Consider the following 72,089-nt stretch of genomic DNA (forward strand, 5'->3'; position numbering starts at 1 on the left):
GGATTTCTTGGTCCGACGCGTGGTTGCTCGTGATGAAAAGAGAGTCTCTGATCAGAATAATGTGCACAGCCTTTTAATTAGAAGGATCCGGTCGCTTCTAAACTTTAAATGAACTGTTCCGGGCTGCAGTTTGTAACGTTACTATAATAGACAAACAAAACCGTCTGTAACTCAAGCTGAGTTTAAAATCGCGCGATTCCAGATTTTTACCGTGGCCAAAGGTAAGCAAAAGTGCGAAACTCTGATTCTTGAGGAAAAGAAAAGACGTCTTTATCTGGTTTTCTGGTGCAGGGTATCTCTTTGTGTCCAGACGGCTTGAAGTCCAGACGAGAGAGAGACGGAAGCGTTGTTCCATTACTTATGCCTTCAGGGAGGAAGTGACGTCATGGAGGACGTGACGTAGGTCAACACGGAAGCTGGTGATGGGAGTTGTAGTCCTTAAAGGGACTGTGTTACCTACACTACACAATCATCTGAAAACCAGTGTTCAGGATTTTCTTTATGGAATGGAGAGACATTTATCCCAGATTCCAGATGGTGTTAAAGCTGTAGTTATGGGACAGTTCAACATAGACATTTTCACTCAAAACAGTAATACAAAGAAACTCTTGGATCTTTGCAAATATTACGGATTTCGCCAGTTGTCCAAAAGTAGTTGTTTAGTGTGTAGGTTTTGGGTGTTTTATACAGACCTGGCAACCTGTAACTGAATTAGTGCAGTGGTCTGTCATGACGCAGCGCAGGTTTTTTTTTTTTTAATAAACCTAGAGGTGGATGATATCACAAAAAAAACTTACACACACACACACGGCTCGAAATTCATATTTTTTTTCACCAGCCAGCCAGACTAATTACCTTCCAAAGTAACTAGCCAAACAGAAAATCAACTCGCCAAAATTTGTTCATGTATGAATTTTACTTCTGTCAAAAATAACACAAAAGAGAGTAGTTACCATTGTTCATGACTAATGTGCATTTATTTCAAGACCCGAGTATTTTGATATTGTTTTTTTTGCACACTTTACAAACTGGCATTTGCTGTTCCACGTCCTCCTTGCGATATCCAAAAAAACTTTTTAATTTTTAAACTTTTAATTTGTCGCTGAAATTGACAGAGCTTACATGGTAGCCTATGCAACACCAGCAATTGCACAAACTGAGTCAGCGCTGTAAACCGGAACTAGAAAATCTTCCCGCCGGCAGTGTTGCCAGATACTGCTGACATTTTCCAGCCCAAAATATGTTCAAAACCCGCCAAAATGCACTTAAAACTGCCCAGTCTGGTAACACTGCCCGCAAGTTCCTTTCAGCACCTAGATGTCGCCGGGATTGGTTGGCGAGTGCGTGACATTATTGGTTTTTATTACCCTTAGGCAGCCTCTCACGTTACTGCCTGAGGGACAGGGAGAAAGCCACCGGAAACGGTTTTAAACAAACACGAAACAAACGCAAGTCGGCAGATGACCATAAAATACTCGATAGTTACGATATAATAATTTTATGTATCTCACACAGAATTTTCGGAGATATATTGAGTATATTCGATATATCGCACAGCCTTAGTCTGAATCTTCACTTCATATATATTTTTTATTTTCAACTAGCCAGCCGGGCTGGCTAATGACAGGAATTACCCGCCAAATGACAAATTAAGTCGCCTTGGGTGACCGGACCACCGCGAATTTCGAGCCCTCGCGCATGTCACTCCTTGTTGAGTTTTTTTATGCCCAAGTTGTTTGAAACCAATCTGGGTTTTGTGTCCAATAAGTGGCTTCACCTTTAAGAAAATTAAACACTTTCATGAAGGAACTGACTCCAATACGAGCAGAAAAAAATAAAACAAGATTCTTAAGCAAACTCTTCCAGCCTCACTTCTGACTTTGTTTTTGTAAAATACATTTTAAATACAAACGTGAATTTCTCTGGACTTTTCAGGCTGAGCTCCTCTCTTTGTATTATTTAACCACTCATTTCCTCATTGTTCTTGAAGCATTTGCTTCTATTTTTAACATTTTTCTTGATAGCGGGGAGATGGTAATGGCTTTTTATCTATTTCTCTGTTTGAACAGGCAAAAACAGTGCAAAAATTAACCATATTGAAGACAGATTAAGCTGCTTACATGAAAGACTGTCTTTCTGACCCCAGCTGTAATTGTCATGTGATGCGTGACATCATGCACAAGGGGTCTATAAACAGTACGCGTACCATACTACAAAAGCGGGGGTATATTGCAAAGCAGTAAATGAAACCGAGACTAAGAAAACAAGCCAAGACATAATGGCGGATACGTAGTGAGGGATGCTTTTAGGAACTGAAATAAAAGATAAAAAAGCCACATTTTTGTGGTGCTAGTTCGTAATATATGCTCATTCCAACTTCCCCAGTCGGGCATGTCGGGGATATATCCCACTTGCCCGAATGCATGTTTCACTTGCCTCGGGCAATCGGGCAGTGCTTAATGTCGAGCCCTGGTATTTGCAAAATAAAATACCATTGTCTTCATATAGTTCATCCGGAAATTGATTCACTCTTGATAATGCATTTACTGTCAGTGCAGGCGCTGAGCGTTTCACGTGTTTAAATGCTGGTCCGGTTGCCATTTTTTGTTCACTTCGGTACGGCAACATAAATACCGGTTTCTGTATGAGCACAGTGAATCTATTGGCTAGGACACCCAGCTCAGATACCAAACATCCAATAGGTACACGCAATTTATGTATGCTATGGGCGAGCCTCGGAAATCCCCCAAGAAAGTTAAAAGTGAAGTCCGACACTGTAATGGCTAATTTGATACAAAATATTTTGTTTTAATTTGTGCAAAAAAACTTTTTGGACATTCCGTTTCAAATACTGGATTCCGTGTTTTCCGTCCGTTTACCGCGATCACGGAAAACTGTCGGCTCTAGTCTAGACTATAGTGTCCCTACTGTTCGTGCAGGTTAGCAACTTCATGGTGTGCAACTGTGCATGTTATGATGTACCAGTGCATATCAGTGTACATACATGTACATATCTAGTACAAGGGCAATTCCATGTAAATGTCAACCTCACCATGCAAAAATAAAGCAACATGTAATACATCAAAACCACTCCCAGAGATATCACTTAGGCCTGTATTTTACAGATGTGAATAAGTTGAACCAATTTGTAACCAACCTAATATGTCACTGTCAGTCTTTCTTTCTTATAATGTAAAACTGTAAAGTTCGCTATGTGTGGGTGGAGCACAGAGGACGGCAGGACAGAGACTGAGTTCGCACAACCCTTTTATTTTCACTTTTCAGTGCAAAATAACTTTCACTCTCAAGCACACACATTCCAGGCATCTGGTTGTGGAGAGAGCTCCCTCTGCTCTCGCTCTCTCTCCTTAAATAGGGCGCGGTCACTGGGGAGACACACAAACAGGTTAATTGCTCTCAGGTGTAGTGATTCTGCCACTCACCTTCCCTGACTCCGCCTTCCTGTCACAGACCGGCACTTGACCACGCCCCCGCTGCCACATACCCCCACCGCCCGACTCAGGCCGGGCAGCCGTCCGGCCCGCAGTCGACTCCCCCCCGACGGGAGAGGAAGTCCACCACGACCATCTGCGCCCCCGGCCTGTGGACCACCTTGAAATTAAAGGGTTGGAGCGCCAGATACCAACGGGTGATCTGCGCATTGGCATCCTTCATGCGGTGGAGCCACTGGAGGGGCGCGTGGTCCGAACAGAGGGTGAAAGGGCGCCCCAGCAGGTAATAACGGAGGGCGAGGACCGCCCACTTGATCGCTAGACATTCTTTTTCAATTGTGCTGTAACGCCCCTCACGCACTGACAGCTTCCTGCTAATGTACAGGACAGGGCGGTCCTCCCCCTCCACCTCCTGGGACAAAACCGCCCCCAGCCCTCTGTCCGACGCGTCGGTCTGCAACACAAAAGGGAGAGAAAAGTCAGGGGAGTGTAATAGTGGCCCCCCACACAGTGCAGCCTTTACCTCAGAGAAAGCCCGCTGGCATTGCTCCATCCACTGGACCGGATCTGGTGCCCCCTTTTTAGTGAGATCAGTCAGCGGGCTGGTGACGTCTGAATAATTAGGTATAAACCTACGATAATAGCCAGCCAGCCCCAGGAACTGTCTCACCCCCTTTTTGGTCTTGGGCCTCGGGCAGGCCGCAATTGCTGCAGTCTTGTTAATTTGGGGACGCACCTGCCCGTTGCCCAAGTGGAAGCCCAGATACCGTACTTCCACCCGCCCAATCGCACACTTCTTTGGGTTGGCTGTGAGACCCGCTCGCCTCAGCGACCTAAGGATGGCCCTTAGGTGTTCCAGATGCCTCGGCCAGTCATTACTATATATGATGATGTCATCAAGATAGGCGGCCGCATAGGTGGCATGGGGGCGGAGGACCCGGTCCATCAGCCGCTGAAACGTAGCGGGCACCCCAAACAGCCCAAACGGAAGTGTGACGAATTGGTGTAACCCAAACGGTGTGGAAAAGGCCGTTTTTTCTCAGGATAGTGGAGTCAAGGGGATCTGCCAATATTCCTTCGTCAAATCCAGTGTCGAATAAAAGTGAGCCGTGCCTAGTCGATCGAGCAACTCATCAATACGAGGCATTGGGTACGCGTCGAATTTAGACACCGCGTTGACTTTTCTATAGTCCACACAGAACCGGACCGACCCGTCGGCCTTGGGTACCAAGACCACCGGGCTGCTCCAGTCACTGTGGGACTCCTCGACGATGCCCATTTCGAGCATGGTCTGAAGTTCTTCCCGAACCACTTTTTTTGTGTTTGGGTAGCCTGTAAAGGCGGCTACGCACTACCACCCCCGGGGGCGTCTCTATGTGGTGCTCTATGAGGTTAGTGTGACCGGGCAGTGGCGAGAACACATCCGAAAACTCGGTCTGCAACTGGGCGACCTCCGTGAGTTGGGTCGGGGAGAGGTGGTCTCCACAGGGGACCGGAGAGGTACGTGATGCCAATGTCCCTTTTTGAACCTCCGGCCCCAGCTCCGCCTTCTCCGGAACCACCGACACCAACGCCACAGGGACCTCCTCATTCCAGAGTTTAAGCAGATTGAGGTGGTAAATCTGTAGCGCCCCACCCTTGTCCGTTCGCCTCACCTCATAGTCTACGTCCCCGACTCGCCGTGTGACCTCAAAGGGTCCTTGCCACTTGGCGATCAATTTGGAGCTCGACGTGGGCAACAGTACGAGTACCTTATCTCCCGGAGTGAACTCTCTAAGGCACGTACCCTTGTTGTACAGGCGGGCTTGCCGTTCCAGGGCCTGCCGCAAATTCTCCTGAGTTAGGTGGGTGAGCGTGTGGAGTTTTGCGCGCAGGTCCATAACGTATTGAATTTCGTTTTTGCTTGGTGAAGGTCCCTCCTCCCAATTTTCTCACAGCACATCTAAAATGCCGCGCAGCTTACGCCCATATAATAATTTAAACGGAGAGAACCCCGTGGAGGCTTGGGGGACCTCTCGCACTGCAAAGAGCAAGGGTTCGAGCCATTTATCCCAGTTACGCGCGTCCTCACTTACAAATTTTTTAATTATGTTTTTAAGGGTGCGATTAAACCGTTCCACTAAACCGTCCGTTTGTGGGTGATACACGCTGGTGCGGATCGGCTTAATACCTAATAACCCATACAGTTCGTTCAGTGTTCGTGACATAAACGAGGTGCCTTGATCAGTCAGAATCTCTTTCGGGATTCCAACTCGGGAGATGACGCGGAAGAGTGCCTCCGCAATACTGCGTGCTGAGATATTGCGAAGAGGCACTGCTTCCGGGTATTGCGTTGCATAGTCCACTAGAGCTAATATAAAGCGGTACCCTCGTGTTAACCGATCTAATGGCCCGACGAGATCCATCCCAATTCTTTTGAACGGGGTCTCGATTAACGGTAGAGGGCGCAAAGGCACTTTTGGAATGGCCGCTGGATTTACTAACTGGCATTCGCGGCACGCCGTACACCACCTACGGACATCGCCGCGAATCCCCGGCCAATAGAATCGGGCCATTATTCGGGCTAGTGTTTTATCCTGCCCTAAGTGTCCAGCCATGGGATTAAAGTGAGCCGCCTGGAATACCAATTCCCAGCAGCTCTTTGGAATTAAAAGCTGCATGACTCGCTCTTTCGTCTGAGTGTCCTGCGTCACTCGGTATAATCTATCCTTCATAATAGAGAAATAGGGGAAGGACGGGGTGGCGTTCGGCGGGAGCGTTTGACCATCGATTACTCTCACTTGGTCAAACGCATGTCGCAGAGTCTCGTCTCGCGATTGTTCTAATGGGAAATCCACGAGGGATTCCCCAATGGAGAGAGGAGGAGCCGGCGGCTCCTCACTCTGATGCGGAGATGACGTAGACGGCTCTGTGACAGCTGCTCCCGCCAAAGCGACACCGGGACCTCCCCCTGTCAAATGGCAGGACCCACTCTTTACTAAGCGTGTCATTAACCCCCGAAATCCCGGCCAATCAGTCCCCAAAATCAAAGACTGGGTAAGGCGAGGATTAACCGCCGCCTTCACTATAAATTTTTCCCCTCTGAAGAAAATGTGGACCGACACCAAAGGGTAGCTGTGAATATCCCCGTGCACACACAACACCTTCACCCCCTGTGCTTCCCCCAATGCCTCGTTTTGAACCAGGCTTTGGCGAATTGAGGTCTGATTACAACCCGAATCCACCAACGCCTGATATGTAGCCCCTTGGATACTCACCAGTATGCGATACGCTCCGGCCCGATCGAGGGCGGCCTCTGGCGCGTCGGGGATCTGAACCACCGCGCCCACTTCCATTGCTGTGCACTGTTGTTGAAGGTGGCCCGGCTCCCCGCAACGCCAGCAAACCGGCCCAGGCTTTCCCTCTGCACCGGTGTTCTGGGGCTCACTCACCTGAGGTGGGGGAGAGACAGACACAGAAGGGAGAAACGGGAGGGCACCGCGGATGCGGCGGGCCGGCTGGGGTGGAGCCGGCCCCCGTCTCCGCGGTGGGGGAATGGGGCGAGGACGGGACACAGAAGGAGGGGGAGAGAGAGAGAGAGAAGAGGAGAGAAGGGTCGACGTCGTCTGCTGTCCTGCCGCCGGAACAGCCGCCAAATGATCCTCCGCCAGCTCGATTGCCTGATCCAGCGATGCCGGGCGGTGGCACTGGACCCACTCCACGGTTCCTGCTGGTAAGCGGGCGATGAATTGTTCCAGCACCACCTGGTCGATGATCCCCTCTGCGTCGTGATCGTTGGCCCTCAACCACCGCCAGCAGACGTCCCGGAGCTGCTGGCCGAACGCGAACGGCCGGCCGACTTCCTCCAATCGCAGAGCGCGGAAGTGCTGGCGCTGTTGCTCCGGCGTGCGCCCCACACGCTGGAGGACGGCCTGGCGGAGGTCCGCGTAGGCCAGCCGGCGGTTGGTGGGGAGCTGTAGCGCGGCCAGCTGTGCCTCTCCCGTTAGCAGGGGGAGGAGGCGCGCCGCGCACTGCTCCATCGGCCACCCCGAGGCTTCCGCGACCTGTTCAAATAGCGTGATGAACGCCTCGGGGTCGTCCTGCGGGCCCATCTTGGTGACAGTGAGGGGAGACGGGCCCGCGGCCGGAGCGCTGGTGGACCCCGCTGACGCGAGGAGGTGCCAGAACGCCTCGCGGTCTGTCTGCTGGGCCAGCACCAGGGCTTCAAAGCACCGCTCTTGTTCCTTCCGGAGTGTGACGAGTGCCTGGTGCTGGCTTTGCTGGGCCGTGGCGAGGGCGTGGACCAGGTCGGCGAACGGGGAGGATTCCATGGGGCTGCTTGGTTGGTGCTCCACTCTGGGTCCCGGGTTCCGGCACCACTGTAAAGTTCGCTACGTGTGGGTGGAGCACAGAGGACGGCAGGACAGAGACTGAGTTCGCACAACTCTTTTATTTTCACTTTTCAGTGCAAAATAACTTTCACTCTCAAGCACACACATTCCAGGCATCTGGTTGTGGAGAGAGCTCCCTCTGCTCTCGCTCTCTCTCCTTAAATAGGGCGCGGTCACTGGGGAGACACACAAACAGGTTAATTGCTCTCAGGTGTAGTGATTCTGCCACTCACCTTCCCTGACTCCGCCCTCCTGTCACAGACCGGCGCTTGACCACGCCCCCGCTGCCACAAAAACCCAAGCTAAAATCAACTTTGATCATGTACAATTCTATATTATTGCCACAAGCCACAGAAATGTATGCTAAAATCCACAAAACAGCAAAACAATAGCCATCCTAAATATTATTTAAGAACTTTGATAGTTTTAGCTGATATTTAGAGTTTTTTTCAAAGGGTTATGGTGGTTAAATTGCTGATTTTCTAAACATATGCCATGTCTATTTCAGACGCGTCACATCCATAACGGAATTTCATCACATCCATAACGCTGACTTTTCCTTCCGAAACTCTGCATGAAATACAAAATATTTTAAACAAAGATTTTTTAATATTCACCTTGGACCCCTCTATCAAATGGATATCTCCATTTCGACATTAGGTTTACAATATCACAGAGTTTGATAAAAATGTACAGTCACCCAAGAAAAGTGATACTTTTTCTGTCACATCCATAACGCATCATTTATTGCCATTTTCTGGCATGCCCTAGATGTACTATGGGAATTGTTCTTGTTCCATCACTTCTCCAGTATGGTACAGCCTTAAAATATGCAACACCTTTTTCAGGGATGAGAATGAAAAATATTTTAAAAGTCTGAAAAAACCGGGATGGGGCTAATGATTTTGGCTATATTTTTTTTTTACCCCAAAACCATTAATTTTAATCAGCAAAAATTTGCAATTTACATGTACATGTAGATCTATATTTCACCAAGCTACATGTATTTGTAATATTTCAGGTGCCAGTGTGGTCATGATCAGCCAGTCTGGATAGTTGGCACACTTCCTGGTTTCAAAAGGGTTTTTTTTCCCTCTTCTGGCCTGTCATCTGTTCCATCAAGAACACCTGTCCTTCATAGCAGTTCCTGTCGAAATGCTGCTCACAAATTCCCACTTAACTCTTCGCCGATGGCAACACGAAATCTGCCAGCTTCATTTGCGCAAACTTCACCCACTGTCACTTTAGATTAGTGCCATTTCTCAGAAATTCATGAACTGAATGTCCTGTTGTATATGGATTTGAACTAGGGCTGTGCGATATGGGAAAAAAATGAATATCCCGATACATTTTCTCCATTTCACGATATACGATCTATATCTCGATATATTTAAATCTCCTCTAAAGGACCCCATGAAATCTAACTTTTACTCTTTACTGTTTTCACTACAATCCCTGCAGATTAAATAACATTCTTGGTTAACTTTACAGGTGGTTTTCAACAACACATTTTAAATTTTCATGTTAGTGATTAATCACAATTGAATTGAAAGACTATTTTTATTCAACAAAGATGTGGCACAAACTGCAAAAACAATCTTGAAAATTGCAACAAAGGGGCAGTACAATACAGAGCTGCTCAGAGCTCAAACCAATACAGTGCAAGCTCAACACTGAGAAAGACATTTAGCCTAAATAAGAAACGTGCTCATTCATTAAATTATTTTAAAAAATAGATCTCCAAGCTGCCCTGTGATGACCTGGCGACTTGTCCAGGGTGTACCCCGCCTTTCGCCCGTAGTCAGCTGGGATAGGCTCCAGCTTGCCTGCGACTCTGTAGAAGGATAAAGCGGCTAGAGATAATGAGATGAGATGAGACCTCCAAGCTATTAACCTGACTACTGAGAACCACTGGAACATTCACAATAGAGAGAGAGATTGAAGGAAAGAGAGAGAGAGAGAGAGAGATCTGCAAAACATCATTTTTCTCTTTGCACACTTTTGAACTGAATGTTTTCTGGCTCTGCCTCTCAGATGTGTATAATTCCGGCTGCTGCCTTTCGTGATGACAGGTTTTTTTTTGCACACTTTACAAACTGGCATTTGCTGTTCCACGTCCTCCTCGCGATATCCAAAAAAATGCCAGATGACTGACCCCTTACTAGTTCTTTTAGGAACCAATTCGTCCGCTCCCATTTTTAATTTGTCGCTGAAATTGACAGAGCTTACACGGTAGCCTATGCAACACCAGCAATTGCACGAACTGAGTCAGCGCTGTAAACCGGAACCAGGAAATCTTCCCGCCGGCAGTGTTGCCAGATACTGCTGACGTTTTCCAGCCCAAAATATGTTCAAAACCCGCCAAAACACACTTAAAACCGCCCAATCTGGCAACACAACCGAAACTAGAAAATCTTCCCGGAAGTTCCTTTCAGCACCGAGATGTCGCCCGGGATTGGTTGGCGAGTGCGTGACGTTATTGTTTTCTTTATCCTTAGGCAGCCTCTCACGTTACTGCCTGAGGGACAGGGAGAAAACCACCGGGAAATGTTTTAAACAAACACGAAACGAACGCAAGTCGGAAGATGACCATAAAATACTCGATAGTTACGATATAATAATTTTATGTATTGCACACAGAATTTTCGGCGATATATCGAGTATATTTGATATATCGCACAGCCCTAATTTGAACATCCAAAGACAACGTAGCACTTTCCCATCGTTATTTTTGTAAGATTCCATCAACAATATCCAATTTCAGTGAGTAAAGAAGCACAGAGTCAGATGAGCCAAAATGACCCAGATAACCATGACCCAGGTTTCACGCGTGACATCATGCGAGATTTGCCCTGGGGCAAGGCTGCCTTCTTCCGGGATCCGGAAGCCGTAATTTATTGATGGTTTTGTGCTTGATAATAAAATAAATATTATTTTTCCCCCTGCTTTATTAATTCATTTTGGTCGTTAGTAATGATATATGAGCAATTCCAGCGTTATGGACGTGACACTTGAACTCAAAATGGCAACAAATGACCCAGTGCATGTTTTATTGTCTCCCAGTATTTAAACAGGTGTTGCATATTTTAAGGCTGTACCATACTGGAGAAGTGATAGAACAAGAACAATTCCCATAGTACATCTAGGGCATGCCAGAAAATGCCAATAAAAGATGCGTTATGGATGTGACAGAAAAAGTATCACTTTTCTTGGGTGACTGTACATTTTTATCAAACTCTGTGAAATTGTAAACCTAATGTCGAAATGGAGATATCCATTTGATAGAGGGGTCCAAGGTGAATATTAAAAAATCTTTGTTTAAAATATTTTGTATTTCATGCAGAGTTTCGGAAGGAAAAGTCAGCGTTATGGATGTGACGAAATTCCGTTATGGATGTGACGCGTCTGAAATAGACATGGCATATGTTTAGAAAATCAGCAATTTAACCACCATAACCCTTTGAAAAACTCTCTAAATATCAGCTAAAACTATCAAAGTTCTTAAATAATATTTAGAATGGCTATTGTTTTGCTGTTTTGTGGATTTTAGCATACATTTCTGTGGCTTGTGGCAATAATATAGAATTGTACATGATCAAAGTTGATTTTAGCTTGGGGTTTACATTATAAGAAAGAAAGACTGACAGTGACATATTAGGTTGGTTACAAATTGGTTCAACTTATTCACATCTGTAAAATACAGGCCTAGGTGAGATCTCTGGGAGTGGTTTTGATGTATTACATGTTGCTTTAATTTTGCATGGTGAGGTTGACATTTACATGGAATTGCCCACATATTCATTTTATAGCATTACATTCACTTTAATGCATTTAGTTGCTTTTTGCTGGAATCAGTGCTATATGGTTAATAGTCTGGAGATACCCGACGGTATACCCATACATGGACCTTCCTCAGACTGTTGCCACAAAGTTGGAAGCCCAGAATTGTATAGGGGTCTTTGTATGCTGTAGCATTACAATTTCCCTTCATTACTTCATAACTTCTACATTAACAAGTCAGTACAAACACACTATAGATTTCCAAACATTAATTTTCCAGCACAAAATTAAGTTACTGAGAAATGTCTGTATGACACTAAAGACAAACTGTATTGCACAAACTGTAACTGAGACTACAGGGGTGGCTACAATTATTGGCAGTCCATAATTATCGACACCTTTTCAGATTTACCAATTTAAAAAACAAAACAAAAAAACAGTTTTACAAAGGTGATTCAGTTACAACAGTTATTACTGGTTAATTAAATCAACCGGAAGACGAACCCCCGATATTGTTGTCTGATGACAGCTCGTTACTTGAGATGGAATTTTTTAGCGCGATCAGCAATTTGAGGAAAACCCGGACGTTATTGTTGCAGGTAAGCATGGTGGAAAAATCATGGACATGTTTTAACTTATCAAATTCACCGATATTTCATGATATCCTTGTCAAAACCTACTTTGTTTCTTACTCTTTCATTTGACAGTCGCCATTTTGTATCTAAAGTCACGTGAGGTGTCGATAATAGTGATCACTTTCATGGGTGTCCACCATTATCAACACCCTGTGGAATTAAGTGACATTTACAACCATTATGTATCGATCTTTGTGTAACACTGTTGAAGTAGATGAAGTACTTTCAAAAAATAAAAGTGCTGTGATTTATAATGATTTTTTTCTGATTCATAACAGAATGGAATGTTTATAGAGTATTTGGAATCCTATTGCAATAAATAGAATTAGACCAGAATTAAATTCCTAGCATGGAAAAATTACATGCTTGAAATATTCAGATTTTTCTCTTCCATTCAGAAAATAATTTTTGCAGTTTGTTGTAAATATCTACCACATATTGCAATATCAGCAGACAGTTTATATTTTTAGATGCAAAAATATAAAGTTTTGGTTCGAGGAATGACATGTGACCTTTGACCTGGATTTTCATGTGGTTACAATGTTAATTGCCTGTTGACATTTATTGTTAAACTACAAAACTAGAAATTAATACAAAACAAAAATGTCGGATGCAACAAAACTGGGTTGCATCCGACATCACATTAGATATGCAAGACATGAAGTGGTGGTCAGCTGAGCTCACTGTTCACAAAGCATTACTATGGCTGGGGTGCCTCGCTAGTCGTTAAAATGTCCTACGTGTATGTTGTTTTGCGCTGCCTGAATAAAACAAACTGTGAAACTGATCAAAGTTTCTTCCGGGTTCCCCATGAAGTGATAAAGGGTGAAAAGGCAAAGGATTTTACCAAAAGATGATGAGAAAGGTGGCTCTAGAACAGGGGTGTCCAAACTGATCCATAAAGGGCCGTGTGGCTGCAGGTTTTCATTCCAGCCATGCAGCAGCACACCTGACTTGGCTCATTCAATCAACTGAACTGTCTTCACACAGTCAAATACTTGCAGCCACACCCACCCTTGATTAAAGGGTGGGTGTGTCAGTTGATTGAATAAGCCAAATCAGGTGTGCTGCTGCATGGCTGGAATGAAAACCTGCAGCCACACGGCCCTTTATGGATCAGTTTGGACACCCCTGCTCTAGAGCCTTTTTGCTGCAATGGAAGAGGCAGGCTTGTAGTACTCAAGTCCAGGACTCAGACTCGAGTCCGACTCATGCCCTAATTTTAAGGACTTGACTTGAGCGCTGATGACTGGGACTTGGACTCGTGCATTAACTGCATTAGGACTTGTAAACTGGAGACGAGGACTCAGATTTTTTTGCAACATGCCATAATAATTTGGCATAAGATATATCTACGTTATTTTTTATACTAATTTTGTGCGTCACAACAGTCTCTCATCTGCGTGCCTTGGTGCGTGCATCAGATAGACTCTCGGGCTTACTCTGGACAGCGCACGGACGCTGTAAACGACTCGCACCTGAACAGGATTAAGGCGCGATCAGCGTGACGATATAAAAACTGTGAAAACACACTTACTTTGCGAAGTATTGAGTTGCATTGCTGACACATTACTGAGCCTTATTTCCTTGTTTGGTTTCCTGATCTCCTGTTTCTTTTCTTTGATTCTGCCGAGTCTGCGATAGCCTGTTTGTGCCTCATTTGATCTATTGCCTGTTTCACCATTTTACGATTTTGCCTGCTGCTCTGAATTGTTTACCTGTCTTCACTTGGATTAATAAACACACCTTCTGCACTTACATCTCTCTCCCAACCATCTCTGACAGAATATTTCACACTCCCTGATAAAGAAAATGCACATTCACCTGTTCATTCGTCATGTTCAGGAACAAACTAATGTTAATGGCACTAAAACAGCCACCGTCAAATGGTGCGACTGGAGTCTTGCTCTAGGACTCGACTCTAATTTTTTTTAATGACTTGGACTTGACTCGGACTTGAGGTTCAGTGACTCGACTACAACACTGAGAAGAGAGTGGCGTCAAAGAACGTTCAAGTTTGCAGTGATCACTTCATGAAAGGTCTCTGAATTTCTTTGATTTATTTTGGTTGGATTTGCAAATGTTATTTTGTGATGTTTTGAAGTTCAGGAGAAATTTCAGTCCTCAAATGTTTCATTTACCATTTGAACGTGGTTGCCATATTGGAAACTAAAGCGTATATAATACGTGTAATATCCAAGTCTTTAAAGATGTTTCTGTGGATCCTTGTGAATTATTTAGCTGGAAGAGAAGAACAGGGAGGATTGAGAATTGAGCGGCTGTGGTTTCTTTACACCCGATACTAAAACTTGTAGCATCCAAGCAACCAAAGACGCGTCACAAAGAGCCCAGAAATGCCTCCTTACCCGGCCATAAACAATACAGGATTTATCTTGTAGTATCCTGATCCCCAGATCTTTAACCCAGCCACATATAAAAAGTTTCATCTGTTTGTCCGTGTAGAACGATGTCTGCAACACCAAGTAGTTTGAGATGTCAGGGAACTCAACGGATGGATAATTTTCCAACTCGTAGGAAAAATTCTTCTTTGTTAGCGTATAAGGATCTAATCCCATTGAGTGGTTTTCTAGATCCACTTCTTGGTTTTAATAACTTGCTTGTTTGCTGTACACAAACATGGCAATAAGTTCTTGTGTTAATGGACCAGACTCCACTTTTGGATCATTAATCCCTTTTGACTGAGAATGCCCTGCATGAATGGTTTTATACTGGCTTCTGGCACATCCATACAGTTTTAAATAAAATACCTACAACTGGGCAGCACGGTCACCTCACAGCAAGAAGGTTCTGGGTTCGAGCCCAGCGGCCGGCAGGGGCCTTTCTGTGTGGAGTTTGCATGTTCTCCCCATGTCTGCGTGGGTTTCCTCCGGGTGCTCCGGTTTCCCCTACAGTCCAAAGACATGCAGGTTAGGTTAATATGGGACGACCTTGGGCTGAGGTGCCTTTGAGTGAGGCACCTAACTCCCAACTGCTCCCCGGGAGCTGTTAGCATGGCTGCCCACTGCTCTGGGTATATGTGTGTGCTTACTGCTTCAGATGGGTTAAATGCAGAGAGGAATTTCACAAGCATGTGATGAATAAAGTTGTTGTTCTTCTGAAAAACAGTTTGTTTTTACTGCACTTATTTAATTCCTGGACTCCCATCTGTGACAGGGAGTGATGTTACATCCTATTAATACACTTTAGAGTAGATTATTAGAGTCTAATAAAATAGATGAGCCAAAATTATCAGGGATCTATTTTAGTGGGCCCTGACTCATTACATGTATGAATAGGTGGGCCTTAAAGTAGAAAAGGTTGAGAACCCCTGCTTCAGAAAACACCAGGTGAGTGAAAAATTCTGCTATTCTTAGTCACTTCTCGTTCATCTGGGTTTTTTTCCCTATTTTTCTTAATAAACGAATGTATAAATGGCCTAGCTACAAATAAAAGCACACCTAAGACAGAATAAACAAGGTATTTGATTACAACCGGAAACGGAAATTTTAGGTGCATCAATCCACCGGCCGGATGCAGAGGATTCATTAAGCCTCGGTCACAACCGGCCGTACGTGCTCCTACGGCTGGTCTACGTGCAAAAAACGCAAGAAACGCACAGAGGGCGCACGTGTGATGTGCTGATTTTCGAGGCGTAGACTGGCCGCAGAGGTTCTTTGTCATGTCAAACAAACTCTACGGGCGCTTACGTTTTTTTCAGGTTGCAAGACAAACTTACGGCCTTGTGTGTCTTCCGTACGATTTGCTGGTGTCAGGTTTGGGCAAATTGTCAATTTTTTTCGTACGTTGCACTTGCGGACTCCGTATGTGTGTCGTGCGCCCCACATACGTAATTAGTGCAGCCAACGCATGTTCAGATATTTCGTACGTCATCCATGCGTGTCGAGTAAGTCGGCCGTGCATTGGCCGTACGGCGAGAGGGTGTCAATTGCACGAAAACTCGGGTATATAAAGCTGCAGGGGTGCCTGCGGCCATTTGTACACGTAGGCTTTAATTGAGAGAAAATCCAATTTCATTTCATTGCTTCAATATGCTGAAGGCAAAAGGGAAGAGGAGGATAGAAAAGGTGTCGGAGACGGAAGAGAGAGAGGGGGTGACAGAGAGGGAGAAGAAAGAGAGACGGCGGCAGCGAGAGAGGAGAGAGAGAGGACAAGGAGCAGTGAGGAGGAGGATGAAGACCGCGACAGTGGCCAGCAGGCCAGGAGTTTGTCGTACTCTTTCGGCGTAGCAGATGAGGAGAGGTTGGTAGATTTTTTCCGTGCCAACCCTTGTTTCTACAACAAGACTTGAGATGCTGGCCTCTTCTGCCCCTCGGACCTGCTTGATCCATCCTGGTGCCCTGTGTCTGGTCGGAGTTTTATCGCACCGCTCCTGTGAAGGACGGCCCCATGAGGACAGTTGAGGGTTATACCTGGAGGATGCTCTGGACTCTTACAGTAATGCTTTTGTGGCTGAGGACTACAGTTCTCTTGCTAACTTTAGGACTGCAGTTATCATGAACAGTTTTGCACTCAAGTTTCCATCAATGAAGAGTTATAACAATCAACGAAACTGTCCTCATGTTAAAACTGTTAATATTATAGTCAGGCTGTCTGTTGTTGCCCAAATGAGGATGGGTTCCCTTTTGAGTCTGGTTCCTCTCGAGGTTTCTTCCTCATGTCGTCTGAGGGAGTTTTTCCTTGCCACCGTCTCCACAGGCTTGCTCATTGGGGATAGATTAGGGATAAAATTAGCTCATGTTTTAAGTCGTTCAAATTCTGTAAAGCTGCTTTGCGACAATGTTTATTGTTAAAAGTGCTATACAAATAAACTTGACTTGACTTTGGACCTGTACAGCAATGCCATCCACAAATGGAAATTGACACAGGGCATTGCTACTGAACTACACACAACTGGCGAGTATTGACCTGCTAAATACTAATTATGGTGCTGTTCTGGCATTTTCTTAGTAAAAATCCAACGTACAGATCGTGCGCAGTTCTTGCAACCTTCATACAAATCCTGCATGGAACGCACGGTCAGTACGATTAGTGCACGTTTGAAGGACGTTGGTCTTACAACTACGTGCGTTGGCTGTATGAATGAAGCGACAGCCGTACGTCCGAGCAGCCCCAGATTCCATGCGTGGTACACATGTTCGACTTCTATGGAATCAATTTTGTGCCAAAATGTTCATACAATACTTTTGAAATATCAAACAAAAACGATAAATCAAAATTTAAAAAAAAAAAAAGTAAATTTTTTTTAGACTGGCAAACAAATTATTTGTGTAATCGTGCAAAATATCAGTCTATTACTCTTCAGAAACCTTTTATTTTTGTTCCGCGTCTTTCTCAGTTTTGTTTGACGTAATTTATTTTGATTGCGAGTCCAGCTTTCTCGTTTGCGCTCCCTGACTTTTTGCTTGCAGTTTTGGCACAAACTTCACGTGTGGGTGGGCTGTCCAGGAATGCATTCCCATTGGGTAACTTATGTTTGACTGACAGCTACGCTCAGCGATTCCCCTGGAGGCTGTTGCGGCCATTTCCTACTCGGATTTTGGCGGACTGTTTGACGAGTGACCGATCCATTGACGGTAAACAAGGATCGAGTGGACTTCAGTGGCGACTAGGATATTGAATTAATTCAACAAAGTGTAAATACGGGACAAATGTGTTGTGTGTTGCAGTAGTGCACATTATGCAGGTGTTTCATGGCAAGTCAAATGTTAGCCTTAGCTCCACTACCCAATATAATAGCTGTCTTGCTAACGTTAAACACGCCTGCATAATGTGTACTACTGCAGCACATACAACACATTTGTCCCGTACTTACACTTTGTTGAATTAATTCAATATCATAGTTGCCACTGAAGTCCACTCGATCCTTGTTTACCGTCAATGGATCGGTCACTCGTCAAACAGTCCGCCAGACTCCAAGTAGGGAATGGCTGAGCGTAGCTGTCAGTCAAACACAAGTTAGCCAATAGGAATGCATTCCTGGACAGCCCACCCACACGTGAAGTTTGTGCCAAAACTGCAAGCAAAAAGTCAGGGAGCGCAAACGAGAAAGCTGGAATCGCAACCAAAATAAATAACGTCAAACAAAACTGAGAAAGACGCGGAACAAAAATAAAAGGTTTCTGAATTGTAATAGACTGATATTTTGCACGATTACACGAATAATTTGTTTGCCAGTCTAAAAAAAATTGACTTTTTTTTATTTTGATTTATCGTTTTTGTTTGATATTTCAAAAGTATTGTATGAACATTTTGGCACAAAATTGATTCCACAGACTTCCAGGTTGTACGTTGGATGCGCGGTGATCTTACTCCTTCATGGTCACCACAACTACGTTCTCCACAAAAAAAAAAAAAAAACCGCAGCGATTTGGGAAACGCCAAAAATCGCACAGCCAAAAAAAAATCGTACGTCCGGTTGTGACCGAGGCTTTACAGAGCAGAGCAGTTTATATAAAAGAGTGTCAGGGTCTTTAAAAGGATCCCTCCAGGACACACACTCACTACGTTTACATGCACATAGAGAGAATCGAATTTCTGCCGTTGCTCGACTGAAATCGAAGTTCAAAATGCCATGTATACACCTTAATTTGGCTGAAATTGAACCGAACTTGATTTCTTGGAATCGAGCTACACGACCTAGATTATGCGATTTCTACCGAGCTACTTAGTGCATGTAAACCCTTTTGAGCTACGTATTCGAGCTACTTACTTCAGCACTGCCCCTTCCGGAAGTGACAAGACCACAAGGGAAACACAACAGCCTCGGTCAGCATGACAACGGCATGAATCTTTTCTTTTTGTGGCATTGTTTGCACTGTTAAAATTTAGCTCACTTACTGTATCACCAAATACATCTGTTGCATAGCTGTGAATTGTGTCGAAAAAAAAAACAACCCAGCCTCGGTCGGCATGACACTTCACCTTAGCCGCCCACTTTATTAGGAACACTTCTGTTCGTACATACAAACTACAAACACTCTTCTTAGAGTTTATTTTATTTTTAAAAGGGACAGTGTACAAAATTAAACATTATCCTTGTAGTAAGGACAGATGTCTGTCCCAGGTTATAGCAGTACATGCTAATTTCCGCCTGTAGTCACCTTGTTTATACTCTTGAATAGCTCTTCTTCATGACGACAACCGGAAGTGTACCAACACGATGGGGCGTGTAGCGCCACCTGTGGCTCGGGTGCACAATGCACCTCATAACAATAGCTCGATTTAAACACTGCATGTAGGATTGGATTTCTCTGGCACCCTGCTGGGACCTTCAGCTCGATTACCGACAGCAGCTCGATTTGGATGTGCATGTAAACGTAGTCAGTGTGTAGTGCACCTATGGAGGAAGGAGGGAATTGGGATACGGCCACAGACTAACCGAGCTAATTATCAGTCTATAAACACCGACCGGTTTAAGAAATAACTTATTAGTTCTAAACACATATGAAACGCTTTAACAAAAAAACACAGGCTGGAGGAAACAAAACAAAGACATACACTAACTGAGAATTAGCCATCTATTACCGTTACATTGCTGAAGTTAGCTTCGGTTGGCTTAGCTTATTACACTCACTTACCTCAGTGTCGCGTGAATCAGACAGAACTCAACTTCTACTTTTTAGTATACGAGTGTGAGAAGCAAACGAGTTATTCTTTTGTGCACTCGCATTCCGATAAATCCCGCCACCCTTCACTATGATTGGTTTGTAACGTTCCGCCTTTCTTCTAGTTGCCCCCATTGAGCGCTATATAAACTTTAGAGAGCGCATAGGCTCGTCGGAGTGAAGCCATCTGGCCGCCATCTTACCACTCGCATTGCGTGTATTTGGCTTGTGTGTTAAACCGTCGTATCCGATCAAATTTAGTCATGCTTTTATGGCTGAGGACTACAGTTGACTTGGTAACTTTAGGACTGCAGTTGTCATGAACAGTTTTGCACTCAAGTTTCCACCAATGAAGAGTTTATAACATCAACGAAACTGACTTCTTGCTAAAACTGTTAATGTTATAGTCATGTTGTCTGTTGTTGCCCAAATGAGGATGGGTTCCCTTTTGAGTCTGGTTCCTCTCGAGGTTTCTTCCTCATGTCGTCTGAGGGAGTTTTTCCTTGCCACCGTCGCCACAAGCTTCTCATTGGGGATAGATTAGGGATAAAATTAGTTTGTGTTTTAAGTCGTTCAAATTCTGTAAAGCTGCTTTGCGACAATGTCTGTTGTTAAAAGCGTTATACAAATAAACTTGACTTAAAATTTGCCCCCCAAAAAGTATCTCCTGACTTTTTTTCCTCTCATTATCTCATCTTATTTTCTCCACATTCCTTACACACACACACATTTTAACAAAAATTATTTCAGTTTCTCTTACACACTCATATAATTCTTCCTTCCTTCCTTCCTTCCTTCCTATCTATCTATCTAACCAATACAAAGGCTGTACAATACTTTTTTTTTTATTTAGGACAGTTGTTGAAACAATTATTTTCTCGTGCTATTTACCATTTTCACTTCATTCTCACAGTCAGGTCTTAACAGTATTTATTGGTCACATAATTCACTGTCACAATATTCATGCAGCTTGCAAGCAATAAATACTGTTAAGACCTGACTGCGAGAATGAAGTCTCATCTCATTATCTCTAGCCGCTTTATCCTGTTCTACAGGGTCGCAGGCAAGCTGGAGCCTATCCCAACTGACTACGGGCGAAAGGCAGGGTACACCCTGGACAAGTCACCAGGTCATCACAGGGCTTGAGAATGAAGTGAAAATGGTAAATAGCACGAGAAAATTCTGTTTCAACAACTGTCCTAAATAAAAAAAGTATTGTGCAGCCTTTGTGTTTGTTTGATTAACTAATAGAAAAGAAGAAGAAATATACACTGTTTAAGAAAAAAACTGAAATTATCTCAGTTAATTATAGTAGTAAAAGGGCCGTTCAAAAAAAAAAAAAAGATCAGAGACTGAACTTAAAGGGGGGGAAACCCACAATAACAGTGAAGGGGAGCGCTATAAAGATATGTAAGGGATGGGGGTAAAGGTGAGAAAATAGGAGATAATGAAAGGAGAAAAAATTCAAGAGATAATTTTCTTGGAGCAAATTTGATCAGATCTGATGGTTTAACACGTAAGCCAAATACACGCGATGCGAGTGGTAAGATGGCGGCCAGCTCAGGGGTTGCCCCCGTTAAAATCACCGGGACTTCCTCTGTAGTTCAGCCAATCCAATAGTAGGAGGCGGGGTTTGTCAGAATACAGGTGGAACAAAAAAGTAACCGGGGGGAGCAAACACTGCAGTGTTCGCTGGAATTTTTATATTTCCCGCTTTTCAGTCGAGCCTGCCGCATGTGACTCTGGGTAATGTAGTTTAAAGGTCATTTGTTTTGCTGTTTAAAATCGAAGTTTCAAAAACAGACATTGGCAAAATGTATTATAATATTTAAATTTCACCACGCCAACGAAAAGTTTATTTACTTTCAAAATAGACTTTTAATTTCTAAATATAAAAGAATATTGTACATCTAATAAGCATTTAATCAAACGCATTGACACTGCAAAAAAAAGTAATCATAATGAGATTATTGTATTGCATTATTATCTGTTTAATCAATTATTTCCTTTATGTCATGAAGATCTGTTGCATTAAAAAGGCGTGTTACAAAACCTAATGAAGTTGTACTGAACAGTGAGAGTTTAGCTGTATTCTCCACACACCCCCACTGTCTTCCCATCCCACTCAGACGTGGAAAGACACTTGACGAAGAAGTGACCAAGATCATGTTTGGAGATGACTCTTCCCCGCAGCATGTTCTCAGTGACTGTGTATTTCTCAGTCAGAGGATGGTTATCTGCAGAGGAGGAGATGGTTATTAACAGCAGTTACTACATTGTGTGTGTATAAAACACACTTAAAATAAGAGACACTGCTGTACAGGTGAGGGCAAATATTTGCCTTTCCTGAGGACACAAATTTAAAACGATACAAAGGAGACTTTTAAAGCTGTTAAAATATTAACTGGTTTAAAAATTAGAATATCAGCTCAAAAGTTTAACAAATGAAAGGAATTGGCTCCGACTGTGTTATTCTTAGGACGTGTTTTAATTTGCTGGCATGGTTTGAGGCCACTTGTTGCCTTAGAAAGAAGAGTTGGGTCACTCCATGAATACTGCAGCCATATAAATACATAATCAATGCCCTCCACAATTATTGGCACCCCTTGTAAAAACTGGTTTAAAAAAACAAAACCACCTTTTGGTGAAGTCGTGTCATCTCACACACACAAAAAGAAAAATCCATCCTTTAACTGGAGAATGTATTCAGAAAAAAATAAATCCGTCATCAAGAAATAATTATTTTCACCAAAAACACATGCCACTATTATCGGCATCCCTGCATTTAATACTTTGTACAACCTTCCTTTGCCAGTAAAACAGCCCTGAATCTTCTCGTATAACATTTTATAAGGTTGGAGATACAGAGCAGGGCATCCGAGACCAGACCTGTTTACCCCAAATTTGCCCTGTCAGTAGTCTTGCAGTATCTTGTCAGTAGTTTTGGTAAGCTGTCAGTAGGAATTTTACTGGGGTCCAATCTATGTATTGTATCGAAGACAAAAAGTAGAAAGCAGCCTATTAGATAATAGTACTCATTCAAGTTGAAAGTAAGTGATAGATTACATGAACAAAATTTTAAAAATTAAAATCTAGCACTGGTCTTATTTTTTCTGTCAAGTTAAGCACCTGTGAGAACCAAAAAGCAAACCCATGTAAGATTTTAGATCTGCTCCATAATCCTCATATTACCAAGCCTAGACTCTAAGGTCTACTTGTTGACTCCTCATACATTTCATTATTTCAGTATCTCTGAAATAACCAGAAGACTAGCAGTAATACTTATTTAGGATGCTACAATAAGAAAAAATATTTCAGAGACCATACTATGCTCTAATAGGCTACTTAATACTTGATTGGCAGCTATACTGATCTCACACTCTTTACTAACAAATCACAAGTCATTGATACCTGGCAACTTGACAAAACAAGAAAAAAATGTCAACATCAAAAAAGTTTAATTTCAAGTTAACAAAGTTTGACATTGGTTAATAACTGAACATGCATTTATGGCAACTCAATTATGGCATTCAATGCAACGTACGGTAAACGTGGCTTAAATGTGATTAAACATGGCTGCGCCCATGACTATATGATCGATGTTCGATTCCCACAATAAATATGATTATAAAGTAAGTCATGAACAGGATTTTTTCTAGAAAAATTTAGTATGAGGGCGCTCACCATGGCGAGGGAGCGAAGCGGGGGGGGGGATGGTGCCAGTTGTCCCGTCCCCCCCCCGCCGTGCAAAGCCTTTGAAAAATGCTCCAATGGGACATTCTGAGGCTATCTGAGAGGGAAATTGTAACAAATTGTCTGTCAACATTGAAAAAGAAAGAAGTATTCATCTTCTGCCCCGGACAGTCTTTGGCTTTCTTCCGTTTCGTGCCGTGGGATGACATCTTTAAATGCCCAAGTGTCAACAAAAACAACTCGCGAACAACTTCTGTCAAAAGCTCCCGCACCGGTGGGTGAAAGGTCATTCAGTCTCGAGAAATCTTGCTCTACAAGTCAGCTGACCTTGTATGTAACCCATGTTAAATCTCGCGAGAGCAGCCGCGACAAGTAAACAACTAAACAACATGGCGCCTCAGTCTGGAAAACGCCAATTCGGATTGTTTTTGCACCATCTGGCGGTGTATCTACTATGATTGGAATATTTTTGGAGCAATTATAACGTATTTGATGATCAGACACATTGTCATGTAGTGTTGCTGGGATGTTTTCACGGAGTCGGTAAGGGGGCGCACGCCGAGAGTAAGAGGGCGCAGCGCCCCTGTTCCCCCGTTTAGAGGAAAGCCTGATGAAACATTTGGCAACATTTCGGCCATAAATCATAGTTTTTGGACAAGAATTCGTAGTCCGTATTTTGCTTTGAAAAATCGTAGGAACTACGGACAAATCATAGGAGTAAACAGGTCTGCGAGACCATTCCTATTTACACAATCTCTCCAGATCATGCAGGGTCCTCGGCCCTCTCTTGTGCCCTCTCTTCTTCAGCTCACCCCACACTGGGGTTTTCACTGGAGTTCAACTCAGGGGACTGAGATGGTCATGGCAGAAGCTTGATTCTGTGCTCCAGATCCAGTTTGAAACCTTCAAGGTTCAACAGGTCCAAACTGATGATTATTGATTCAAACTTCTCTTAATGTTATTAATTGGCTTGTCAAATGTTTTCCTTTTTTTAAAATAAATTTTTATTCATATTCATTGTTGTTTTTGTGTCTTTGGGACATGCACAATACAGTTGTTATTGGCTGTCCATCGCTAGTGATGACCACTTCACTAGGACGTGCAGAAATGCAGATGGGCCACGAGGCCCACACCAGAGCAGCAGAGTTGTCCGCAGCGGTGGCATGAACGGCCTAGCCGAGCCGCCATGGAATGTCTGGCTTTGTGAGCCCTCGTAGGATAGCAACTTCCAGCTTTCTCAGACCTGCTGTCGTCGCATTTACCCCATCGCCACAGGGCTCTCTTATTCTCCTCTCCTAGAGAAGAGCCTTGCACAGTAAGGTAAGACAAATAATGTCGTGCCCCCATCGTCTTGTCTCTCTGGACCTCCAGACCTGATACCAAGTGGTGCACAAAAGTGCTACAGACCTGACAGGTATGGAAGTTGCCCCGCAGTGACAACTGACTTGCTGGGTGATGCCATCTGTTGGCCATTTGAGTGGCTCTTCCGCATGCTATCTGGTGGTATGCCATTGACCCTGTTGAGTTCATCTGCCACATTGCACCGAAAAGTGCCCTGCTGCCAGCGCCTTATTGGTGATGTGCTATTTAACCCATTGCTGGAACCCAGGCACGTGCTACCACTCCGGGTCAGAGCGGACCTGGGAGCAATGGTGATTAAGAGGTAACTTCACTTTCCTCAATACTCAAGTCCTTCCGAACCTTAGACTCACCACAAAGTGATGGAGGATGAACAATGCAGTAAATGAGATGCCTCATAACTCGTGTTTGAGTGGAGATGTTATCTTTTATCTTTGACCCATTTATGTGCCATTATGTCTGATAGTAATATCAATGTAAGTGTGGGAGTTTTCCCTCAAAATTCTTTTTTCTGTAGAATTATTTTACTGTCATGTCACAATTTGGCTGCCGATTTCATCGAGTGACCCAGTCACTGCAACCAATACAGATTTATTCTGCCCAACTGCCTTCATTCTGTGATGAAACATTTCTCCCATTTCCCAGCTGGACCAACTGGTCTCTTCCAGGATGACTCTGGCCCCATCCTCAGGGCATGTGAGCTTTACCAAGTATTCAAAAAAATGATGTAAATCATACGTTATGGCCTTCACAGTGGCTGGATCTGAACCCAATGTGACCTGTGTGTTAGATAATGCTTTCCACTACCATAAAACACTAACTGAGAAAATATTTTTAGTTCATCTCTCTAATAGAGATACAGAAGTATTTGTAGAATCTGTCAGGATGGACAGAAGCTGTTCTGGTGGCTCGTGGTGTTGCTAAGAGACCATGTTGTTTTTTTGTTTAATTCGTCACCTGTCTGTACAATGATCTATTAATTCATTAACTGCCAAGACCGTGAGGTTTAACTCAACACTGGAGGTGTTAAATCACACTGGACTGAGTTAGTATTCATTACCTGCGATGTGTGGAGGCAACACCGCTACATAATCCAATCCAGACTCCTTCAGCAAGATGTGCATGCGCTCATGATCTTCAGTGACAGGAACCAGGCGAGGAGGAACCTTTTCTCGTTCCCACAGCAAAAACGCTGTGAACAAAGACGACATAAGGGCTTACTGTACAATTCGTGTTAAATAATGTATTTAAAACACACAAATGAGTCATACCGGACATGCAGCCAATCACTTTGCAGATGCCACGGGCTTTCATGGCCTCCAGGATGTTCCGTGTGCCCTCAGACATCATGGTAGTAGGACCTACAGATCAGATATTTGCATATAAAAATAAATGCCTATTGTTTAAAGATCATAGATTGCTAGAATTATAGTATAGTTCAATTACTCCTCAGACAAAGCAGTAGTTGTGTCTCATGTTTTCAAGCCTTCATGAAAAATCACATCTGGTGAACAGAATTATTGGCAGACTGCAGGCCATAGAAAGCATATCTTTGGATCCCTATAGTTGGAAATGAGAACTGGATTGTGGCAACGTCTTCGTCTATATATGAAAATTTTCAACTTGGAATGAAGAACTAGAAAGGAAAAGTATACTTTCACAAGCCACTTTAATAGAAACACCTATACACCCACTCATACACAACATCAGCCAATTGTGGCAGCAGCACATTTATAAAATCATGCAAACACAAGTCAAATTTAAGACTGAAGGTTAGAGAAGCAGCCTTGGGCCCCAAGGGTCGCTGGTTCAATCCCCGGGACTGGCAGGAAAAATGTGAAGGGAGATGAGTGAATGAACAGCACTCTGTATCAGGGCTGAAGTGCCCTTGAGCAAGGCACCTAACCCCCAACTGCTCCCCGGGCGCTGTAGCATAGCTGCCCACTGCTCTGGGTATGTGTATGTGCTCATTGTTCACTGCTTCAGATGGGTTAAACGCAGAGGAGGAATTTCACTGTGCTTAAGTGTACGTTACTAATAAAGGCTTCTTCTTCAAAGAGCTTCAATTTATGTTCTAATCAAACATCAGAATGGGGAAAAATGTGATTGCGGTGACTTTCACCATGGCATGGTTGTTGGGACCAGACAGGATGGTTTGAGTGTTTCAGAATGTGTCTCTTGAGCATCTCCTGGGATTTTCATACACAACAGCGTTCATGAGACTTAACACAGAATGGGGTGAAAAACAAATGATTCTATCCACATTCACTGGATGAGTAATCATGCACTCTGATTGGCTACTCTACTACTAGGCTATCAGCTCATATACTGTGAGTAGAGAAAAACGAAATGGCAGAGCATGTTGTTCAACCAACTGAGGATGAAATAAAAACTCTACTTGAAAACAAAACCCTGAAAAATACAAAAAAGGCAACAAAATATGTAATAAAAGTATCTGATGAGAACGCATCATTTTTTTATTTTTCAAGAATTATTATTGTAGCATTTTTCACAAATTGCTACTGTCATTTTGCTGGTTTGTTTGTATTCTAAGCGGAAATAATTGTCAGATGTTTTATATAAAGTTTTTATTTATCGAATTTGCAAAAAATAAAAATGCTCTGTTTCTCAAAACCCAGTGAAGGTGGATAGAATAACAGTTATTCCACTCAATCTCATCGTACATGGCTTATAGCCAACTTGACGCTACGCACCTCGTCAGCTATCAGCTCATGTACAACTCGATTTCGTGGAATAACTGTTAAATATATCCAATGAATAACAGTTCTGCAGACAGAAACACCTTTTTGGTTTGTAAAGCATCTCAGAATGCACAGCCCATCAGACCTTGAGGTGGATGGACTACAACAGCAGCAGAGCACGAGGTTTCATTCCTGCCAGCCATGAACAGGACTCTCGAGGCCACAGTGGTCACAGGTTCATCGACAAATGGAAATTGGGGGGAAAAAAATGTTGCATGGTCTTTTTCTGATGTGAACATTAACTGAAGCTGTTGACCTTTATCTGGATGATTTTGTATACTGCATTGCTGCTACATGATTAGCTGTTGGGATAACTACATGAAGCAGGTGTACAGGTGTTCTTATTAAAAGTGGTAATGAAAATATGTCAGGGGTTGACAAATTCATTATTTAATCCACTAAGGCAATTAAATGCTCCAGTGTGCTGCCAGTCTCATGTTTAATTTGCCTGGCAAATTAAATACAAGGGAAATAAATAAGGTTTTTTTTTCGCGGTCCGGTTTCCATCAAATCCTGCGCTCTGATTGGCTGGCGAGCGGGTCCGTATCCTACGATACGGACCCCAGTTACAGACCCTGGGTACTGACCTCTGGCAGCTCGCTCATTCACAACAAACATAGTAGCAATTTTTGTCAACATTTATCTTTTTTATAAGATTTACTTATAAGATTATCAAAAATCTTATACATTTTTGCCAGCATTTCTCAGCATAATAGGATTAATTTTACATCATGGATAGCGATAACGACAGTGTTCACAGCGAAAGCAAGTTTTACTACCCTGAGGAAGAAGAAATAAAATAAAACATTTCAGGAGAAAGCTAAAAACCTGTAACTACTTCCAACGCCGAGCAAAAACATGGCTGAATCCTGAATGACTCAATTTTGTATAAATAGGGGACTACATGGGCGGCAAAATGTAATTTTTTTTCCTGCCATGGAAGTGCACTTGTATACCGAGGAGGAAGCAATTTGCATTACAGCCATGAATGAGGATTCAAAATGGCGGCCCGCCTCAGCTCGGTTTTCCCTTTCGGGTGCTCTCGTTTTCTGTTAGAATTTGGTAAAGAAAAAAATAAATATATTATTTACCACCTTAAGGTCTGTCCGTATGGTGAAATACCGTGATCTCGGCTTTGAATACTGACCTCAGCCCAGAGGGCCTCGCTCAGTACTTTCAAGACCTCGGTCACGGTATTTCACAATACGGACCTCCCAGCTGGTAAAACAACACACACAATTTTTTATATTACTTACTTATTTTTATATATATATATATATATATATATATATATATATATATATATATATATATATATATATATAAAAAATAAAAATCCCAGGGAGCAGACTATTTTTTATAGGACTATAATTCTTATCTTCTCCTGAAAAGTTTTTGCAAACATTTTTTCCCCTTCTTTGGTTGTGAACCTGTTTGTCAAAAAAAAAACAAAAAACCTAATAGCCTAGACATGAAATGTGATTATCTTGAGTACCTGGGCTATGGATTTGTCTACCCATGTACACTCACTGGCCACTTTATTAGGTACAGCAATACACCTGCTATTTTATGCAGTTCTATAATCAGCCAATCCCTTGACAGCAACACAATGCATAAAATCATACAGATACAAATCAAGAGCTTCAGTTAATGTTCACTTCAAACATCAGAATGAAAAAAATTGTGATCTCAAAGTGTGCCTTTCACTGTGGCATGGGTGTTGGTTTGAGCCAGATGGACTGGTTCGAATATTTCAGAAACTGCTGATCTCCTGGGGTTTTCACACACACAACAGTCTCTAGAGTTTACACGGAATGGTGAGAAAAACAAACAAACAAACAAACATACATTGAATGAGCGGCAGTTTTGTGGGTGTAAAAGTCTTGTTGATAAGAGAGATCAGAGGAAAATGGCCAGATTGGTTCGAGCTGCCAGAAAGGATATAGTAACTCATACTGTATAATCACTTTTTACAACCATGGTAAGCAGAAAAGCATCTCAGCATGCAGCAGCAGAAGACCACATTGGGTTCCACTCCTGCCAGCCAAGAACAGGAATCTTAGAATCAAGAACAAGTTCCTATTAAAGTGGCCGGTGAGTGTAAGCACATGTATTTTCACATATTTTGTTATCCAAGTGGCTATGAAGTGCTAACCTGACAGGATTTGTTTGAGAATTTTAAGTCATATTCATAAAATATTTCTAACCTTCAATGCTAGCCACATAGCTAACTAATATGGCAGGACATCTGAGAGCCTTACCTCCGAGAGCCGTTATAAATCTCGAGTAGTTTGTTTAACTACTCAGAAATATTTGCAGAGACAGATCTTTGATAACACATGAACTTAAAGTCTCAAAGAACCTGGTCCTTTATGGCCAAGATAACACACGGCCAATGATGACAACAAATAATTTCATGGTATTGCATCATAACAGATCAGTCCCCTTATATTCTGTTCTAATTCTTTATTGAAAATGGTAGACATACACAACTGCCCACTTGGGAATTTAAAAAAAAACAAAAAAAACCCCACCTTTTTAATTCACTGAAAATGTGTGTAAAAATGTTTCACCACTAACTCACTAAGATCATTCCTTGTGCCCAGAATGATGATGACAGCATCCTGACCCTCCAAAGTCTTCTTCACATCATCTTTGTTAAGGACATCTCCCACCACAACCCTGGAGGCTTTATGGTCAGCAGGCAGCTTGGATGGATCCCTTACCAGCACCGTCACGTTATAACCTAGAGCAAATATATTCAGAAAGATCAATAGGTGTGAAATAAAGCCCAGTGTGTCATCCCAGTATCAGCCTGACCAGAAATGGAGCATTTTAGACCCCATGAAGAGTAAAGGATATGCAGCAGCTGTTGACGCTTAAAGAAAGTTTATGTGCTTACAGTGTCTTGCAAAAGTATTCATCCCCCTTCACATTTGTCCTGTTTTGTCACATTACAAGCTGGAATTAAAATGGATTTTTGGGGGGCTAGCACCATTTGATTTACACAACATGCCTACCACTTTAAAGATGTAAAATTGTTGTTTTATTGCGACAATTAAAATGAAAAAACAGAAATCTGGAGTGTGCATAGGTATTCACCCCCCAAATCAATACTTTGTAGAGACACCTTTTGCTGCAATTACAGTTGCAAGTCTCTTGGGGTATGTCTCTATTCATTTAGCACATCTAGCCACTGGGATTTTTGTCCATTCCTCAAGGCAAAACTGCACCAATTTCGACAAGTTAGAAGGGTTGCATTGATGTACAGCAATATTCAAGTTATGCCACAGATTCTCAATTGGATTAAGGTCCGGGCTTTGATTAGGTCATTCCAAGACATTTAAATGTTTCCCTTTAAACCACTCCAGCATACTGTAGCTTTATCAGTATGTTTGGGGTCATTGTCCTGCTGGAACATGAACCTTCATCCCAGTCTCAAAACTCTGGCTGACTCAAACAGGTTTTCCTCCAGAATTGCCCTGTATTTAGTACCATCCATCTTTCCTTCAGTCCTGACCAGCTTTCCTGTCCCTGCAGATGAAAAACATCCCCACAGCATGATGGTGCCACCACCATGCTTCACTGTAGGAATGGTGTTCTCAGGGTGTTGGGTTTGCACCACACATGGCATTTCCCATGATGGCCAAAAAGATCAGCTTTAGTCTCATCTGACCAGAGAATCTTCTTCCATGTGTTTGGGGAGTCTGCCACATCCTGTTGGGTAAACTCCAGATGTGTTTTATTCAGCAATGGCTTTTTTCTGGCCACTCTTCCATAAAGCCCCGCTCTGTGGGGTGTACAGCTTAAAGTGGTCCTATGGAGAGATACTCCCATTTCCGCTGTGGATCTTTGCAGCTCCTTCAGTGTTATCTTTGGTGTCTTTGTTGCATCTCAGATTAATGCCCTCCTTGCCCGGTCTGTGAGTTTTGGTGGGTGGCCTTCTCTTGTCAGGTTTGTAGTGGTGCCATATTCTTTCCATTTTGCTATAATGGATTTGATGGTGCTCCGTGGGATATTCAAAGTTTGGGGTATGTTTTATAACCCAACCGTGATCTGTACTTCTCCACAACTTTGTCACTGACCTGTTTGGAGTGTTCCTTGGTTCTCATGTTGCTTGCTTAGTAGTGTTGCAGAGTCAGGGTCCTTCCAGAACAGGACGATTTATACAGACATCATGTGACAGTTCATGTGACACTTTGATTGCACACAGGTGGATCTTAATCAACTAATGATGTGACTTATGAAATGAATTGGTTAGACCAGCTCTTATTTAGGAGCTTCATATGAAAGGGGGTGAATAGTTATGCACACTCCAGATTTCTGTTTTTTTTTTTATCTTAATTATTGTTTGTGTCACAAAAACAAACAAAAAAAAAACAAAAAAAAGCAATTTGTACCTTTAAAGTGGTTGGCTTGTTATGTAAATCAAATGGTGCTAACCCTCCAACAACCCATTTTAATTCCAGCTTGTAATGTGACAAAACAGGACAAACACAAAGGGGGATGAATACTTTTGCAAGACACTGTATTAGAGCTAGTAAGATAATGTCATTTCATTTCTAAAAAAAAGTTTATAGTTCCTGCGACCCTGTAGAAAAGGATAAAGCAGGTAGAGATAATGAGATGAGATGAAGTTTATAGTTCATTGCAGATGCATTGAGGCGCATTACAAACAGAAGTTGTGTCTAAAACTGCGTATTCTTAGCGTGAGTAACTGGTTAACACTGAGAAGCTCAGTGAGAATGTAGTGGACTGTGCTGGATTACTAACTGGAACACTAGAGATGTTTTTGCAGTCAGTGGTCACTGTCTCACAAATTAGAGTTCGCGTTATACAGCAGAGTTTCTGTGCATGTCCTCCCCATGACCACATGAGAGTGAGTGAATGTGTGTGAACAAAGTGACTGGTTTCCCATCCAGGGTGCATCCTACAGAATGCCACTGAAGTCAATAATTATGTATTTATTTATCTATAAAATAAATAAATAAATAAATAAATAAAACAAAGTTATGAAATAAATAAATATGGGTATAAAAAATCCTGAAATAAACAAATGAGACAATAAATATATAAATAAGTGTGAATACAAATAAATGACCTAATATAATTCAATAACAAACAGGTTTTTAAGTTTAAAATGACATTTTTCAAAGGACTACTTTTATTTATTTCAGGGGAATTTTATTTCCTAATGCCACATTTATGTCCCAGCTCTTTTTATTTCCATCTGTTATATTCAAAAGAATGGGATATGCCTATCTCACAGATTCAAATAAATATGGCATTAGGAAAGAAAAGTCCCCTGAAATAAATAAAAGTAGTATTTATTTATTATTGAACTATATTCACTAATTTATATATTTACATTCATTTACATATTTGTGTAATTTATTTATTTCATAGCCATATTTACATCAATGTAATAAATAAATATGTGTGCTTATTTATTTAATATTGACTTAAATGGACTTCCATAGCATCCCTTCCTTGTACCAAGTGTTCTTGGGATCTGGCCCAGGACAAAGTGCTTACTGAAAGTGAATGAATTACATTCACTGCATTATATTTTAATTTCTGCTTAGAAAAATATCTAAAAAAGAATAATATTGATGTTCACTGGCAGTTACTGTGAAGAAGTGTGGACCACCCTCTCTGGAGTGAAAAGATAAAATGTAATCTGATTGTTCTGCCTTATCGTGAGCTGCTGTGTATCGTGACTCAACAGGAATGTATTTCAAAAACTTCGGCATGAAAGCTGTTTCATGATCAGAGTAAATAATGACAATAAGGAAGAAATGGGGAATCGATTCTGATTGCTCAGCATCTTAGTACAAAATCCCCAGTGCTGAACCAACTCTTACCAACTCTGACAGTGCTAGAAAATCTGTAGCATTTATAAAAGTTAAGCAACACTGCACGTGTTGATTCAGCTCTGGAGAATTTGCTGCATACAGTGAAAAACAGATAAATTTGAATCCTTGTGTTTTGTTGAATGTACTATTCACAGGTCATGATGATTCGGGGAAGTTGAGAAATAAAATATTTAAAAAGGACCAAACTTGGATGCATTTATTTTTCTGTGGAGAACAGTAAAGGCACGCATAACCACTTATATTATATGGACACAAGTGTTTTACTGGGAAATACGTCACTCGTATTTTTCATACGAGCTACATCTGGGACATGGAGAACCAAAACCGTGACATATTTCTCAATATGTCACTCGCAAGGAAATTGATGAATTGTTTTGATAAATTTGGGTACTTTTTGGTTGTGAATGTGTCTATATAATAAAAAGAAAATCACATGTTGCCTTGAAGATATTAAAGTTTATCTTTTCGTGTTGAAAAACTTGCAAACACTGCAGATTTGAGTGACATATTCCCAATATTTCACTCCGATGATGTCACTCCCAGTGTTTTCCCACTGACTAGATGCGAATTGTCAAAATGACAAATTGGTTCAAAATTAAAATGATTTTGATTAATTTGCATATTTTTTGTGGATGTGTCCATATAATATAAAGAACATTACACAGTGGTGCAGAGATATAAAGTTTATCTTCTTGTGTTGAAAAATATATCGCTCATTTACTTCGCTCACTCATGAATACACATTCACCACTTGAAGATAAACTTCATATCTTCGTGCCACCATGTAACATCTCTGTCATGCCTGGGGATGATCTTATTAGCAGTTGTGTGTAAATCAGACATGAGTGCATATAAGACATGGCAGTAATATAGAGGTCACTTATTTGTTAATCTATATTTTTGTAAGACAAAAAAAAAAGGAGTCAATTGATTTGTCCCACTTTCTGCAATGTTTTATTCTCAAACACAACCTGTGTAATAGGAAAACAGTTAAATTTGTCCGTGTTCAGGTTCAACACAGAATATTAACCAAGCCATTAATTTTCACGTACAAATGTTACCATGTCAGTGAGGTTCCACTTAAAGGAAAACCTCACTGACATGAGCATGCCTTCGAAGGGACTTTACAGTGATGCAGAAGGTGTTAGTGAGGTGCGCCAGCTGTAAAATAATGCACTCTTATTAATATCACAGAAAATGGCTCTCACCTGCTGCCACTGCAAGAGGTAAGGTCACCAAGCCCGTCATTCCTGTCGCGCCAAATATCGCCACGTTTTTTATCGTATCAGACATTTTACTGCGACTCGAAGCCGTGTCCCACTTAAAACCAACCCACAGAGTCGTTACGGTCTTAATTAACAGCGCGTCTATTCTCGCTAACACAGCTCCTCACTCAAAGTCCTTTCACTCTGGTCACGTGAGAACAGCTGGCTCTCGGTGGGGTGGGGAAACAGTTGACGTCATCACTGGAGGCGGAAGTTGATTGCAATGTATTGCAACGACACAATCAAAGTTTACTTTACCCTTTGCTTATTTGTTTATATTTCCCTTTATTTATTTATTAATTTATTTTAGTTTTTTTTTCTTCTTTTCCTTTTCCTTTTTCCCCTTTGAGTGTAGAGTAGCGTAGATCCAGACCCACACTCCCTTTCAGAAGATGGCGGTAATGCACATCTAAAAGTTGCTTGCCAACCGCCAATAAACCAGAAGAAGAAGAAAGTTTACTTTATTGTCAATACTGCAATATCTACAAGACATACAGAAGATTGAAATTGCGTTACTCTCAAACCCATGATGCAGCAATAAACATTAAATAAACACTAAGCGTAAAATATCTAATACACGCAAATCATAAAGATATAAAATATAAAAGGCCCTGATATTGACATCAAAATAATAAAGTGACACAGGCACCTAACAGATTAAAGTCTGTGGGTATGGCTAGTGCAATTATAAACAGTAGGGCAAATTGGATGAGCTTATAGACTGCCTAAAGTGATGTGTGCGTAACCGGTTCTTGATGATAGCAAAGTCCGGTATTGATGGGAAGGTGTCGGGATCAATGCACATTCATTCATTCAGGTTTTTTTTTTTTTTTTGCTAGTACTTGATCCGTGTACCTTACCTTCAATGCATTTCAGATTCTGACACAAAAATTGGAAAACGAAAAACGACAAAAATTGAGCAGTTTCATTAAATTGTCTCACCAGGACAGTGAACTGTTTAGGCCCTTGGGCTTTTACTTTGACGAGGCCTGTTAATAAATTACTGCGAATCGAAAACCAAATGAAGTTCTGAACATAAGCCTCGGTAAATGCCTCCCCCTACAGGCGCAATGGCGTCATTGCAGTTGCTGTTTGCCGCAACGCTAAATTGCCCCCGTTAGCGTCCTTAGTACATGGCTGGGCCACCGAGCTCTATATAAAATCTGTAGAGCTCATAGCCGGTTCCCCTCCGTAGAGACGAGTGAAGCCATCTGGCCGCCATATTACCACTCTCATCGCGTGTATTTGGCTTGTGTTAAACCGTGCTATCCGATCAAAATTGCCCTAAGAAAAGTATCTCCTGACTTCCCCCCCCTTCATTACCTCCTCTTATTTTCTCAACTTTACCCCCCCCTTCCCTTCATGTGTTTATAGCGCTCCACTTCACTGTTATTATTTGCTTTTTCCTTTTCCAGTTCAGTCTGTTTTTTTTTTTAATACTATAATTATTTTTATGGAGATTCTCATCTCATCTCATTATTTCTAGCCGCTTTATCCTGTTCTACAGGGTCGCAGGCAAGCTGGAGCCTATCCCAGCTGACTACGGGCGAAAGGCGGGGTACACCCTGGACAAGTCGCCAGGTCATCGCAGGGCTGACACATAGACACAGACAACCATTCACACTCACATTCACACCTATGGTCAATTTAGAGTCACCAGTTAACCTAACCTGCATGTCTTTGGACTGTGGGGGAAACCAGAGCACCCGAAGAAAACCCACACGGACACGGGGAGAACATGCAAACTCCACACAGAAAGGCCCTCTCCGGCCACGGGGCTCGAACCCGAACCTTCTTGCTGTGAGGTGACAGCGCTAACCACTACACCACCGTGCCGCCCTTTTATGGAGATTATTTCAGGTTTTTTCTCTTATGAGGTGTACCTAATATTATTTATAATTTGTTATTTAATCATGCACATTTTGTCAGTTTGTGCAAGTGGGTGTGATGTGTAGATGATCTACAGTGCCTTGAAAAAGTATTCATACCCCTTGAACTTTTTCACGTTTGCTGTGTCCCCTACAACCTTACAACCACGAACTTAAAAGTTTTTACTGAGATTTTATGTGATAGACCACCACAGAGTAGCACATAATTGTGAAGTGAAACGAAAATGATAAATGGTCTTCAAAATTTTAAACAAATAAAAATCTGAAAAAGGTGATGTGCATTAGTATTCAGCCCCCCTGCGTCAATACTTTGTAGAGCCACCTTTTGCTGCAATTACAGCTGCAAGTCTTTTGTGGTATGTCTCTACCAGCTTTGCACATCTAGACACTGAAATTTTTGCCCATTCTTCTTTGCAAAATAGCTCAAGCTCAGCCAGATTGGATGGAGAGCGTCTGTGAACAGCAATTTAAGTCTTGCCACAGATGCTCAATGGGATTTAGGTCTGGACTTTGACTGGGCCATTCTAACACATGAATATTCTTTGATCTAAACTATTTCATTGTAGCTCTGGCTGTATGTTTAGGGTCATTGTCTTGCTGGAAGGTGAATCTCCTTCCCAGTCTCAAGTCTTCGGCAGCCTCCAACAGGTTTTCTTCCAGGATTGCCCTGTATTTAGCTCCAGCCATCTTCCCATCAACTCTGACCAGCTTCCCTGTCCTTGCTGAAGAAAAGCATCCCCATAGCATGATGCTGCCACCACCATGTTTCACAGTGGGGATGGTGTGTGCAGGGTGATGAGCAGTGTTAGTTTTCTGACACACATAGCGCTTTGCATTTAGGCCAAAAAGTTCAACTTTGGTCTCATCTGACCAAAGCACCTTCTTCCACATGTTTGCTGTGTCCCCTACATGCCTGTCTTTCAACAATGGCTTTCTTCTTGCCACTCTTCCAAAAAGGCCAGATTTGTGGAGTGTACGACTTATAGTTGTCCTGTGCACAGATTCTCCCACCTGAGCTGTGGATTTCTGCAGCTCCTCCAGAGTGATCATGGGCCTCTTGGCTGCTTCTCTGACCAGTGCTCTCCTTGCTCGCTCTGTCAGTTTAGGTGGACGGCCATGTCTTGGTAGGTTTGCAGTTGTGCCATATTTTTTCCATTTTTGAATGATGGATTGAACAGTGCTTCTTGAGATGTTCAGAGCTTGGGATATTTTTTTCCTAACCTAACCCTGCTTTAAACTTCTCCAGAACTTCTTCCCTGACCTGTCTGGTGAGTTCTTTGGTCTTCATGATGCTGTTTGTTCTTCAGTGTTCTCTAACAAACCACTGAGGCCTTCACAGAACAAGTGTATTTATGCTGAGAGTAAATTACACACAGTAGGACTCTATTAACTAATTAGATGACTTCTGAAGGCAATTGATTGCACTGGATTGTATTTAGAGGTATCAGAGTACAGGGGGCTGAATACTAATGCACACCACATTTTTTCAGATTTTTATTTGTTTAAAATTTTGAAGACGATTTATCATTTTCGTTTCACTTCACAATTATGTGCTACTCTGTGTTGGTCTATCACATAAAATCTCAGTAAAAAACTTTTAAGTTTGTGGTTGTAAGGTGGAAAAATGTGAAAAAGTTCAAGGGGTATGAATACTTTTGCAAGGCACTGTACATAGTCAATTTTGCTTAGGCTTAGGTAAATGAAAATAACTACTGACCAAATTAGAACAATAACATCTCTTTATTTGCATCCCTCACTGCCATTTCTGCCTAAGGCTATGATCCTGCTTTCATTTAGGCTACTGAGGTTAATTTACTCACTTCATTTTTCTTTTTGAATTTGAGCCGTTAAAGTGCATATCACGGGCAAATTCAGGAGCAAGATCAATGTAATTCTCCTATTTTATATTAAACTTTGGTCAAATATCTGTAACGTTCTGCATTCTCTGCAATTTTTTTACCTTGCGCAATACCAGAAAAATCCAGTTGAAATCAAGCCATTTGAGGCAAATTCGTCCGCCTCTGAAAAAACTTGCCATTTGGATTTCCCGAGAAACATTGATTTTCGTGATGTCATCTGCGGAACGCCTCCCTCTGAATCTGGTTTGTTTATGAGAAAACGACCTGGTGGTTTTCTGCAAATTTCTTCAATGTTACCATGTAATTATTAAAATCGTTAACAGATGTATCATCCGAGGGTGTAGCAACACCAATCTTGATTGGATTAGTACTCCTCATTTTCCAAAAGACCAGACAATGAGAGAGAAATGGGAGCGCTTGGTCTACACAGGCTGTGCACTGAAACCGTGCAAAGCTCGCACAGCCTGCTCGTGCTTCCACAGGTGACGTCACGTATCTGGCTCCAGACTCATCTCATCTCATTATCTCTAGCTGCTTTATCCTGTTCTACAGGGTCGCAGGCAAGCTGGAGCCTATCCCAGCTGACTATGGGCGAAAGGCGGGGTACACCCTGGACAAGTCACCAGGTCATCACAGGGCTGACACATAGACACAGACGACCATTCACACTCACATCTACGGTCAATTTAGAGTCACCAGTTAACCTAACCTGCATGTCTTTGGACTGTGGGGGGAAACCGGAGCACCTGGAGGAAACCCATGCGGACACAGGGAGAACATACAAACTCCGCACAGAAAGGCCCTCATCGGCTACAGGGCTCGAACCCGGACTTTCTTGCTGTGAGGCAACAGCGCTAACCACTACACCACCGTGCCGCCCATGGCTCCAGACTCCCTTGGGATTTTTCTAGATGCGTTTTGTTATTTTATTTTTTCTGCTGTAGACATATGGCCTTCTGCAAAATTACCCTTCTGGATGAGTGTGTAAAGGGACATACTTTCATATAACAACAACAAAAAAAAAACGAAATTGGTCCAGAATATGCACTTTAAGCTTGAGCTCTCACATTCAATATCAAACATGTCTAGATTTTGGCTTTGATCTAGTCTGGGACATTTCCAACGAAAATCTGATACAGTCACACAGTGTTCATCCCAGATAGCAATGTCAGATTTTCAACAAAAACGAACAAGACAGACTTATCTATTTATTTGCTTGCTCTTCCTATAGGGGGTCCACACAAATGGCACTGTGCACACGTGTAAAAATGATCACACACTAGCTATCAATACACACAGATGAAATGTCCGTCAACAACCTTTGACCTGACGAATTGTACAGTTCACTGCTGCACATGTAGGCATTTTTCTTCTAATTTTTCTCACCAACTACATAAATAACTTGTCCAGTTTTGTGTAGTCCAACTTCTTGTAGTCTAAATGACCATTCCGCTATGCGATGGGAGTGGTAAGATGGCAGTCAGCTGGCTTCACTCTGACAAGCTTATGCGCTCTCCAGATTTTATACAGAGCTCAGTGGGCTGGGCTGATGACTATTCGCCTCTTTCCAATATCCCACAATCCATTGCACGGTTGGGAACTTCCAGTGGCCAGGACAAGGCTGCTGATAACAGTACAAAAACCAATATTGGACTATATAATCAGTTTCGATGTTCAACTATTGGATATTCAAATATTAATTACAATTTTACATGGTCTCTCAGATTTTTTCCAGATTAATACTGCTCAAAATGATTGCACATTTACAATTTGTCATCAGTGTAAATGTACACTGTTAATGTTGTTGGCCAGAGTTATAGTGCTGAGTAGTTGGAACATGTATTTTGTGTAAACAACCCTTAGCAAAAAGTAGTATACTTAAAGTTCATTTTATTAAGTATGCTTCAGTATGAGTATAAGTATAGCAAGTATACTACAGACCATGTACTTTTAGTGTACTAGAAAGTATACAAATTTAATACTTTTTCGGACTAAATTGGAACATTTCAAGTTTATAAAAGTATTCTTTAAAGTTCATTTTAAGTTTGCAAAAGTACACTTTAAAGTATACAACAAGTACACTCATCTATATACTATCAATGTACTTGGTATATCCCTCTTGCATGCTTAAAGTATACCACAAGTACACTTATCGATATACTTCTTTTTTTGGGCTTTTTTCACCTTTAATGGATAGGACAGTGTAGAGACAGGAAATGAGCAGGAGAGGGATCAGGAAATTACCTTGGGTTGGAATCGAACCCAGGTCCCCAGATTTATGGTATGGCGCTTTAGTTGACTGAGCCACAACACCCCTTAGTTACATACTTCAAGTCCCTATTTTTAGTTTATTATTGTATACTTTAAGTATACTGTTATAAACGTTGGTTATTTCACTAGTTTACTTGTTATACTTTAAGTTTGCTTGGCATATTACTTGTAGCTTACTATTTATATACTGGAAATATACTCCTTAATGTATTCTTAAAGTTTACTCATACTGTATGTACACAAGAGTGTGATGCATTTACAAAATCACAAGACAGAATGTTGAAAACAAGTTTGATATATTTTCAAACATTTCAAAAATAAAGACCTATGAAATCAAGTCCTTCCTTACTGGAGAAATTGATCAATAAAGTCAAGTCAAAAGTTTTTCTGTTTTTGTGTATGATTTTAAGGTACATAAAGATAATGCAATTGAGCACACATACTATATACTGTAAAGTTTTAAACTCCAGCATTATATTATATTAATATATAAATTAAATGTTAAGCATGAGTCAATGACTTGACCTTATTATGCACTTGGAGCAAGATATACTAAGTATTAGTACTTTGTGGCAGAAAAACATGAAAAGTATACTAAAGTATACGTTTTAGTATTAAAGTATAAGTCTTAGTATTAATGTACTTAGTCTTAGACTTTTATTTATACTTTTCAGTATAAGCCAAGTATACTTCACTATACTATTCTTAAGTATATAAAATATAGTTTATAAAAAGTCAACTTCAAGTATACTTCTGCAGTTTTAGTAAAAAAATAAGTATACTCATAGTACACTTGAATAAACTTCTTTTTGCTAAGGGAATGCAGACAGTGAAAGTGCTGTATGGGCGATAATATAAGGATGACCGATTAAAAGCTTCTGCACTGACGAAAAATACCATGGAACCAGTAACTAGACATATAAAGGCAATCTAATAACATCACATTTCAGCTTACATCTGATATTTGAACATCAAAAATGATTATATTCGCATGTCTGTGAAGGTTCTGATTATATTCATCCTTTTCCCAAATCCCAGCATGCATTGTGCGCTGGGAACTTCTGGTGGCTAGGCTCATGTTTCCTGATAACGGTACAAAATCAAAATTGGGCTATATAATCATTTTCGATGTTCAAATATCGGATGTAACCTGAAATGTGATGTTATTAGATTGCCTTTATTTATCTAGTTGCTGGTTCCATGGTATTTTTTCGTCAGCACAGAAGCTTTTAATCAGTCGTTATTATATTCTCGCATTGTCTTTGGTTCTGACTGGCTGCACTGCCACTGCATTCTGTGGTGCTCACTGTTATAGTCTAACTGTACTAGCAGACGTCCAGTGAGAAATAAATCACATGATGTCGATTTTATATTCAACATTTAAAAGTAGACAGTCTTTTGATTTCATAAAATTGGTGAAATTTAGTTCCCTCTGAAGTTTGGTCATTGTGATAAGTTTATTTCTGTAGTATCTAAAAAAAAAAACCTCAGGCCATTCTGTGGCTAGAAAGTTATCTAATTTCAGGGGATTCCCTAGCAAATAAAGTGTATGAAATTGCTCGCTTGACACAGTCAAGCAGACAGAGGAAGTCCGTGTGCGCATGCGCACGATTAACTTAGTTGTCTTCGTCTTCTTTTGGGTTTTACAGCAGCTAGCATCCAGTGTTGCATTACTGCCATCTACAGGTTTACCTTCATCGTGCACTTATAGTTACATCATTCTGTTGCTAAACGAACAGCTGATCACACCGAGGTGCTCGCTGACCGCTAATATTTATTTATTAGTTTGGTCCTGCATTTCCTTTCCTTCGCAAAATAATGCCTTTTTTATTCACTTTCCGTTACTGTAGTAGGTCTTTCAGTTTCATTTGCATCCTCCATTGTTCTCTCATCTCATCTCATTATCTCTAGCCGCTTTATCCTTCTACAGGGTCGCAGGCAAGCTGGAGCCTATCCCAGCTGACTACGGGCGAAAGGCGGGGTACACCCTGGACAAGTCACCAGGTCATCACAGGGCTGACACATAGACACAGACAACCATTCACACTCAATTTAGAGGCACCAGTTAACCTAACCTGCATGTCTTTGGACTGTGGGGGAAACCAGAGCACCCGGAGGAAACCCACGCGGACACGGGGAGAACATGCAAACTCCGCACAGAAAGGCCCTTGCCGGCCACGGGGCTCGAACCCGGACCTTCTTGCTGTGAGGCGACAGCACTAACCAGTACACCACCATGCCGCCCCATTGTTCTCTCCTGTTTCAAATTTGTATCCCACAATGGTTTGCGAGAACAGTGAAAGCCCACCACATGATGCATGACGTGGTATCATGAATTGGGTCATGGTGAAGCAAGAAAAAATAGCAGAGAATTTAGGGCCATGTGGACCTAAATTCACTAATTGTTCTATTAAAAAAAAACTAATAAAATTGGAAGTCTGTGATTCAAATTCAGTAGCTTTTGGTCCATTAAACAAAAATAATTGGGTGTCGGGGAAAATTCTTTTTATAATAATAATAATAATAATAATAATAATAATAATAATAAGTTAAATTTATATAGCGCCTTTCAAGAAACCCAAGGATGCTTTACAATAGCAGACAAAGAAAGAAAAAATAAATAAAAAATATAATAAGAAAAAAATAAATAAATAAATAAAAATAAAAAGTAAAAAGTCCACCAAGTAGGGGTCAGGATGTAATTCCTGAGGTGTAGCAGCCACAGTCCCACCAAAAGGTGCACGAAAACAAGTCCCACATCTCCAGCACCGCCGCCGCGACGCCGTCAGCAACATCGCTCAGAACATCACGCCATGGATCCACAAAGCGAGCAGAGAAGCTCCGCCATGCAAAGCGCTGGTGTGTCCCAAACCGCCTGCACAGCCGCCACGACACCACCAAGCAACATCGCTCGGAACATCACGCCAAGCGTTAAAGCGCAGAGCACTGGACAACCATGATGTAAAATGAGCAACGAGCTCACTGCAGTCCACAGCTGGGAGCGCAGGCATCGCCCACGGCAAACCAAGGCCTGGAGGGAACCGACGCCCAAAACTAGGTCCGGAGCTACACCACCACCGGTGGAAAAAACACTCAAACAAACATCAAACTACACAAACACACAGAAAATAAATAAATAAATAAATGACCCAAATTTGAAAAATCTGAAAGGCAGTTTGCCTTTAATGTTTAACCTAGGCTTGACTTCAACATGACATACTTGAGGCTGAGCAATAATCATCTTAGCCGCTAGCTGCTTTGTACATTTGACTCTAATTTAATGCCTTTTACCTCTTCTGCTTTCCAGTGCAACCAGGAACATTCTACATTGATCCCAGTGGTCAATAAAATATTTGGAAAGTAATTACTGATGATTAACTTCATGAATTGAAGAGAGCTCATCTTTTTCTTTAGGTGTAAAGCAGACTGGAATTCAGACATTTATTCTCAGACACTATTACACCTGTCGCCCCACTGACATCAGATGTTTATCAGTCTGCTGGTCTGACATAAAAATGTTCAAAGAAATTTCATCATTAACATTGACTGAACAGACAGGGGTGAAAGTTATACTGTCAGTCAGTGGAGTCTGCAGAATGCAGTGGCAATGCAGTCAGTCAGAGCCAAAGGCAATGCGATAATATAATAAGGACTGATTAAAAGCTTCTGTGCTGATGAAAAATACCATGGAACTAGTAGCTAGACAAATAAAGGCAATCTAATAACATCACATTTCAGCTTACATCATATATATATATATATATATATATATATATATACATACATACACACACACACACACACACACACACACACACAGTGTATATACAGTGGTGCTTGAAAGTTTGTGAACCCTTTAGAATTTTCTATATTTCGGCATAAATATGACCTAAAACATCATCCGATTTTCACACAAGTCCTAAAAGTCGATAAAGAGAACCCAGTTAAACAAATGAGACAAAAATATTATACTTGGTCATTTATTTATTAAGGAAAATGATCCAATATTACATATCTGTGAGTGGCAAAAGTATGTGAACCTTTGCTTTCAGTATCTGGTGTGACTCCCTTGTGCAGCAATAACTGCAACTAAACGTTTCCGGTAACTGTTGATCAGTCCTGCACACCGGCTTGGAGGAATTTTAGCCCATTCCTCTGTACAGAACAGCTTCAACTCTGGGATGTTGGTGGGTTTCCTCACATGAACTGCTCGCTTCAGGTCCTTCCACAACATTTCGATTGGATTAAGGTCAGGACTTCGACTTGGCCATTCCAAAACATTAACTTTATTCTTCTTTAACCATTCTTTGGTAGAACGACTTGTGTGCTTAGGGTTGTTGTCTTGCTGCATGACCCACCTTCTCTTGAGATTCAGTTCATGGACAGATGTTGTGACATTTTCCTTTAGAATTTGCTGGTATAATTCAGAATTCATTGTTCCATCAATGATGGCAAGCCGTCCTGGCCCAGATGCAGCAAAACAGGCCCAAACCATGATACTACCACCACCATGTTTCACAGATGGGATAGGGTTCTTATGCTGGAATGCAGTGTCTTCCTTTCTCCAAACATAACACTTCTCATTTAAACCAAAAAGTTCTATTTTGGTCTCATCCGTCCACAAAACATTTTTCCAATAGCCTTCTGGTTTGTCCACGTGATCTTTAGCAAACTGCAGATGAGCAGCAATGTTCTTTTGAGGAGCAGTGGCTTTCTCCTTGCAACCCTGCCATGCAAACCATTGTTGTTCAGTGTTCTCCTGATGGTGGACTCATGAACATTAACATTAGCCAATGTGAGAGAGGCCTTCAGTTGCTTAGAAGTTACCCTGGGGTCCTTTGTGACCTTGCCGACTATTACACGCCTTGCTCTTGGAGTGATCTTTGTTGGTCGACCACTCCTGGGGAGGATAACAATGGTCTTGAATTTCCTCCATTTGTACACAATCTGCCTGACTGTGGATTGGTGGAGTCCAAACTCTTTAGAGATGGTTTTGTAACCTTTTCCAGCCTGATGAGCATCAACAACGTTTTTTCTGAGCTCCTCAGAAATCTTTTTTGTTCGTGCCATGATACACTTCCACAAACATGTGTTGTGAAGATCAGACTTTGATAGATCCCTGTTCTTTAAATAAAACAGGGTGCCCACTCACACCTGATTGTCATCCCATTGATTGAAAACACCTGACTTGAATTTCACCTTCAAATGAACTGCTAATCCTAGAGGTTCACATACTTTTGCCGCTCACAGATATGTAATAATGGATCATTTTCCTCAATAAATAAATGACCAAGTATAATATTTTTGTCTCATTTGTTTAACTGGGTTCTCTTTATCTACTTTTAGGACTTGTGTGAAAATGTGATGATGTTTTAGGTGATATTTAAGCAGAAATATAGAAAATTCTAAAGGGTTCACAAACTTTCAAGCACCACTGTATGTATGTATGTATGTATGTGTATTTGTATTTCACCACTCAAAGATAAATGTCATATCTTCGCAACCATGTAATATCCTCTATATATGTGATTACATATGAGATACATCAGTTTGTGATAATACATGAACTATTCCAGAACCACTGTTTTGAGTTTTAAAATGAAAAATATGACCATTTGTCCCCAGCTTGGCCTGAAGTCTTCTTCAGCCTTTCAAATATTATAAAGAGTATGTTATAATGCCTAATTTCCCTGTATGACTCAAATGGTAGACCACAAAAAAGGCCGAAAGAAAAACTAATGATGTTTCTTATCCACAAGCTCAACCTCATTAGTTTACAATTATCCCTTCTGCACTGTGAATAAAAATTACAAGGATGCTGCAAAACACAAAAAAAACTTTATAGACAATAAGAAAAATCAGCAAGGAATAAATAAAATGATGTAGTGCTGGCAAGTAATCATGTACAAGTGTAAAGATAAGTATCAGCCCATACCAAAAATAAGGCAAAGTTGAATGAAATAACTATATGAGTGAGGACATACATAAATAAATAAATGTAAATAAATACAGGACAGACAAATGTGATAGGACATTAACCAAAGTATTTATTTTTAAGAGTCTGATGTTCTGTACCGCTCCTCTGCTGCTCATCAGAAAGGTGGTACTTCTCATCTTTGTCTGGAACATGCTTATCATCCAGCTGCATTTATTGAAAGAACCTGACCTTTATAAGATCCAGCAGAATCCTGGAAGTGTCAATCCAGGAGATTATGCTGGTGTCCACATGCAACCTCTGTATCTTCTCTGTATTATGCTAAAAACCCTGGAGAATCTTAACTAACTAAAACCTACCTTTCCAAGGTTTTCATCAAACAAGATGTGAGTGCTACCGTGTAGTATGACTCTAGCATGGGAGGAATACTGAAGTGTGGACAGGCAGGGAATGGTGTCAACACAGGCTTTATTTTCATACTTTTTTCTCTTACTGTTTTTCAGCATTTATTCAGTTCATTTACACACACACACACACACACACACACACACACACACACACACACACACCTGCTCTGGTTGGAAAAGATCCCCCTCTTCACTCTCTCCCTCTTTTTCTTTGCTCCCTCATCACTGCAACAGACATACACAACATTAATTGACAACAGGTGTAATGACTTTGCCATTCGCCTTCCCTGGCCCCACCCTCCATTCAAAAACCAACACTTGACCATGCCCCCGCTGCCATATACCACATAGTGGGAGCACCAAATAACCCGAAAGGAAATGTGATGACTTGGTGTAAGCCAACCGGTGTGGAAAAGGCAGTTTTCTGTCGGGATAGAGGAGTCAAGGGGATCTGCCAATATCCCTTTGTCAAATCCAATGTTGAATAAAAGTGAGCAGCACCTAATCGATCGAGCAACTCATCAATGCGAGACATTGGGTACACGTCAAATTTAGACACTGCGTTTACTTTTCTATAGTCTAGTCCACACAGAATCGGACTGATCTGGTCTCGGGGACCAGGACTACTGGGCTGCTCCACATTGTGGGACTCCACGATTATTCCTATTTTGAGCATGACCTTGAGTTGGTCCTGAACCACTGGTTTTTTGTGTTTGGGCAAGCAGTATGGGTGGCTATGCACCACCATCCCTGGGGGCATATCAGTGTGGTGTTCTATGAGGTGAGTGCAGGTGGGAAGGGGCTAGAAGACATAGGAACATTCTGCTTGAAACCTGGCAACCTCTGTGAGTTGGGCCAGTGAGAGGTGATCTCCACAGGGGACTGGGGTGGCTTGAGTGGTTACTTTGTTTTCACCTCTGGCCCCAGCTCCACCCTCTCCGGAAGTACTGACACCAATGCCACAGGGACCCCCTCCTTCCAATGTTTTAACAGGTTGAGATGGTATATTTGTAGCACCCCACCCTTATCTGTTCGCCTCACCTCATAGACAATGTCCCTGATTCGCCATGTGACCTCAAGGGGCTCATGTCACTTGGCAATCAATTTTTAGCTTGAAGTGGGCAATAATACAAGTACTTTATCCCCTGGTGTGAATTCTCTTAGGCACCCACCCCTGTTGTACAGCCAGGCCTCACGTTCTTGTGCCTACCATAAATTCTCCTGGGTTAAGTGAGTGTGTGTGTGTGTGGAGCTTTGCACACAGGTCGAGAACATACTGGATTTCATTTTTCTATTTGAAGGTCCCTCCTCCCAATTTTCCCGCAATACATCCAAAATGCCATGAGGCTTACACCCATATAATAATTCGAATCGGGAGAATCCCATGGAGGCTTGTGGGACCTCTTGTACTGTGAATAACAGGGGCTCAAGCCATTTATCCGAATTACATGCATCTTCATTTACAAAGTTCCGAATTAAATTCTTAAGTGTTTGTTTGAATCATTCTACCAAGCCATCTGTTTGTGGGTGATAGATGGATTTAATCTGCAATAACTCAAAGCTCGCGAAGTGTGTGTGACATAAATGTAGTGCCTTGGTCAGTCAGGATTTCTTTGGGAATCCTGACTGGGGAGATAATTTTAAACAGCACCTCTGTGACATTACGTGTGGAAATGTTATCCAGCAGGACTGCTTCTGGATATTGCGTTGCATAGTCCACCAGGACTAAAATAAAGCAATATCCCCGAGCTGACCAATCTAATGGCCCAACGAGATCCATGCCAATTCTCTCGAAGGGGGTCTTGATTAGAGGGAGGGGGCACACGGGTGCTTTTGGAGTGGCCACTGGATTTACCATTTGGCATTCACAGCATGCTACACACCACCGACAGACATCTCAGCAAATCTCTGGCCAATACATAGAACTGGGTCATTATTCGGGCTAGTGTCTTATCCTGACCTAAGTGTCTGGCCATCAGATTAAAGTGAGCCGCATGGAATACGAGTTCCCTATGGCTTTTTGGAATTAATAACTGGGTCATTTGTTCACAGACTTGAGCATACTGCATCACTCGGTATAGCCTGTGACTACCTGGAATGGATGATGGCCCAACTACTGATGCTTCATGCACTTCAGTTAATGTTTATTGCATGAGAAACACCGTAAGAGCTGAACAAAACAAAGCAAAATAAACCATATTGCAATACATATAAGGCTGTATAGGAAACAGTTAGCAATACAGTACACCTTAACAATAGCCAAGTCCATAGTCATAGAAAACCATTAGGAAATAAAATTACATTAAAGAAATGAAAAGGTATGCTACAAAGAAATAAACTTATGTACCTTGTTCACCCTTTAAGTCCAGTGCCTGTCCTTTGAGTTCTTTGTAAAATAAGACTTATACGTAAAATTCATGCCGAACACTTGCTCCTTTGCTTTTCCCTCCATGTGAGATGATGTATACACGTGTATCCGGTCTAGTAGACATAGAGGCTATAATTTCCCTTTCAAAATAAAGGTCCCAATGTATTCAACAACAGAAAATTATTCAAATCAAAAACATTGCATTTTCATATTTAACAGGGTCATCTACATAGCCTATCTTTAATAATTGCAAAGTACAGGAAGGAGGGTGTTGCATTTGGCTAGAGAGGTTGACCATCGATTACTCTCATTGGTCAAAGGCATGATGCAAAGTCGCTACACAGCCGCCATCTTGTCGGTAAAAAACACCGCTGAATACTGCTGCACTCGTGTACAAAATGGATCAATTTCAACCGGCGGACTACACGGCTCATTTTTCTAATGAACAGATAACTAGATATATGTCTAAAATAAACGACCTACGGATTAGTGACCCTTATGGCTTACCGGACGTAGTTTTCACGACCGTGTCAGTGGATATGGAACTGCCAGAGGTGGAATACCCAGACGTGTATAATTACCTCATTAACTTTCCCTCGCTGTTCAGTGGTGAAGCACTGCGTGCTTATAACATCTCTGGACAGTTTTCTTTACAGAAATTCAGGATTTGTCAGCCCCCTCAGATGTGGCATCTTGTAAACAAGAAAATAACAATCCTCATTGGACGGGTAAGTCACTTAAGTATTGAGTACTAGTACTGATACTAGATATATCAGTCGTATCTAGTATAGCACTGACCAGCCGATTATAGAATAGAATAAGGTAATTCCAGCTGTAATTCCAAATCGTCCGTCTTGTTTACCATGGATCTGGCATTGGAGAGATAGAGGCTTGGCAGTGGAGGTTTGAGTGGCTGTTTTCTGAGCTTAGTCAACAGGCCGGCTCTGCAGCCTCGCTTTTGCTTCCGCTCCCGTCGCCGCCTCCTTCGCCTGCCAGACCCGATAACAATCCATGGAGACCCCGCTGGTCTCGCCATCTCATCCAGAATGTTGTGCATGCGATGGAAATCTCTACAAACCATCATTTTCTGCTGGAAACCAATGTCCAGTAAGTCCATACGGTTGTAGTGGATATTGAAGTCCGGTACAGACAAACAACACGCAAAAATACACACAAAAAACATAAAAAACGTGCACAGGTAGGGAGAGCTTGTAGCCGCAGCCGTTGTAGTAGAATTGTATATAGTAGGGTTTTCCAGAAGAAAAGGTAGAAGTAGAAGCAGAAGTAAAACCAGAATGAAGTAGAAGGCGGAAATATGGTGTTTGACTGACAAGATGGCGTCTGTTACAATCTGGATCGGCTGTGACGTCACATGCAAGATCTCTATAGACGTGGATGGCTCTGAGACAGCTTCCCCAGTCAAAGCTACAGCAGAGTCTGTGTAATTAATGAATCTCTGCTGGTTATAGTTGAAGAATGGTTCAGGGCTTAAAATTCTTATTATTTCAGAATACATGTAATCCTCTGCCTGATGAAGAAAAATGGTGTGTGTGCCCACAGTAACATCCTTATCTGTGTTATGGATACAATGTTTTGAGAGACCTTTTTGTTGTGAAAAACCAGAGAGTGAGTGAAAGTGTTTTTTTGGGCATGTAGAGAGAGCACATCTGGGGTAGAGAGAGTGTCTCGGACAGCACCGACCAGTGTATATACATGAAGCTGCTTTAATAAAATCATCTCTCTCCTTAAGTCTTGGTGCCTGCTTCCAATTGTTTATTGAAGGGGAAACATAAAATTTAATTCACAATCTAAAAACTGGCATCACAAACAACTTTGAGATTCAATGAGTGTTATTTACCATTGAAAAACAAAGTGTGCATCACAGAGGTAAGCCATCATCTCCTTATTTTCTGTTGTGAAACAGTTAATGCCTCAGGCCATATCAAAATAACCTGCAAAGTGAAGGCTGGATAAAGTTTGCAAGCAAGTTTTTTGTAGGTGGCTACTGCATGCAAAGGTGAAACAATCTTCAGCTTAAGTGGAACACTTTCTGGTGAAGATTCTGTGTGGATCTGGATTCCGATCAAAGATCAGATTGGCAGTGTTAATAATAATAATAATAATAATAATAATAATAAGTTAAATTTATATAGCGCCATTCAAAAAACCCAAGGACGCTTTACAATTATAGACAAGGAAAGAAAAAAATAAATAATAAATAAATAAATAATAAAAAGTAAAAAGTCCACCAAGTAGGGGTCAGGATGTAATTCCCGTGGTGTAGCAGCCACAGTCCCACCAAAAGGTGCACGAAAACAAGTCCCACATCTCCAGCACCGCCGCCGCGATGCCGTCGGCAACATCGCTCGAACACCACGCCGTGGATCCACAAAGCGAGCAGAGAAGCTCCGCCATGCAGAGCGCTGGTGTGTCCCAAACCGCCTGCACAGCCGCCGCGACACCACCGAGCAACATCGCTCGGAACATCACGCCAAGTGTTAAAGCGCAGATCGCTGGACAACCACGATGTAAAATGAGCAACGAGCTCACTGCAGTCCACAGCTGGGAGCGCAGGCATCACCCACAGTGAACTAAGGCCTGGAGGGAACCGACGCCCAAATCTAGGTCCGGAGCTACACCACCATCGGTGGACAAAACACTCAAACAAACATCAAACTACACAAACACACAGAAAAAAAAATAGAAAAAGAAATAAAATAAAAAAGCTCCGGTGAGAAGCAGCAGCCAGAACGCGCATGACGTACTCTCAACCGGAAACGGAAATGAAAAAAAAAATATTTCTTGAATGTGGATGTTCAGTGTTAAATGTGGATATTTGTTTACTTAAGTGTTGAGTTTGCAAGTGATACTGCCAAAACACATATTGGATTATATAGACACGTGAGCCATTTGTGTACTGCTCTGAAGGAAGCTAGGTGTGTAGAGCTCTGAAGCACATAATGTGGATTCCTGCAGAATCCACTGGAATTGGAAGTCTGTTGACATGTGTTTTGTTTGTTCACATTGTGCTCTGTTCTATATTCCCTGTATGTGAGTAAAGACGTCTAAAGTGTCCAGTGATTAAAAGGCCAAGGCAGAAGGAAGAGTTAATGTTGATGATGGAAGAACAAAGACAACTGAAGGAAGGATCTCTGCACAATCCAGAACTGGTGCTGTTTGCAGATGGGTTCTCAAAAGTGATAAACAATCAGAGAGTTGCAGGCTAGGTAATAACATTGATACATGAAGTACTGGCATCAGGGGCCCTGCCAACAAATACATCAGCACAACAAGCAGAACTGAAAGTGCTCATTGAAGCAAGTAACTTAGCCAATGGGTGCACTGCGAACATTACACAGACTCCAGATACGCTTTTGGAGTGGCACATTCCAATGTAGAGTGGCACATAATTTTGGACAATTATGGAAAAAACAGAGGTTTCTTGACTGATACTGGAATTTCAATAAAGAACAGACAGCTGGTCAAAGAACTGTTAGCTGCATTGCAGCTGCCTAAAGAAGTGTCCATTATCAAAGTCAAACCATATATGAGGCAAAACACAGAAGAGGCAAAAGGAAATGCACTAGCAGATGGAGCCACAAAATTAGCCACCAAGGAAGGGGCTAACAAAGCAGCAGACAATGTAACTGAGACAGCAAATCTGACCCCGTGGCATGTTACCGCAGGACCTGCCCACTACGACACACTCCATTAGACCTTTAAACCCCAGCCAATCAGTCCCCAGAATCAGTGGGTGGGCGAGGTGCAGGCTAACCACTGCCTCTACATCAGCGGTCCACAACCACCGGTCCGCGGACCGGTACCGGTCCGCGAGACATTCCGAACCGGGTCGTGACATTGGGGGGAAATGCCAAAAAAAGGGGGGGATTTTTTATATATAAGAGAGAGAGAGAGAGAGAGAGAGAGAGAGGTGTAAATAAAACATGGGTTCATTTCACGTTAGATAAGTATGCGTGGACGCTGCATAGCCTATTGCATTCGGAGGCCGATAGCACATTTTATTTTTTTCAATCATGATGACTGTCTGACCCGCCCTCAACACGTAGGCTATTTTCCCATAGCGCTGCCTCAGATCAGCTCAGTTCTCACGGTCAGCGACAGTGTATATTAGCTACAATGAGCAAGAAGCAGCAAACGTCCTTAGAAAGTTTCTTTGGTTTGGGTAAGGGTGAAAAGAGGTCCAGCATCGATGACAATAATGATCCCGGAAGCAACCCAAAGAAAAAGAAGGGATCTTTCAATAGGAGATATGATGATTCCTACCTAAAATTCGGCTTTACACAGACCGGTGACTCGCATGCTCCTAATCCGTTGTGTGTGGTGTGCGGGGACAAGCTGTCGAATGAGTCTATGAAGCCATCAAAGCTCATTCGACACCTTGAAACTAAACACCCCACACTTAAAAATAAACCTCTTGAATTCTTTGAGCGCAAAAAGCAAGAGCAAGATTCACAAAAACTCATGCTAAAGACAACTACTTCTGTGAACGTGGCTTTGCTAAGAGCCTCGTACAGAGTGGCGTGTCAAATAGCTAAGTCAAAGAAACCATTCACTATTGGAGAAGAGCTAATTCTGCCTTCTGCCCAAGACATGTGCGACGAAGTGCTTGGGGAGGCAGCAGCCAAAAAGATAGGCTCGGTACCTCTTTCTGCCAGTACTGTGCAGAGGCGCATTAATGATATAGCGGAGGATATTGAGGCGCAGTTGTTGCAGAGGCTAAAAGGGTCGCCGTGGTTTGCAATTCAGGTAGACGAGTCCACTGATGTGGAAAACAGGGCAATACTTCTCGTTTTCGTGCGGTACATTTTTGAGGAGGATGTTGAGGAGGATCTGTTGTGTGTGCTCTCCCTTCCAACAAACACCACAGGTGCAGAGTTGTTTCGGGCGTTGGATGGTTACGTGTCAGGGAAATTAGACTGGTCCTTCTGCATCGGTGTATGTACTGATGGGGCTGCGGCGATGACTGGGCGGCTGTCTGGTTTCACTGCGAGGCTGAGCGAGGTTGCACCTGACTGCGAACACACACACTGTGTCATTCACAGAGAAATGCTGGCCAGCCGTAAATTGTCACCGGAGTTGAATGCTGTATTGAACGATGTCGTTAAAATGGTCAACTTCATCAAAGCACACGCACTCAACACCCGGTTGTTTGAGCAGCTCTGCGAAGAAATGAATGCAGAGCACAAACGCCTTCTCTTGCACGCAGAGGTCAGGTGGCTGTCGAGGGGGAAGTCACTGGCCAGAGTGTTCGAGTTGAGAGAGCCTCTGCAGGCATTTCTGGCAGGAAAACAGTCTGATCTGGCTGCGCATTTCAGTGATGAACACTGGGTGTCAAAACTCGCCTACCTCTGTGACATTTTTGCTTTGCTTAATGAGCTCAACCTGACACTTCAGGGGAGAATGACGACTGTCTTTAAAGTAGCAGACAAAGTCGCTGCATTTAAAGCAAAGCTGGATCAGTGGGGGCGTCGCGTAGACAAGGGTGTATTTGACATGTTTCATTTATTAGTGGGGCTATTGGGGGAAACGGAGCCAGCGCCAGCTCTATCACAGCTGGTTCGTGACCATCTCGTTGGGCTGTCGAAAGAATTCGACCGCTACTTCCCAGCCTCCCGAGATCCGCGTGATAAGAATGAATGGATCCGCAATCCATTTGCAAGAATTCCTGACCACCTGTCCGTTCAGGAGGAAGCGCAGCTGATCGAGCTGGCAAATGACGGTGGTCTTAAGACTAAATTTGACCAAACAAACTCTCTGCCTGCGTTCTGGGTAAACGCCAAACGGGAATATCCGGAAATAGCCGTAAAAGTGCTCAAAACGTTGCTGCCCTTCCCAACTACTTATCTTTGCGAGGCCGGGTTTTCCGCAATGACAGTGACCAAAACAAAACTGAGAAACCGATTGGATATTTCAAATACATTAAGAGTGTCACTGTCCAACATCACCCCCAGATGGGACATTCTAGCTGCAGGGAAACAAGCACAGGGCTCACATTAAAATTTAATCGGCTTATGCCATAATAAAATTAGGCCTTTAATTTGTTTCAGCACCTATTCCTATTGTGTTGTGCATGTTGTTTTCATGTTCCTAGTTCAATTTTGTCGTTCAAGTTTATATTCCTGATTCAGTTTTACTTACTGTTCATAGCTGAAGTTCGCTACTTTTAACGCATGCACAACACCAGATATGGAACCAAAACGATCACCAAAATTGTCCTCCAATTCAAATAATCAATTATTCTAATTTGTAAAAGCGTCAGCTAAATGCATTCTCCCAGTGTCTGCTAAACGTAGACACCCCGCCCCCCAGCTCACGCGTGTGAGACCACGCCCCCCCCCCCCCACACACACCGGGCCGCAGCAAAACAATGCTGAACCAAACCGGTCCCTAGTGCTGAAAAGGTTGGGGACCCCTGCTCTACATGATACTTTTTCCCCCTGAAATAGAACGTGGACGGACACTAGTGGATATTCATGAACATCCCCGTATATACACAAAACTTTCACCACTTGTGCTCTCCCCAGTGCCTCACCTTGCACCAGGCTTTGGTGGATTGAGGTCTGATTACAACCAGAATCCCCCAACACATATGTATCCCCTTGAATACTCATGGGTAAGCAATATGCTTCGGCCCAATCGAGGGTGGTCTCTGGCACATCAGGGATCCAGACCACCACTCCCACCTCCATCGCAGAGCACTGGCCCTGGAGATACCTGGGTTTCCCACAGCACCAGCATACCGGCACAGACTTCACCTCTACACCAGCAATATGGGGACCACTCACCTGGGGGGGAGAAGGCACAGACACAGAAGGGAAAGAAGGGAGGGGGACACCACAGGTGCAGTGAGCCAGCTGTGGGGAGGCTGGCTCCCATCTTCCTGGTGGGGGAACAGGGTGGGGACAGGCAGAGGTGAGACAGAAAGAAGGAGAAGGGGAGAGAGAGAGAGAGAGAGAGAGAGAGAAGAAGCGGAATGTTTGCCTGCCGCTGGAACCACCACCAAATGGTCCTCCACCAACTCAATAGCTCGATCCAGTGACGCCGGGCAGTGGCACTGGACCCACTCTGCTATCCCTTCCGGCAGCAGCATGATGAACTGCACCAGTGGCACCATGTCGATGATGCCCTCACCCTCGCGGTTGTCCACCCTCAGCCACCATTTGCAGGCATCCCACAGCTGTTGGCTGAACACGAACGGCCAGCCGACTTCCTCCAATTTCAATGTGCAGAAGTGCTGATGGCGTTGTTCTGGGGAGTGGCCGACGTGCTGCAGGATGGCTTGATTCAAGTCAGTGTAATCAAGCCAACTGTCAGTGGGGAACTATTGTGCGGCGAGCTGGGTCTCTCCAGACAGCAGCGGTAGTAACTGGGCAGTGCATTGCTCAACTGGCCACCCCCACGCCTCAGCCACTTGCTCAAAGAATGCGATGAATGCGTCTGGATCATCATGCGGCCCCATCTTCAGAAGAAGACTTTATTAGTCACATGCACACTCAATCGCAGTAAAATTCATCCTCTGAATTTAACCCATCTGAAGCAGTGAACACATGCATGCACACACACAAGTGAACAGTGAGCGCACACACACATACCCAGAGCAGTGGGCAGCTATGCTATGGCATCCGGGGAACAGTTAGGGGTTAGGTTCCTTGCTCAAGGGCACTTCAGCCCAAGGTCACCCCATGTTGACCTAACCGCATGTCTTTGAACTGTGGGGGAAACAAGAGCACCCGGAGGAACCCCACGCAGACATGGGAAGAACATGCAAACTCCACACAGAAAGACCCACTGTTAGCCGCTGGGCTTGAACCCAGAACCTTCTTGCTGTGAGGCAACAGTGCTAATCACTACACCACCGTGCTGCCCATTAGCATGACATGAGGTGGGTCCGCTGTGGTGGCAGTCATGGACCCCACCAACGCGAGCAGGTGCCAGAATGCCTGGCAACCTTCCTGCTGGGCCAGCAGCAAGGCTTTGAAGTGATATTCTTGCTCCTTCCAGAGGGCAATCAGTGCTTGGTGCTGGCTCTGTTGGGTGGCAGCGAAGACATGAATGAGATCCTTAAGTGGGGAGGACTCCATGGGGTGGTTCCCTTCAGTATCCTGGCTTTCGGCACTACATGGTTTTGACAGCATGGTTACTTTGCCCTTCCTTAGGCTCTGGTTAGACATGTGCTGTAGTAGTCCACAGAGCTGGTTGACACAGGGCTTAAGAATCGATCCAAACAGTTGGTAATGTCAATTTAATTTTTTAATGGATTTAAAAAAATATAATGATGTGTCTTACTGTTGTTCACTCAAGTTCCAGAACCATCATCATGGATAATGCCCTCCTGGCCCAAAACAAACAAACAAACAAACAAAGAAAAATGATATGGTTGTGTGGAAATGTGGAAATGTATGGAAATGTGCCATTGATAGGAAATTAATAAGGCAGGGCTGGTGGATATGAGAATTATTGTGATGGATGTTTTAACTCCCTAATCAATGGTCTGAACATTGACTCATGTAAAGAAATTACTATTTTTTTTTATCTATACCACTTATCCATTACAGGTATGCTGGAGCCAATCTCAGCTGACATTGGGCAAGAGGCAAGGTACAATCCATCACAGGGTCAACACAGAGATGGACAGTCATTTACACTCACAGGCAGTTCAGAGTAGCCAATCTGCTCTGAACTAATCTAAATGTCTTTGAACTGTGGGAGCAAACCAGAGCACTCAGTGAAAACCCATGCAGGCATAAGGATAACACACAAACGTCACACAGAAAGGCCCCCATCAGCCACAGGGTTTGAACCCTGAACCTTCTTGTTGTGAGGTGACACTGCTAACCACTGCACCACCTGACTATTTTTATATAATAGATTAGTGTTTCTCAACCACTGGGCCATGACCCATGAGTGGACCATGAAGTGCCATCTAGTGGGCCGTGAATTTTTTTTCAAGTTGAAGCTAATTTTTAGTCGGGTACAAATGCTGGGGTGCATCTGACCTCACATTTGCCTCATTAGATATGCAAGACATGAAGTGGTGGTCAGCTGAGGTCACTGTTCAGAAAGCGTTATCACTGGGGTGCCTTGCTGGTCATTAAAATGACCTACACTTCCGTTGTTTGGGGCTGCTCAAATCAAACAAACTGTGAAACTGATAAAAGTTTCTTCCGGGTTCCCCATGAAATGATTAGAAAAAAAAATGTGGGAAAGAGCAAAGTATTTTACCAAAAGATGACGAGAAAGGTGGCTCTTGAACCTTTCGCTGCAATCAAAGGGAGCTGAGTTGAAGAACTTTCGAGTTTGCAGTGATCACTATGTGAAAGGTTTGTAAATTCCTCTGATTTATTTTGTTTGGATTTGCAAATCACTTTTCTCGCCATTTTCTATCATTTCATGATGTGTTGAAGTTCAGGAGATGCTTAAGTGCTCAGATGTGATTTTGTTTACTCTTTGATCATGGTTCCATATTATAAACCAGGGCTTTTTCTAGAAAAATTTAGTATGAGGGCGCTCATGGGGGGGGTGCCCCCGCCGTGCAAAGCCTTTGAAAAATGCTCTAATGGGACATTCTGAGGCTATCCGAGAGGGAAATTGTAACAGATTGTCTGTCAACATTGAAAAAGAAAGAAGTAAGGCCAAATTTTAAAAAATAGCGTGTTTCCTGTAACCCGACCGATCGAGAATTTCCGCGTCGAAATTGCCGACCGTAAAGTTTTTATTACAAATTTCCCTCGATATTTTAGTGTAAGCAGCATTGGTTTGTCATAATTTTTTGTTTCAACGCATTCAGGTTGTGAAAGAAACGATAAAAAGTAAAATGTTTCGCCACTTCTATCAGCCCTCCTGCATAAACTGAGCCGAGCCGCCATTTTGAATCCTCATTCAAGGCTGTAATGCAAATTGCTTCCTTTTCAGTATACAAGTGCACTTCCATGGCAGGGAAAAACACTACATTTTGCCGCCTATGTAGTCCCCTATTTATACAAATAGGAGTCATTCAGGATTCAGCCACGTTTTTGCTCGACCCAAGTTCTACAGTAGGCTAGGCTAGGCCGTCTGCTTTTAATGGAAGTAGCCTAGCCTAGGACATTATTTTCACGTTATTACATGAAAATATCATGAAATATCGCTTCCGTAGATCATAACTTGAACTCTCGCGATATATTTTTTTATTCGTTTAAAGATTTAAAACACTTATTTTATTATGATGTGTGGTATAAAGGATTCTGTGCCAAAATACTATTTTGTAAGATGTTTACTTGTGTTAATTTTTTCGAACAAAATAAAAAAAAATTAAGAAAAAAAACCTTTCCTACCTACCGACCTTATTTTAGTATTTCATGTTACCGGAAACACACTTTTTTTTGGCCTAATCTTCTTCTGCCCCTGACAGTCTTTAGCTTTCTTCCGCTTCGTGCCGCGGGATGACATCTTTAAATGCCCAAGTGTCAACAAAAACAACTCGCGAACTACTTCTGTCAAAAGCTCCCGCACCGGTGGGTGAAAGATCATTCAGTCTCGAGAAATCTCGCTCTACAAGTCAGCTGACCTTGTATGTAACCCATGTCAAATCTCGCAAGAGCAGCCGCGACAAGTAAACAACTAAACAACATGGCGCCTCAGTCTGGAAAACGCCAATTCGGATTGTTTTTGCACCGTCTGGCGGTGTAGCTACTATGATTGGAATATTTTTGGAGCAATTATAACGTATTTGATGATCAGACACATTGTCACATAGTGTTGCTGGGATGTTTTCACGGAGTCGGTAAGGGGGTGCATGCCGAGAGTAAGAGGGCGCAGCGCCCCTGTTCCCCTGTTTAGACGAAAGCCTGATAAACTAACACATACGTATACAGTGGTGCTTGAAAGTTTGTGAACCCTTTAGAATTTTCTATATTTCTGCTTAAATATCACCTAAAACATCATCAGATTTTCACACAAGTTCTAAAAGTAGATAAAGAGAACCCAGTTAAACAAATGAGACAAAAATATTATACTTGGTCATTTATTTATTGAAGAAAATGATCGAATATTACATATCTGAGTGTCAAAAGTATGTGAACCTCGAAGATTAGCAGTTAATTTGAAGGTGAAATTAGAGTCAGGTGTTTTCAATCAATGTGATGACAATCAGGTGTGAATGGGCACCCTGTTTTATTTAAAGAACAGGGATCTATCAAAGTCTGATCTTTACAACACATGTTTATGAAAATGTATCATGGCATGAACAAAGGATATTTCTGAGGACCTCAGAAAAAGTGTTGTTGATGCTCATCAGGCTGGAAAAGGTTACAAAACCATCTCTAAAGAGTTTGGACTCCACCAATCCACAGTCAGACAGATTGTGTACAAATGGAGGAAATTCAAGAACATTCTTACCCTCCCCAGGAGTGGTCGACCAACAAAAATCACTCCAAGAGCAAGGCGTGTAATAGTCAGCGAGGTCACAAAGGACCCCAAGGTAAGTTCTAAGCAATTGAAGGCCTCTCCCACATTGGATAATGTTCATGAGTCCACCATCAGGAGAACACTGAACAACAATGGTGTACATGGCAGGGTTGCAAGGAGAAAGCCACTGCTCTCCAAAAAGAACATTGCTGCTTATCTGCAGTTTGCTAAAGATCACATGGACAAGCCAGGAGGTTATTGGAAAAATGTTTTGTGGATGGATGAGACCAAAATAGAACTTTTTGGGTTTAAATGAGAAGCATTATGTTTGGAGAAGGGGTGGCACGGTGGTGTAGTGGTTAGTGCTGTCGCCTCACAGCAAGAAGGTCCGGGTTCGAGCTCCATGGTTGGCGAGGGCCTTTCTGTGTGGAGTTTGCATGTTCTCCCTGTGTCCGTGTGGGTTTCCTCCGGGTCCTCCGGTTTCCCCCACAGTCCAAAGACATGCAGGTTAGGTTAACTGGTGACTCTAAATTGACCGTAGGTGCGAATGTGAGTGTGAATGGTTGTCTGTATCTATGTGTTAGCCCTGTGATGACCTGGCGACTTGTCCAGGGTGTACCCCGCCTGTAGTCAGATGGGATAGGCTCCAGCTTGCCTGCGACCCTGTAGAACAGGATAAAGTGGCTAGAGATAATGAGATGAGATGTTTGGAGAAAGGAAAACACTGCATTCCAGCATAAGAACCTTATCCCATGTGTGAAACATGGTGGTGGTAGTATCATGGTTTGGGCCTGTTTTGCTGCATCTGGGCCAGGACGGCTTGCCATCACTGATGGAACAATGAATTCTGAATCACACCAGTGAATTTTAAAGAAGAATGTAAGGACATCTGTTCATGAACTGAATTTCAAGAGAAGGTGGGTCATGCAGCAAGACAATGACCCTAAGCACACAAGTCGTTCTACCAAAGAATGGTTAAAGAAGAATAAAGTTAATATTTTGGAATGGCCAAGTCAAAGTCCTGACCTTAATCCAATTGAAATGTTGTGGAAGGACCTGAAACAAGCAGTTCATGTGAAGAAACCCACCAACATCACAGAGTTGAAGCTGTTCTGTATGGAGGAATGGGATAAAATTCCTCCAAGCCAGTGTGCAGGACTGATCAACAGTTATCGGAAACGTTTAGTTGCAGTTATTGCTGCACAAGGGGGTCACACCAGATACTGAAACAAAGGTTCACATACTTTTGCCACTCACAGATATGTAATATTGAATCATTTTCCTCAATAAATAAATGACCAAGTATAATATTTTTGTCTCATTTGTTTAACTGGGTTCTGTTTATCTACTTTTAGGACTTGTGTGAAAATCTGATGATGTTTTAGGTGATATTTATGCATATATATGGAAAATTCTAAAGGGTTCACAAACGTTCAAGCACCACTGTACAATATACGTAATACCCAGGTCTTTAAAAGGGTTTCTGTGGATCTTTGTGAATGATTTACCTGGAGAGAAGAGCAGGGAGGATTGAGCATTGAGCAGCTGTGATTTGTTTACACCTGATACTGTAGCATCCTAGCAATCATCACAAAAACGCATACAAAGAGCCCCAGAATGATGACATACCTGGGCATAAACAATACAGGATTTATCTTGTAGTGTCCTGATCCCAAGATCTTTAACCCAGTCACATATAAAAAGTTGTAGGCCTCCATGCTCTTCCAGGTTTTCATCTGTTTGTCCGTGTAGAACAATGTCTGCAGCACGGGGTAGTTTGAGATGTCGGGGAACACAATGGATGGATAATTTTCCAACTCCTAGGAAAAATTATTTGTTAACATGTAAGGGTCTATCCCATTGAGTGGTTTCTATATCCACTTCTTTTGAGTGTACTTCTTGGTTTTAATAACTTGCTTGTTTGCTGTACACAAACATGGCAATATGTTCTTTGTTAATTGACCAGACTCTACTTTTGGAGTCATTAACCCCTTTTGACTGAGAATGCCCTGCACGCATGGCTTTATATTGGCTTCTGGCACATCCATACAGTTTTAAGTGCAATATCTACAATTAAAAAGTCTGTTTTTATTGCACTGATTTAATTCTTGGGCTCCCATCTGTAACAGGGAGTGATGTTGCCTTCCATTAATACATTTTACAGTAGATTATTAGATTCTAATAGAATCCATCCATCCATTTTGACATATCACTACAGTGATGTGGCCGCTCTGACAGCTTCAGCCATCAAAGTGTCCAGGGAACATTACAGTAGTGGTTTCCCATTGCCTTCTACTGGATTATTATAGAGATTTTCTCCTCTCAACCATTAATTCACTCACACACACACACACACACACACACACACACACACACACACACACACACACACACACAATTTAGCCTAACCTGCATGTCTTTGAACTGTGGGGGAAACCGGAGCACCCGGAGGAAACCCACGCAGATACGGGGAGAACATGCAAACTCCACACAGACAGGCCCCCGCTGACCGCTGGGCTCGAACCCAGAACCTTCTTGCTGTGAGGTGACAGTGCTAACCACTACACCACCATACCACCCCCTTTCAATAGAATAGATGAGCCAGAATAATTGGGGATCTTTTTTAATGGGCCTCAACTCATTACAAGTATGAATAGGTGGGTCTTAAAGTGGAAAAGGTTGAGAACCCCTGTAATAGATAATGATACTTTTGATGGTGAATAAGACTTTGGGCCAAACTGGAACCATCATTTTAGGAAGTCTCTTATGCGGAATTTTTAGAGGCCCAATGTAGTTAACTCCCTAGCAAAGGTCTGAACATTGACTTATACAGTTGTGTTCAAATAAATAGCAGTGTGTTAAAAAAGTGAATAAAGTGATATTTTAACAGGGGCGGCACGGTGGTGTAGTGGTTAGCGCTGTTGCCTCACAGCAAGAAGGTCCGGGTTCGAGCCCCGTGGCCGGCGAGGGCCTTTCTGTGCAGAGTTTGCATGTTCTCCCCATGTCCACGTGGGTTTCCTCCGGGTGCTCTGGTTTCCCCCAAAGACATGCAGGTTAGGTTAACTGGTGACTCTAAATTGACCGTAGGTGTGAGTGTGAATGGTTGTCTGTGTCTATATGTCAGCTCTGTGATGACCTGGCAACTTGTCCAGGGTGTACCCTGCCTTTCGCCCGTAGTCAGCTGGGATAGGCTCCAGCTTGCCTGCGACTCTGTAGAAGGATAAAGCAGCTAGAGATAATGAGATATTTTAACAGCTTTTATTTCCATATTTCAAATGTCGTGGAAACATTACACATTTAATTCTAAATCAAAGCATTAACAAGTTTTATCAAGTCTGGATTATTCTTTTACAGGAAGCAAAGAAAATGTTCAATTTTTTTCTGTTAAATAGCAGTGTCAACATTTTTCTCTTCAAACTCAAACTGAATATTTAGTTGCATAACCATTCTGATAACTTCTGCACATCTGTGTTGCATCGAGTCAACCAAGTTCTGGAACCTATAAACAGCTATTTCAACCCAGGATGAACGAATTACATTCCACAGTTCCTGTGAATTTTTGGGTTTTGCTTCAGAAACTGCATTTGTAATATCAGCCCACAAGTTTTCAATGGGGATGAAGTCAGGGGCTTGAGCTGGCCACTCCATTACCTCAGTCCTTTTTGTGTGGAACTAAGATGTTGCTTGTAGAGTTGAGCCGGATACTCGGCTGAAACGAGTATCAGGTATGGATAAAGCACTTTTGCCGAGTACGTGTATTATACGAGTCAATATCTGTGCTCGTCACAGCGCCCCTCCCCTACACACACCACTCTGCTCACTCACGCAGAGATCAGCGCTCTGTCTCTTTCCGTTAACGTTTCGGGTTTCTTCAGCTTCAAGTTTGTTTTTATTTCAGTTTGTACTTATAACCAGCAGAGTTCTGGTAAACGTGGGTTCGTTCAGACGCGGTGCTTGGTAGAAAAGCGACTCGCGTTGCGTCTCTGCCTGTCGGAGATTTTTTTTTCTTTTTTTAACCGTTGGTTAAAAACATTTTTTTTTACTTCACGCATTGAGTGTCTGACACTTTCTTGCTGTAATTCATTTAAAAATAAAGGTAGTAGTGGTATAAGTATTACAAATTAAGCTACACAAACTCTCTCTCTGTCTGCCGGTCGTCTGAGTTTTGTTTTTGTTTTGTTTTTTTAACCGTCAGTTGGCTCTAACCAGTTTTATTTTACTTCACGCACTGAGTTTCTGACACTTTCTAGGTAGTAGTGGTATAAATAATATTACAAATTAAGCTACACACACACACACACACACCTGGTGTGGAAATAAAACAATTAAAATAAAAAAGAACCCCCCAAAAAATCACACTGATCATAAACAAATTAAAAATGAAAAAAAGAAAGTTATGTTGAGTATGAAAGCTCTTGTTCATTACATTTCATTTCATAATTGCAACCGCATGCAGAGCATTTTTTTAACAGAGTTACTGGGAGACCAAATGGTCTCCCAGTGGCCAGATTTGGTCTCCTAGTCAATACCAAACCAGCTTCACTAGGAGACCAAATTTTAAACCAAGTTATGTCTTATCATTTGGTTCAATCAGTTGCATTTAATTAACCAAGTACCATGTAAGTATACATTTAACAAGGAAAACGAAGATCTATGTTATAAGATATACACACAAGATCATGTTGGTTAAGAAAAACAAAACTAAAATTTGGTTACTGAGATGGCTGATGTCAGAATCCAATGTCATTACTGTGTAACTTTGAGTGACTTTGACATAACATTTGTGCTTGGTAATTGCTCTTGATAGCTGTGTAGTCACTGTAGTGTGTTTGTCCGTATGGTGATTGGTGAACCATTTTGCATCGCAGAATATGCCGCAGCGGTGCAGCTGCATGGACTCTGGGGCCTGTGATTGTATTGCCCAGACCAGTTGGTCTCCTAGTGGAAAATCCTTAAAAAATGCTCTGACCGCATGTGTTGTATTCATTGTTGCAAAGCTTGTTCTGTAAATAGTTCGTTTGCTATCGTGATCAAAATCACTGATCTGAAGCTCAATGCTGATGCTGTCCTGTTTTCTAATCAGCAATAAATATAGCAATTTCTGATCAACCCATATCAATTGCATGCTTAAAATAACATACTGGTTAAAGACCCACTGACAGTCATTTCGTATTAATTTTTAAACAAACAATATATGACTCCAAAGATAAATTCTGGTTTTAATTCTTGGTTTAACTGTCCGTTTTAAACATCAGAAGTAATTTTAAATTTTGCGCAGGGAGATTGACCTGGATATGAACTGGGCTCATTCAGAGATGCCGGAAGTGACGTCACATCAGTGTGTCGTTTTTGTTTACAAGTCACTATGTTGGTTCAGTTCTCACAAGTCTTGTGATATTGAGCTGTGGTTTTGTTGTGATTTCCTTGCGTGAAAAAGTTAAATGGCGTCTAACTGAAAAGGGATTATATGTGTGGCTTCTGCATGCTCTTGCGACAAGGCTTTCGCAGATAGCTTTTCGCAGACAGTTGTAATTTATTGTTGAGCGGGGGAATAGGTGTGCGCGATGTTATTCACCGGCACAACGCAAGGGGGGGGCGAAGTCGCTAGGAGTAGTTGGTGGGTGTGGTTAGTGGAATGTTTATCCTCCGGTTACTTATAATGACTAGAACTTTTTTTTTTTATAATGACTAGAACTGGAGTCGTATAGATGTACGTACTTCCTCACTTCCTCAATCAACCGCTCTTCATGCTGCTCCATCTTCGCTCATGTTTTTAAAAATGCCGGTCGTGAAAACAAAACAAACTGGGAAAGTAGGGAAGCGGAAGTGCGTGTACAGCGGGTAGAGTGGACCAATCAGAGCCCTCTTGTCTGCGGCGCTGTCTGCGAGGCTTCTGCGGTGGTCACAATTTTTGGGAGGTGCGCGCAGAGCGTCTGCGAAGGTGGGGGGGCTACGCAGACACTGTCTGTGACACCGTCTGCGAGGACTGGGTTGTCAGCATAAATTGACGTCGGAAGGAGTGAAACTCCATTCCTTTCCTTGGAAAAAACACCCTGAAATAGCAAAAGAGTGGGAAAGAAACGTTTCCAAAACACGTGCGAACTGGAAGTCAACAAAATGGTCACGTCTCTGTTCAGCACATTTCGAGGAGCACTGTTTCACTTTGTCGTCCAGAACTCGAAGAACGTTTGATCCAGCTTATCCACTGGTGTTGGAGGAGTCAGCTGTGCCGACGTTCTTTGACAGGCCCGGGCCGAATCAATCTGTCAAAAGAGAAACAGATGACAGCAGACCCCCCCGAAGGAGCGGTCAAAAAGCGAAAGTCCGGTGGTGCCTTTTCCAAAAGAGAACGAGCCAGGGTACGTGGCTATGTGTTGTTATTCAATACATGTATGTTGTTTAAAATTTGTTGTAACGTCACAAATGCGTCTTATACCATTGCATATTACTTATCAATAGGCCAAAGCAGCTAATACCAGTAATGTACAACAACTGAAAGGCCAATACCTTGTTTCATATATTTAGTTAGGATAATATACATGATATATGTGTGGAGTGATAGATATAAGATGTCATCCGGCATGTTTTGAAAGTTTGTGAACCCTTTAGAGTTTTTGATATTTCTGCATAAATATGACCTAAACTTCTGGTAGCTACTGTGTCTAAAATGATCTAACAGGAGCTTAGACATGATGTTTTTTGGAGTGGGACCAATAGTGTGACGTGACCAGGACCATATGTTTAAGACATTATGCTGTTTAAACAGAATCTTTAATAGACGTGAGGGCAGACAATCTCGATAGCTTCCCTGCTTCATGTTTTGTTTTCACGCAATCCAGAACGACATACACTGATGTGACGTCACTCGCCCTAGTGGCAAAAACGGGCAAATGGCTCATGGCGCTTGTAGAAGCCGGGGCAAAAAACACAAAATCGGCTCTGAAATTCTTGATTTTCTACAAAGACGACCCTTTATTCAAGTTGAGTTTTGGATATTTTATTTCACAATACAGCAATAAAACAATAAATACACATATTATGTGGTGTAAAAAGTTGTGTCAGTGGGTCTTTAAAGTCCCGCCCGTTTCAAGACAACCAGACCCACTTCCGGGTTAGGCCCTGCCCACTCAGAGTACGGATACGGATACAGATAATTCATATGGTTAACGGATACAGATAATGCTGTACTCGCTCATCCCTAGTTGCTTGCTTACTCGTATGTTTAGGGTCATCGTCTTGTTGAAACACCCATTTCAGGGGTGTTTCATCGACTCGCTCATCGCCTACTTGGACTGCTATGCACTCAAGCACTTCTACTTCGTCAAAAGCGCTGACTTTTGGGGTATTTGAAAGTAGTTTGCCGGCTTATAAGTTTCCTTTTCTATTTTTGAAAGAGTATTACTATGAAGGGATTATTTGAATGTGAATTGAAAGCTATACCAGGGGTATAGGATATTTTTTGTTGATAACTGAAAGAGTGAACAATTAATAATTCATTTAAATTTATGTGTGTATGTCTTAAGTGTGTGAATTTAAAGTAATGTAATGTAATTCCCTGAAAGGAGCAAAGGGGCCCTACATAAAATTGGAGGCACTGCGCTGGGATTAGATTAGGTTGGGATTAGGTAAACCTATAGTTATTTTTGTGCATTTTAGTGTAATTTAAGCTGCATTAAAGGTGCACTGGGTAAAATACTTTATCGCTTAAAAAATTGCAGTTCGGGGCGGCACGGTGGTGTAGTGGTTAGCGCTGTCGCCTCACAGCAAGAAGGTCCTGGGTTCGAGCCCCGGGGCCGGCGAGGGCCTTTCTGTGTGGAGTTTGCATGTTCTCCCCGTGTCCGCGTGGGTTTCCTCCGGGTGCTCCGGTTTCCCCCACAGTCCAAAGACATGCAGGTTAGGTTAGGTTAACTGGTGACTCTAAATTGACCGTAGGTGTGAATGTGAGTGTGAATGGTTGTCTGTGTCTATGTGTCAGCCCTGTGATGACCTGGCGACTTGTCCAGGGTGTACCCCGCCTTTCGCCCATAGTCAGCTGGGATAGGCTCCAGCTTGCCTGCGACCCTGTAGAAGGATAAAGCGGCTAGAGATAATGAGATGAGATGAAATTGCAGTTCGCCTTATTACTGCTTTCTAATTATTTTATTAATAAGTATTTACTATGGACACTCAGTTAGTTCAGTCAGAGCTGATTACAGAGCTCAGAGAGTGGTGTCAAGGTGAGTTTCTCAATGAAGACAATGCCTTGCTTGTGCTGGTGCCAAAAGGCTATGAAGTTGACGAGATAGAGAAGACTCTTGAAACTGTGAAAGCTTTTGGACGTGTACGAGTAAGAGGAAGAAGATTTAACACCAAATTGAACAGATTGAGTGTGCTTTGTGAAACAAAAGAGAAAATTGACCCCACTAAGGTTCCTTCTGAAGTGAAAAGCCTGACAGTGGAAGAATATTGGCCTGTCATCATCGCAGGTGAGCGTCCTGTTCCTGATGCAGATAGCCAGACCCCATTGAAAGTTCTGCTTGATGCTTCAGCGTCCAATGGCTCTGCAGAGTCCATTATTCGGGCTGTTGGGGAGGTGTTGTTGAAAATGGAGAAGCCTTCAGGTGAGAACAGCAGTTATCGTCGCCTAAGGATGTTTTCGGGCACATTACCCACAACGGTTGGAGAAGAGGCATTGGAACACTGGCTCGAGCAGGCGCGTTTAATGGTTGAAGAAAGTGACTGCTCAAGTAAAGAAAAGCGAAGACACATTATGGAGTGTCTTAGAGGACCTGCACTTGCAGTAGTGAAAGCAGTGCGAACAGCTGAGGCTGACGTCACGCCTGCTGAGTGCCTGGATGCTATTGAAAGTGCATTCGGTGCAGCTGAGTCAGGTGAAGACCTCTACTTTGAGTTTCGATTGTTGCAACAAGGAAAAGATGAGAAGCTGTCTGACCTCTTGAGGCGACTAGAGCAGTCTCTCACCAAAGTTGTTTCTAAAGGTGGTATTCCATCCAGCCATGTGGACATTGCCCGAGTAGAACAGCTGCTCCGGGGGGCCATACATTCGGACTTGATGCTGATCCAGCTTAAGATAAGGGAGAGAAGGCAAAAACCCCCAAAGTTCTTAGAGCTTCTAGCTGAGATCCGGGCTGAAGAGGAGTACGCTGCTGCTAGAGTCAAGCTTAGTACATCCGTCCACAAAGTTCATGCCAACAAGGAAGTGGACAGTAGTCAGACGGAAATACTGACCTTGAAAGCAGAGATGAAGGAGCTTAAGTCATTGTTTGCCACTATGAACACCAAGCCGTGCCAAGAAGTGACTGATGATGACAATGAGCTTGCTCCAGTACCAGTTTCTGTGGCTGAGAGCAGTGGAAATGCTGAGGTTGCAGCGTTGAAGAAGCAGATGCGCAGGTTGCAGAATAAATTGACCAAAGGCGCTAAAGTCTCTGATTCGCCAGCTAATGCATTGAGGGTACAACCCTCAAAACCTGCTCAGTACAGTCAAAAGCCACAGAAAGCCAAAGTCCCTGATGATAGCATCTGCTATCATTGTGGTGAGCAGGGGCACTTCGCCAATAAGTGCCATAATGCAGAAAATCAGAGCAAAGTCATTCAAAAGCTCATACAGTCTCTCAAGAAAGCAAAGACAGGGCAATCACCTAGCCAAGAAGGTAAAAGCCCAGAGACTGTCTGTCTCAGTAACAAAAGTGAAGTTACTGAAGTGGGAGGTACACACCTGCCCAAAGGCCTTATAGGTCCCCCCTCTGTTGTACACATGCATGTAAATGGCCATCCATGTGAAGCTGTCCTAGACAGTGGATCACAAGTGACCATTATTTTCGAGAAATGGTACAAGCAGCACTTGACAGACGTACCAATCAACCCTGTCTCAGGCCTGGGCATATGGGGGTTAAGTGAGAACAGCTATCCCTATCTGGGCTATGTCATTGTAGACATGGAGTTCCCTGAATGTATCAGTGGTTCCAAAGAATCCATCTCTGTCTTAGCACTGATATGTCCTGGCCCTAGAACACCTGACCAGATTCCAGTCATCCTGGGGACCAACGCCAGTCTCTTCAAGTGTCTGGCCAAGATCTGCAAAGAGACTGCTGGCGTGGACATAGCCGAGACCCTGGGAATAAGAACTGAGGAAGCTGTCCAGTCCAGTCCAGTGACCAGTGAGGGAGAAGAAGACGTTGGATGCATCCAATGGATGGGTCCCGGGCCCCTGACCTTACCTGCTGGCCGGGCGTGTCAAGCCATTTGCCAGGTGACTACAGAGAAGTCATTCAACCCAGAGGTGCTGATGGTGGACGCTTCACCCACAGTTCCACTTCCAGCTGGTGTGCTGCTGCAGCCAATGGTCGTACCCAGTTCAGAGGTGAACGTGAAACATTTCCATGTGGTAGTATGCAACGAATCAGTACGCGATACAGTCCTCCCTGTTGGAACAGTGATGGGGAATTTGTGTCCTGCTGATCTGGTGGTGCCTGCTCTGCAGTCAAAGAAGACGTCAAGCACTGAGGTGAAAGCAAAGTTTGACCCTAGCCTCATTGACTTTGGCAACTCATCCATCCCAGAGCGCTGGAAATCCAGACTCAGGAAAAAGCTGTCAGAACGAGCAAGCACCTTCTCTTTGCACGAATGGGATGTGGGGCTGGCAAGAGGAGTAGAGCATCACATCAGGCTGTCTGATGCCCGACCTTTCCGAGAGAGGTCACGGCGTTTAGCGCCCGCAGACATTGAAGATGTACGCAGACATCTACAAGATCTTCTGAAAGCTGGCATTATCAAGGAGTCCCGTAGCCCATATGCTTCTCCGATAGTTGTCGCTAGGAAGAAGAATGGTAGTGTCAGAATGTGCATCGACTACAGAACATTGAATACCAGAACTGTACCTGACCAGTACACCACTCCTCGCATTGACGATGCGCTGGACTGCCTCACAGGAAGTAGGTGGTTCTCAGTGTTAGATCTACGGTCAGGGTACTATCAGATTGCAATGGCAGAACCTGATAAAGAGAAAACGGCATTCATCTGTCCGTTAGGGTTCTATAAGTTCGAAAGGATGCTGCAGGGTATCACCGGAGCCCCTGCGACATTCCAACAATTAATGGAATGTGCAGTAGGTGATATGAACCTGCTACAGGTACTA

General features: G+C 42.6%; 2 protein-coding genes across 2 annotated transcripts; one reads left to right on the forward strand and one right to left on the reverse strand.

The window, feature by feature from the left end:
• Positions 1-21,716: 21,716 nt before the first annotated feature.
• On the reverse strand, positions 21,717-34,997 carry blvrb (biliverdin reductase B). Its single transcript, XM_060923574.1, has 5 exons — positions 34,761-34,997; positions 30,261-30,422; positions 26,186-26,275; positions 25,975-26,106; positions 21,717-22,099 (listed from the first exon to the last, which is right to left on the reverse strand). The coding sequence occupies exons 1-5, from the start codon at positions 34,843-34,845 to the stop codon at positions 21,945-21,947; spliced, it is 624 nt and encodes a 207-aa protein (XP_060779557.1). The 5' UTR covers positions 34,846-34,997; the 3' UTR covers positions 21,717-21,944.
• An 18,686-nt stretch (positions 34,998-53,683) lies between these two features.
• LOC132888261 (SCAN domain-containing protein 3-like) lies at positions 53,684-55,564 on the forward strand. Its single transcript, XM_060924334.1, has one exon. The coding sequence runs from the start codon at positions 53,684-53,686 to the stop codon at positions 55,562-55,564; it is 1,881 nt and encodes a 626-aa protein (XP_060780317.1).
• The last annotated feature ends 16,525 nt before the right edge of the window (positions 55,565-72,089 follow it).

Source organism: Neoarius graeffei, chromosome 6, assembly GCF_027579695.1.
Source record: "Neoarius graeffei isolate fNeoGra1 chromosome 6, fNeoGra1.pri, whole genome shotgun sequence".
Lineage (NCBI taxonomy): Eukaryota > Metazoa > Chordata > Actinopteri > Siluriformes > Ariidae > Neoarius > Neoarius graeffei.

Bases quoted from the DNA above. Each gene is read 5' to 3' on its own strand.
- blvrb (XM_060923574.1), bottom strand. From the start codon at position 34,845: ATGTCTGATACGATAAAAAACGTGGCGATATTTGGCGCGACAGGAATG. The intron at 30,423-34,760 runs GTGAGAGCCATT...TATTTGCTCTAG, and splicing joins ACCTCTTGCAGTGGCAGCAG to GTTATAACGTGACGGTGCTG. The intron at 26,276-30,260 runs GTGAGTTAGTGG...TCTGATCTGTAG, and splicing joins GGGCACAAGGAATGATCTTA to GTCCTACTACCATGATGTCT.
- LOC132888261 (XM_060924334.1), top strand. From the start codon at position 53,684: ATGAGCAAGAAGCAGCAAACGTCCTTAGAAAGTTTCTTTGGTTTGGGT.